The sequence below is a fragment of the Apium graveolens genome, chromosome 3 (genome assembly GCF_009905375.1).
Source record: "Apium graveolens cultivar Ventura chromosome 3, ASM990537v1, whole genome shotgun sequence".
Classification (NCBI taxonomy): domain Eukaryota; kingdom Viridiplantae; phylum Streptophyta; class Magnoliopsida; order Apiales; family Apiaceae; genus Apium; species Apium graveolens.
In genome coordinates this window covers 4,509,145-4,581,233 of record NC_133649.1, presented here as the reverse complement: position 1 = coordinate 4,581,233, position 72,089 = coordinate 4,509,145, and the positions used below count along the sequence as shown (strand labels likewise).

Sequence of the window (72,089 nt, the reverse complement as noted above, 5' to 3'; positions counted from 1 at the left end):
GAGACTTGAATGGGACTTGAATCGTTACCGTACGCTTTCAAAATGTGCTACAAGAGAAGTGATTGGCATGTAAAAACTTACATTATCAAACACATGTTTAAATATCACTAAGGTTATACGAAATAAATAACTTATATTGTTTCGTTATAATATGTTGTATCGTAATCATATAGGTATGTAGAACCCGTCATTACTTTCGAAATATAGTCGATAACTATACATACGAATGATTCGGGACTTGTTAAGTTTACAATATTATATAGAGACACTGTATGAGTAAAGAAAAGTGAAACGAGCCATTTAATGTCGATCCAGTTGAATATTTCATTTTTACTTAATTTAATTCGATATAGGGGTTTAAAATTTGGAAGAATGATTTTCTAAAATATAAGACAACAGTTTTAAAATTAAACCATTGTATGAAAGTGTACAAACAAGCCTTTTTAGGAAACCATTGTGTCATGACATCAACCTTTTTTACAAAATATAAAACAACGGTTTTGGCAAAAATCCATTGTAAGAACCTGTACAAACAAGTCTTTTTCGTTCAAACCATTGTCTATTGACATCAAATTTCTTGACAATCCCAAAGACTTGAATGTGACTTGAATCCTTACCGTACACTTTCAAAATGTGCTACAAGAGAAGTGATTGGCATGTAAAAACTCACATTATCAAACACATGTTTAAATATCACTAAGGTTATACGAAATAAATAACTTATATTTTTTTTGTTATAATATGTTGTATCGTAATCATATACGTACGTAGATCCCGTCATTACTTTCGAAATATAGACAATAACTATACATATGAAAGATTCAGGACTTCTTAAGTTTATAATATTACATAAAGACACCGTATGAGTAAAGAAATGTCGATCCATTTGAATATTTTGTTTTTTCTTAATTTATTTCGATATAGGGGTCACTACCACATAAATGGTCTTTAACAACATCCAAACAACGAGACTCGTTCCCGATTTACTAGATAAATTTTTTAAAATGATTTCTTCAAAGATCCAGCCGTACGGATGTTAAGATATATCAATTTTAGTCATATGAAAAAATTATTGAAAAAATTTAAATTCATCTTGCATGTCAGGATTAGAAAAAATCTAGTAAAGTACAACTCCAGACAACGAGACTCATTCCCGATTTACTAGATAAATTTTTAAAATGATTTCTATGACGATCCAACCGTACACATGTTAAGATATATCAATTTTAGTCATAAAAATTATAAAAGAACTTCAAATTTATTTTGCATGAAAACTTCAAATTATAAAAAAAATTCAAATTATCAAACCGTAATGTGAAATATTTACCTAGATTTTTAAATATTTTTTGTAAAAAATGTTTTCATCCCTGACCAATAATAAAAATACTTTTATTATTTTCTCTCCCCTATCCAATAATTTATTCCCCTCTGAAAATTTGGTTTCCCCCTTCATTTCTCGATCCCCTTTACTACTTCACTTTCCCCATTTACTTTTCAATCTCAATTGAAATTGCCTCTCTCCCCTCCCTCTCGCTGCTGAACCGATGCATCACTATATCTCTCTCTCTCTTCAGAATCGATGCATCTTTTTCAACTCATTCTTCTTACATGATCTGCTCAATTTCCCATTGTTTATCTGGGCGAACTCAGTCTCTTTCAACACAAAGATGTTAGTCTATCTCTCTCTGGGTAGTGCTCAAATATTATTATTCACTAAAGTTTCGTAATCAAAAGTAGAGTACACTTGAGTAGATCATTTAGTAGATGACGAAATTGATTTTGGGTTCAACTGGAGCTGGCAAGGGTAAGGGTTTGACTAGATTTTTGAAGAATGGGAGGTATGCTCAGTGTGTTGGATCTGGTTTCCCTGTTAGTTGCCTGTATGTAAGTTTTTAATTGCATATCCTTCCACCTGTATACAAATGCTGATTAGCGTACAGACTTGCAAAAATTATATAAGATTGAGTTGAGACTTGAGAATAAATTTTGTATTCTTTGACGATTTTTGTGTGAATGCTTATAGGAAGCATTGTAATTTGTTCAGACATATTTTCAACTTAAGTAGAATTTGTATAGCTAGAAGATTACATTATTTTTTATAAAATTATAAATTGATTAATTGTAATATGTATAGGACTGCTTGTTATTTGTATCATCGGTTGATGAGCCTTGATCACAAGTTCACAACAAACCTTGTCGTGTTAAGCAATTCTGTTCATGATAATTAAATTGCATGTGACTGTTGAAATATTTTAATATTTCATATTTGCTATGCATGACACGAATATTTGATTTTCTTCTCTATGCAGCAAACTTTGCATATAATGTATACAGCTTCAGGTGTTTTTGCTTCAGGTTGGATTAGTAAGTAAGAAATTGTGTGATATTTCAGTTTAAAATGTCAAGCTGTGGTTGATGTCTCTATATATGTGTTACTAATATGATTACTCTATGTATAGAGGTTTCATGCTGGATGCTTACTGGTGAAAGGCAGACTGCTATTGTGAGGTCAAAGTATGTTCATGTACTACTTAATCAAGATATGAGTTTATTAATATGATGCATCTCTCTGTGTATATAGGTATATATTTTTGTTCTAATTCTAATTCACTGGCAGCGATGTTGTGATATTGCATATATTATGGTGTATTAGCCAATTGCTGGCTTTTGAATTCACCGATATATATTTTTGTGCTAATTCTAATTCACCGGTATATATTTTTGTGCTAATTCTAATTCAGTGGGAGCGATGTTGTGATATTGCATATACTATAGTGATATTGTGTCTTTGGTTAAAAGAGTCTAAAACCATTTGTTTGGGCATCCAAGTGATATTTCAAGCCACCAGGTTGATTACGGTTGTTAATGTGGTCTCTCGGAGAACAATAGCAGATGCAGAGTTAAGTTTATTTCTTGGGTAAAGCTGCCATCCAGTGCTTGAAAAAGATGCTTTATGAACAGGACGTAGAACAACTTGGTAATTTTCAATTACGTATACATGATCAGGTGCGTGTGTGCTATATTTATAGCTTTTGTACTACTGAAATATGTTAACTTAGCTTTAATATCATATGAATACGTGCATGTGCGTCTATGCGTGCAGTTATAAAACAAGTATTTCCACCTTCTTAGCAAATTTTAACAAAGACACATTGAAGTGGAAGTAATTTTGTGGTTCTTGGGAGTGTGTATCCTATTTTTTAATGACTTTCTAGAAGCAGTTTTGATCTATCGTGTTCTATATTTTTATGAAATTAGATTCTTAGTCATGAATCATGCCATATTGTGCCTTTATTTTCCATTGTAATTACGTAGAGGAATACACTAATACACATAAGATAACAATAGAGAAAAATCAAGATTTATGCCTTGTCTATTTTTCTTACAATATTAAATAATAGTATACTAAAATTTCTTAGCAGCCTGATGTTCTGATTATTTTTTGACAAGACTTCTCGAAGGCATACACTTACGTCTATGGTTATGCAGGGAAATTATTCACAAAGGAACTACCATCATCTTGCTCGTCACCAAATGGTATTTTTTTGGTAATTGCAAGCAAAGATATAATCATTTTCATATGGGCAAGACTGTGAATGTCTTTATATGTGTGTGCAAATATAAGGTAATATAGCAGTAAATTCATTATCACAGTTATAGTTATTTGTTAAGATTATTGTCATGCCAGCTTTTTAGTCAGTTATTGTTCATACATATTTTTGAAATTTTGCAAGTATGTTTCGAGTCCCGAAAAGGGTTGCAACATATATTATGTTGTGCATGTTTGGAAGCATTTTAATCCAATGACTTGTTTTATCTACCTACCTCTTGTAAGTCATTGTAGGTAATTAAAAAACTTAAGTTATTTAATTTTCTTAAATTATGTAATTTTAACAACCCTTTTTATTTTAATTGCCAAGATGTTTCAAAATATGAGAGATGTGTATTTGTTTTTTGTTATTGTTCTTGGGTAAAAAAGAGCATGTATCTTGGATAAAAAATGAGCATGTATCTTGGATAAAAAAATTAGATTGTCCTAGTATACATCTAAAATTGATTTATTTTATACTAGTACCTTGTATATAATGTAAAATTTGTGCACTATTGATTAAGCTTTTTCCGATGCATTCAATTTGATTTAATTCATGTCTAACTCCAACAAATAACTAATATTGCAGGTAACAAGATGTTAAGTTTGAAGATGGAAGGGAAAAGGAGGGGAGCTCAAGATCTCAATTTCTTAATTGATAAATGAGTGTTAAAAATAGATTTGTAGCTACAATTGTAATTCTTCTTTATAAATTTTGAATAGTAAATTTTAATTTTATTTGTAATTTTTATAATAGGATTAAGACACAGTTTTATTTTAACAATACTAATTGATTTATTTTAAATGAGTTTCATCTGGTAAACAATTGTGTGAAAGCCATTAAAAATTATTTAAACCATTGTATGTCTTACTTTATAAAATTATTTTTTTCTAACAATATCTTAGTCATTACAAAAGCTGTTGTGAGCATAACTGAAACACAATACCCAAAAAATAAAAAACAGTTGCCTAAAGTATTGTTTTCTTAGTAAAAACCATTGTGTAACTAGATGAAATATATACATAAACTGTTGTAGGAGTCAATTCACATAACACTATTTTTAACTATTGTGCCTCTAAATTGTTACAACGGCTAAAAAACTGTTGTTTATAGAATATTAGAAAGGGTCATATGCGTTGTGTGAATAAAATGAGACAAAGGCTTTATATTCAGTTGTGTGCTGTATTTGTTACAATGGTGCATAACCATTGTATGAGTGCCAAACACACCGCCCCCGGATAGACAACGAAAAATTCATCTTTTAGACAACGGTGGAAAATCATTGTCTGATTCAATATTTCTTGTAGTGATATTTCATTAAATTATTTGAGTGGCTTTGAACCATCATAGCATTGGACGCAGTTTTCGAGTTCAGCCTATGCTTCTGATCCCCAATATTTGATATTGACCACATATAAGTTGGATTGTGCACTGATGAGATATTGTCATATTGACCTTGTGATCTATAAAATTATTAAATCTAAAAAACTATAGATAATCACTTTTTCATCTCCCAAGATGACAAGTTGGCAGGTGGACCATCATAGCTTCGCACTGAAGCATATATATGACCCTAAATATTTTCTGCCTCCAAGTGATTTATTGCTTCAATTTTGAAGGGATATATCACTCGTGTAGCACAGAGAATTTTCTTGTCCTCAAGTGAGTGTCATCAAATTATAAGTTGAAATTGGGTTAACCATTGTCCCTAGTTGATTGCCGATGAGTCACGATTCTTTCGAGTGTCGATATATTATAAGTCAGGATTTGATCAAATTTTTGCCCTCAATTGATTATCGATAGGTCACAAGTTTTGTGAGTGTCGGTAGATCATAAGTCGGGATCTTGTCAAATTATTTTTCCCTGATTGATTGTCGATAGGTCACAAGGTTGGGATTAGATACGATTTATGCCCCCAAGTGTTTGACGATTGGTCACCTATTCGGGAGTGTGTCGAATTTGTTGCCCCCGGTAAGCTTCTTGCACACTTGTTTGTGTTGGATAAGTTTTTCAGTCCCCAATGACTTGTATTCATAACAAAATCAAACCACTTAGCTAAATCATATCAAAAAATTAAACATATATGTCACTTTGTGAAAGGAACTAAAAATTTATTAATAATTAGCTAATATAGCATCTTCAATGATTAAAAAATCTAAATAAATAGTAGATGATACATCCTAATAAAATGGACAAATTTTTAGCTTATTAACATTAAATTTTTTAAACTTATCTGATGATGATGATGTCGATGATAATCTACAAATAATATTTCTTCAGATTAGATGGGTTGATATATTCTTTCTCTTGACTCTGCAAGTTTTCGATTGTTGATTGATCAAGATTTCGAATGGTCCTTCCTAGATCAACATAAGTTTATCGGCTCTTTCTTTTCAATGTTTCCAATTTCACTGGCAAAAGGGTTGATTCATCATATTTGTTGTGATTATTGCCCTTGCCATCATCATCATACATATTTCTTTGATGATCGTCATCATTGTTTCTCATATGGTAATCATCATGCCGATAATAATCATCACCGTCTTCCTATTCACCATTGTTGTTACTACCATGACCCATACTATAATTACGACGCCTGCTGACATGACCTCCATGATTTTGTCTGTCATTAATTCTAGGATCATCATCAATGGGTGAATTACATCAATGAGGTGTTGATCCTCCATGCGCTCCACCAGTTACTTTATGTTGATAATCCCATGATATTGATCTTCTTATCATTGGTGATCGGTTTCTTGAAGATGATCGTCGATTATGTGCCTGATCATGTGGGGATATTCTTCTGCCTAAGTTCATTCGAAGGCGGCGGCGTTCATTGGCAAGTTTGTTTTCACCATCTTCCAACTCCCTAACTTTCCTCTGGATTTTTTCATGACAAAATATTTCTAGTCTCACATTGTTTTACTTCCGATGCCTCTCGCCCTCCGTCGCCCGATGCATGATTAATTTCTTCTTCCAAGCTTTCGGTTCTTATTTTTATATTTTCACTTTTCATTTGAGTGTTAGATTTGTCTCTTATTGCCATGATGATATTTTTTGCATTTGTATTATGAGGATGATGTTTAACTTGTTGACGATGACCCACATAAAAAGTATTGCCCACATGAATTTTGTGGTCATCATTGTCGACGATGATTCGAGTGGTAGTGGATTTACCATCCTGAGATGTTCCGCCGATGATTAAGTTGGTGAATGGATTGTAAGTATGAACATGAGCCTGGTAAGATATTTAATGAGCCATCGATGGCTGCTTTAACTAAGATGAATTTTCTTCTCTTTTCTCTAAACGATTCTCGTAGACGGCACCAAATGTTGAAGCCGATTTTCATCAAGTACTAAGGTTCAAGATTGAATTTGTATTTGGGTATTCAGATAGAGATAATAAGAATAAAGATCTAAAAAAATAAATACAATTAGGGTTTTGGGATTTATGGGACTGCTCTTGAATCCATCTCAAGGTGTCTACGTACCTTATTTATAAGGATCAAGATTTCGATTATAATTAGGCCCAACCCATGCTCTATTACTTTGGAGGCAAGTCATTTCCATATATCCGGATCCTTTTAAAATTAAGTTTCCATTACAGTAATATTTTTCACCACCTTTATCATTAAGCTCGATTTTGTCAGTTGTTGGATCTAAACCAACATTTTTATGGATAATTGATGACGTCTTCGGAAACACATATCAACGGATTTTTATTCAGTCCAAATAAGCTCATATAAATTCAACTTTCGAAAAACAAGCTCATAGGCTCATCCATCGTATACATAATAATAATAATAATAATAATAATAATAATAATAATAATAATAATAATATTTTGTATCAACACTTCCGAGTTGGGATATATAATGTTGCGTACATTTAATTATTCGCAGAAATCATACTCTCCGCTTACCTTGTTTTATGAACTGGTCACGTAAACTTATGAAATAACTTAAAATTGAGTGATATTCAAATTTAAAGAGAATCCGTTTTCGTTCAATTTAGGCTTGGTTGTAGATTTGATAAAAGAGCAATTTCACCCGTCATTTCTATATCCATTAACGTGAGCGACTTGAAAGCGCTACATAACAACCTTGATTAATATATGATACAATGCTCATATCTCCGTTTTATCTATAATTATAGTAGTTCTAGGAGTTACTTTCTTTCCATCTCTCTCGATAATTTGGCTACTCTTGTGTACTTTGTCCAACCTATAATTCATTCCGTATTCTAATATGCATTAATAAATATTATTATGTGTTTAGTAAAATAAAATAAGGATTTACTTAAAAAGTAATGCATAGAATATGGGCCGATTCAAGAATTATAGTTCGGGGACATCGATTATATTTTGTGAATATATTTTTATATTTTTTAAACTTTTGGGAACACTTTCATATATTTTTAAAAAATTTAATGATAAAAAAAATAAAATTTTATTTTAAGGGAATATGTGTCCCGTCCCCTTTACTAGATCCTCTTCCGCATGTAGAATGAACTTAAAGCTGCAGTTCATCCGATGTTACTACTTTAATTAGCAAATTTATTATGTTCTTTCGTTTGGTACACTTGTATATAGCAATCGGTAATGTTCTTATCACGTGGTATTTCCAAATATTACTCTTTCAATAATCTGTCCTTGTAAACAGTCAGTTTTTGTTTCGAAATTGCATATTTATCACGTACCCATTTTTCACAAAAGTCTCTAAAAGTACCATTTTTAATTTTTGAACTCAATTTATCCAATTCTTGTGTATCATTTTGCACCGTCTTGATAAAATAAAGCAATTAATTTACGAGAATTAATAATAATAACCAAATAATACATATATAGTGCAAATTCAATAATTGAAGCCCTATTCATATCAAAGAGATATGTATATATGGGCCACTTGCATGCATGTTGGCGAACTAAAAAAAAAGAAAAAAGTCGCCGGTATTTAGGGTAGAAATTAATGTCCCACTCCCCGCTACATGCCCAACTGCTCAAACGCGCCATAATTAACCCCCTTATTAATGATACGTAGTGGGACTGAATCGTTCAAACACCACTTTCCTTGAAAATTATATCCCCTGCCATGTGGACAAGGCTTCACTATATATTTGGAGCTTTTCTAGTGGATATGAGCAAGTGAGACTGAAGCTTATCAGTTCATGAATAGATAGATTTAGATATTTAAACATGAGCTGTTTTTCACGTAAATGTGTTTGTTTTATTTTGTTGTTGAGCATTGCTTTTCAGTTGAGTGCAGTTGCTTTTGGTGATAGCAAGGTTGATAAGACTCGATGGTATGATGATGATTGTCGAGGTCATCGAAGGTGTGGTGGTCGTGGAAGGTATGGAGGTGGACGAGGAGGTGGTTATCGTGGTGGCCGAGGAGGAGGCTTAGGTGGTGGTGGAGGTGGTGGTCTTGGAGGAGGTTCGGGACATGGTGGTGGATTTGGAGCTGGGGGAGGTGTAGGTGGTGGTGTAGGAGGAGGAGGTGGTCTTGGTGGAGGTGGCGGAGGAGGTTCAGGAGGGGGAGGTGGTCTTGGAGGAGGATCAGGTCATGGTGGAGGGTTTGGAGCTGGTGGAGGTGTTGGTGGTGGTGCAGGAGGTGGTCTTGGTGGTGGTGGTGGAGGAGGTTCTGGTGGAGGAGGCGGTATTGGTGGTGGTTCGGGACATGGTGGAGGGTTTGGAGCTGGAGGAGGCGTTGGTGGAGGTGTAGGAGGTGGAGGTGGTCTTGGTGGTGGAGGTGGCGGAGGATCTGGTGGAGGAGGTGGTGTTGGTGGTGGTTCGGGTCATGGTGGAGGGTTTGGAGCTGGGGGAGGTGTTGGTGGTGGTGTAGGAGGTGGAGGTGGTCTTGGTGGTGGTGGTGGAGGAGGTTCAGGAGGAGGTGGTGGAGTTGGAGGAGGTTCGGGACATGGTGGAGGGTTCGGAGCAGGTGGAGGTGTAGGTGGTGGTGCAGGAGGTGGAGGCGGTCTTGGTGGAGGTGGTGGTGGAGGATCTGGTGGAGGAGGAGGTATTGGTGGTGGTTCTGGCCATGGTGGAGGATTTGGAGCTGGTGGAGGTGTAGGTGGTGGTGGAGCTGCAGGAGGCGGTGGTGGTGGTGGAGGAGGAGGTGGTGGTGGAGGCGGTGGAGGTCTTGGTGGTGGATCAGGCCATGGGGGTGGTATTGGAGGTGGTGGAGGTTTAGGCGGTGGAGGAGGACTAGGAGGCGGACATGGTATAGGTGGAGGTCATGGAGTTGGTGGAGGAGTTGGAATTGGAATTGGCATTGGTGTAGGAGTTGGAGTTGGAGGTGGTTCCGGCCACGGAGTTGGAGTTGGTTCCGGATCAGGTGGTGGCGGAGGTGGAGGCAAACACTAAATTACAACAAAAAGAATTTGCATCTTTTTGTTAGCAACCTCTAAATACATATCACGATTCATGCATTCTGCTCTTGATTAATGTAATGTAATGTAACGAGTTACAACTCAATTTGATTACAGAAAGTCTGTGTTGCGTACTTCACCATATTGAAGTTGAAGTGTTAATGTGTGTACAATTGTTTCTATGAATTATATTCCCTGCTTTTCTATGGTATTTTCGATACAGAAATGAAGTATAAATATATGTTTATGAAAGTGATGTGGATGGTTCTTTTAGTTAGCATTAGGATTCAAGATAACCTAAAAGCTAATTAGGGTTTGTAGTGCATGTGGCGATGAGATTTTGGACAATAAGCATGAATACTTAGACTTTTTTCCTCAATTTTAGTTTGGAGGGGATGTATGTTTATTGACAGAGCTTAAGCTTTAGTAATGCAATTAGAATGACACGTGTTTCTCCTTAAATATTTTATTTTAGGAGGAACATTCCGGTACTCCTTACTAAATCCTTTCTTCGCAAGGACGTGGTTGGTTAGATCATGCTTGTTCAAAAGTTCGAATATGAGTGGAATTTAAATTTGGTTTAGAGTACGTAGAGGTTGCCTAGTGTTGCATCTGGAGAGCTTGCATGCTTAGTTAAAATTTCTGTATATAAGTGCCGTTTCAGATATGTATTGTTACTTTTCTCATTTTTTGGCTTTTGATGTTCGAATGCCTGTTGTTTATCCCGATTTACTTTTGAATTGTTCCACCAGGTTTGGCTTATAGTAAATATGCATGTACATGTCTAACTCAAATAGCAGTGTGCATGCATGTAAGTGCATGAATCTGTTATAGGTTGAAGAATGACCAATAGAAACACAGCAATTACTGGACATCTGAATGTCTGAACATAGTTAGGTTTTGAATAAATAATACTCGCTCTCAACCATTTTTTTACGGTTTTCTTTTTGATGTCTCGTCCAATTCTTTATATTTCAAAACTTACCAAAAATAGTCAATGAGTTCCACTATTTTACCACTTTTTCTTCCTTTTCACACTACTTTTACTTCACTATCTCCCTTTTATACATTAAAAATCAATGGGTCCTATCAATTTACCCACTATTCTTCCCCTTTTTCACTACTTTACATATTTCTTAACCTCCGTGCCCAAACCAAACGTAAAGAATCGGCCGAGACGGAAAGAGTACTCATGAATAGCAGCAATTTCAAATTCATGGGGTATAAATATAATACATTGATTTTCATTATATTAGATGTCAGTAACTACATCATAAATACTTCACCCACTCGGCACACCGACACTATTCTGTGTGGATATATATAAAATCAACTAATGTACATGCAAGATCTATTTATATTTCAAATCTTGTATACTTTGTTCAACTATGGCTGCATCATCAAAGTCATCAGGTGCCCCCTCAATGGGTCATCTAGTCAAAACTCACTTCATTTGTTTACCAGAATCAAATCTTGACTTTGGGCTGCTTCTCCATCTAGATGACTATTATTATGGGCCGAATGTTGACAATGATCCAAATCAACGATTGTCACAGTGATGAACAATGTTTTGGACTAATGACTGACCACCTACCTGCAGACTAGCCCAAGGCAATACGACTCTAGTTCCTCCGTCCAAGTTTCTTACATCTTTCTTATGCATTGTTCTTTTTCGCGAGAAATAGCATAAAATTAATCATAAAAAATTTTAAAATATGTGCAAAAAAATAAAAATGAGACATGATACTTTAATAGGTGATATTTATATTGACACCGGACCGATTTATTTTGTGCAAACCAATTTTGTGAATTTAACATGTTCTTTTGGCGAGTTCCTCTACACAGTTAAAATATAAAGCACAAAACGATTATGAACTCTGGGATTTTTTAAAATAAGTAAATTATGACTTATTGTGAAAAACAGTCATATAAGTGATAAATAAATTATTATTTATAATTTATTTATGTGTTTAGATAACTTCTCTCATAATTAGTTGGTATGGGTTTTAGTAAATCATAAGTTATAAGTTATAAGTTATAATTTTTTAAACAAAATTATACTACTATTTATCGGGCTATAAATACAAATTATGTAAAATTATTTGAATTTAGTCAGGTGGCTGTAATGGTCTCAACCTAAATAAAATAATATATATATATATTATTAACCTGGGTTAAGAGATAACTAGCTAATATTTAAAATTAAAAATGTTAGGTAGATGTAGATCCCACGGGGCTTTTTTGACAAAATGCATTTTGTTTATTCGATTAACTTATGAAGGATACATTGCTTAACTTTAACCGGAACGGTCCTCCAGTCAAAGTCACGATCAGGATACATATGGGACAACTGAGGAAGCTCATGTGCCAGCATATTCGCAGATCGCATAATGAAATACAACTCTAAGCTGTTAAACTCACTAACCATCTCCCTGCAGTCTTCAATTTACTTTTCCAAGTCTTGATCTCATAGGTGCTCGACTTCGAATCATTTGCACTACTGGAAGGCAATCTGATTCAATGGTGACAGAATGCCACTTCATCTCCTTTACCCAGTTCAACGCTTCCTTGATAGCAATAGCTTCCACCATGGTTGGGTTTAAAACCTCTGCAATACATCATGTTCTTGCTCCCAGCATATCACCTGCATGGTCACGGGCGACAGCTCCTATGCCACTAGCTCCTTGGTCCGTAAAAACTGCTGCATCCACTGTGATCTTCACATTGTTTTGTCGAGGTCTTGCCCAGTACAAAACACCATCACCTGCATGCGAAGGTTGGATTGGTACCTTAAAACTCTGATTCTGAACTTCTTTTCATTGTGATAGAAATTCCCACGCTTTTGCAACAATTCTTACTGGTGTCCATCTTTTTTTATTCCACACAAGATCATTCCTGGCACGCCATATCGACCAACACAAAGTAACCATTCTAGCTTTATCTGCAGGTGGTTGTCCAGTGACGTTCCTTTCCGGCCAATACCCAAACTCTGTATTTGTTCTTTCATCTACGTTTGGACAGAAAATACTCCAGCACCTTGCAGCCATTTCACATTGAACCAACGCATGAAAAATTGTTTCCACTCCATTGTGACAGACCGGGCAGGAGTTGTCAATTTGAACATGTTTCTGCTGGAGTTGAGTTTTAGTCGGGAGGCATGATGTTGCAGCTCTCCATATTAAACTAATTACCTTAGGAGGAGCTTTAATGTTCCAAATTGTTTTCCAGAATTTTGTGTTTGCACTATCACTCCACCTTCCATTTTATGATTATAACAATCTGTAAGCACTACGAACAGAGTAGTTGCCATCCTGCTCAAAACGCCAACATCCTTCTCTAAGTCTTGTTCAATTCTTGTGTTAATGATACAACCTTGATCTCTGTCATTGAAAATGTCCTGTATAATTTTCACATCCCATGTTTTTGCATCCAGTTGCATCAGTGCTGCAATTTTTTCATTATCAATTGATGGAGATTCCGTAGTAATATACGGATTATCAGCATTCCCAAGCCAAGGTTGCAGCCTAATATTAATATCTTTTCCGTTGCCTATTCTCCAACAAGAACCAGCAGCTATTACTCGTTTTGCCTCGAGGATGCTTCGCCAAATAAAACTCGGACTATAGCCCAGTTTTGTATTTATAAACTCCTCATTTGCATAGTATCTGGCTTTATAGACCCGTGCTACCAAACTATCAGGGTTTGTGATCAAACGCCAGCACTGCTTGCCCAGCATAGCCATGTTGAAGTCACGTAAACTTTTAAATCCCAATCCGCCTACGTGTTTATGCTTGGACATATTCTCCCATGACATCCAGTTTATGCGAGAATTGGCCTTGTTAGAGGAACTCCAGAAAAACTTTGCCATTTCCCTCTCTACCTCTTTGATCAGTTCGCTAGGAAGCAAAAATACATTCATAGCAAATGTTGACAGAGATTGAGCCACCGTTTTGAGCAGTAATTCTTTCGAGGGTTTCACAATATTCTTCTCATTCCAGCTTTGGATACTGGCCTTTACTTTTTCCTTGAGATAACCCAATATAACCGATTTATTTCGCCCCAAGATATTTGGTAGTCCCAAGTACTTCGTATGCTCATCTGCTTGACTGATCTGCATTTCTTGACATATTGAAACTCTGTTGTATTCAATTATATTAGCACTGAAGAACATAGAGGATTTGCTCCTGTTTATTCTCTGTCTCGAGGCATGTTCATAGCTTGCCAGTAATTCCATGACTTTAGATGCCTGTTGTACCTCATCTTTACAGAATAAATAGCTGTCATCTGCGAAAAGCATATGACTGATTGTAGGAGCTTGCTTGCAGATTTTAATCCTTGTAGCCAGTTCCTTCTTTCATAGCTTCTAATTAATGATGAGAGTCCTTCTGCACAAATGATAAAGAGATATGGAGACAATGGGTCTCCCTGTCTCAATCCCCGACTTGGTGTGATATGACCCATCTCATATCCACCATGGTTAATCGTATACTCCACTGTAGAGATACATTGCATAATCAAATGTGTCCACCAGCTGTTAAAACCCATCTTAAGCATGATTTCTTGTAAAAACTTTCACTCAATCTGATCGTATGCTTTAGACATATCTAATTTTAATGCCATGAAACTGTTTTTACCAAACTTTTTACGTTTCAAGTAATGCATGATCTCAAAAGAAACCATTATATTGTCAGAGATAAGACGGCCTGGTAAGAAAGCATTTTGGGAGTCCGAGATTACCACCTCCAATACTTGCTTCAACCGGTTTGCAAGAACCTTCGTTATAATTTTCATCACTACATTACAAAGTGCAATGGGTCTCAATTCTGTTAGCAGTGTTGGGTTCTTCTTCTTCGGAATGAGCACAATATTGGTTGTATTCATGTCTTTCTCCAACTCACCTGTTGCAAAGAAATTACGGACTAATTGGATTACCTCATATTTAACTACTGACCAGTGTTTTTGAAAGAAAGTCGGGGTCATGCTGTCTGGCCCCGGTGCTTTGTCAGGATGCATACTGAAGATTGCCTGCTTCACTTCATCATCCGTAACTGGTTCAAGTAGTACATTATTATGCAACTCTGTAATATTAGTTGACACACAGTTTATAACCTCTTCCCCTTGGTTCAATCCCTCTGTGAAAAACTGTTGATAATAGTTCTTAATTAAATCTTGTAGTCCTCCATCCCAGCTAATTCACTCACCACTGTCATTCTTCAACCTCCAGATGTGATTAACTCTCCTTCTTCTATTGCACGAGGCATGAAAGAACTTGGTGTTTTTATCCCCCGCCTGCAACCATAATTGTTTTGATCGCTGTCTCCAGAAAATCTCTTTTTGATCTAACACCAAAAATAGTTGCTTCTTTGTAGCCTCATATTCCTCCACAGCTTGAGCATCTCTACTACTACGCAGCAGTTTAAGTTTGCGTTTGCACTCTTTTATACGCTTCTGAAAACATCCTGTTATTTCATGACCCCATACATGCAAACTCTCAGCACAACTATTCAATTTTTGCATCACATTACTTGTATCAGTGTCATCCCAGCAATCTTTAACAATTTGAAAACATGTTGGTTCAAGGAGCCATGCATTTTCAAATCGAAATTTGTGTTTCCTGTTTCTGACATGTTGCAACTCTGGAATTACTATCAAGGGACTATGGTCAGAAGGCGAACCTTCCCGTTTATAGACTTTTATCGTTGGGAAACAATCTAACCACTGTGTATTAACTAACACCCTGTCCAACCTTATTTTTATCCAATGATCTGTGTTTCTTCCCCTCTCCCAAGTATACTGGTGCCCCAAAATTTCCATGTCACAAAGTCCTGTATCTTGAAGATAGTTATTGAAGCCATTGATAAGGTTGTTTGGATATTGCATCCCCCCTTTCTTATCTTATCGCGATGTAATGTTGTTAAGGTCTCCCATCACACACCAAGGGAGATTAGCGTCACGAGCTAAATTCCTGAGTAACTCCCAGGTCTTATATCGATCTGCTCTAGCTGGCTCACCATACAGTCCAGTTATCCTCCAACATCTATCATTATTTTCTATTACTGACACATCAATATGGAACCAAGACATGCTCATCAGCTTAACTTCTCCGATGTTCTTCCAGAATAGTGCCACTCCTCCACTCTTGCCCACTGGTTCTACTGCAATAAAACCATCATAGCCCAACTTACTACATAATCTCTCCATTTTACGATAACCACTAATAGTTTCACTAAGAAAAAAAAACAGGTATCTCCGAACGGGTTACATCTTGAAGGAACTGTACTTTTCCAAGTGAACTCATGCCCTGACAGTTCCATGCTAACGCATTCATAATGATTGGCGGGGCTGCATAGCAACACCCGCCATTAGCTCATTTTTTGACTCCCTTATGTTGTTTTGCTGTATTTCCATCTCCGTATCATGTTCTTGGGCTGAGTTAACATTATTCTCTGGTACAAGGCCCACCCTTCTTCTTTTAGAGTCCACAATGATTAGGTCATCCTAGTCCAGCCCATCTGCATTTGCCTCCAATCGAAAATTTGAATTTGGATTAGTTATAAGATTTGATCCTTTTTGATTATTTCCTGCCCACCATTATCGCCTGACAAATCTTTTTTATTAATTTCCAGCATATTATCTCCTAAATCACCGCAGTTCTGTTTTTCCTGGCCGCCATTAGTGGGCTTATCCATATCTTTCCCCGATATTCCTCCCTCGCCGAAAATAGGTCCCTGTGAGCTTCCTCTGGTGCGTAGCCACTTTGCACCTATAGTATGGTTCCTTCTTTTTGGTTCCGCACGTAACCAAGCACCGTACGGTTCCTCAATGCTGTCAGCAGGTGAATCAAAGATCCTATCACAGAACCTTTCTCCATGACCAATTAATCCGTATATGAAACAAAAGGCAGGGATTGCTTCGTACTGGAAATTTACCCAGCACCACTCCTTTGCAGACTTCTTAATTTTTATTCTCCTTTTGATGGGTTTATCTAGAGGTATTGATACTCTTATACGTAGATATTCTCTCCATACTCCAATAAAGTTGTTTGGATCACCATCTACATATGAGCCAATGTAGTTTCCGATATCTGTTGCTACCCTTTGAGACATAAAAAAAGTACTCATTCCATGCAATTGAACCCATAGATCAATCTTGTTTATCTCCACCGTTCTGGGGTTATCTCCGTCTTTGAGTCGTTCCATCACTAGGTGAAATCGACCAAAGGTCCATGGGTTACCATCTATAACCCTCTTAATGTCTATTTCATGATAGAACTGGAATATAAATCTATTACTATCCAGTTGTTTTACATATAATCCTCTTCCCGACCTCCAAAGTGAAACCATCTTGTGTTGCATGGCTTGATAATCAATATGCGAGTCAGTCAAAAACTTCCCCACTAAGCACCATCGCGTATCAATCTTATTAAGGACTTCATTATCATTCTCATAGCTTAGCCCCCCATACTCCTCATCCTCGATTTGTATGGCAGCGACGGCTTCCTCCATTTCCTGCAATGTCGGTTTCTGTTTATCCATGTGACCAATGAACGAAGATAAGAAACAAAACTTGATTTGGACTGAAACAATGATAGGGTTTACGAAGAAGTGACTAACACTTCACAGATTCTCTCATGTCAGAAGACAAGACGGGGGATCAATTGATCCTCTTTACACTTACTTAATTTGATGATTTGAGGGGTAGATCGGTTAGATGTTGGATTCCGAAGGCATAAAACGCAGCGGATAAACGTAAATAAAACAAAAATTTCGAAACCCAAAACAGGATCCATGTATAATTATGGGCAGATTATGGAGATAACGAATCATACCTTTCAAGAGCTTAACTTTCACGAACTCAACGGAGATCCTAGCTATCACGCTTTGTGTCTACCTCTCGGAGAAACACCTCTATGGTATCCACACGAGCACCTTCAAGAACGTCTCACGAACTTGACTACGGAATGGATGTACTAGCCTCCTTCTTGACGATCTGAATTGCCTCTGCCTCTCTTTGCTACTAGGGTTTTCTTAAAAACGTACAAGCCTCTTTAACCTATCATTATGTATTTATAATGGCTGATTAAAAAGGCCCATAACAGCAAAGCCCAACCCTAGTAGGTATTGGATTAAATAATAAAAACGAATTTCTATTATTTAATTAGTAACTAAGTCATACTTAATTATTATGGGCAAAAATATTCCTTTTAATTCGAATTTATATTATCTCAATTAAGTCTTACTTAATTATAATAAAATTTAAATAATCATCAATTAATTTAAATCCATAATTTAAATTAATTATTCCACTAAGTGCTCTATTTGTGCGACCCTATAGGCTATTATTTAATTGGCAATAATTTTATTCTCTAATAAAATTATAAATAATGAGCGGTATCTAGTAATACATCATTGTTACCCAATTAAACAATAATTAAATCGTGATTAGATAAAACCTTTCGTGATTAATGTTTTTCGTGTAATATAATCCCTTTAACCATACATATTATAGATTAAACTCGAGGCATGTATTTAGTCATCCTCTTCAACATTTAATCCGGGTTTACTTGATCCATGAGTAGAATATCGAGACAAATCATTATTTGATCATGGCCATGCTTTTATAATCTCACTCAATCAAGAGGCCAATAATATCTCTCCTAATTATAGGAGGGTTAAATCCTTTATCTATCATTCATATTTCTCATACGACTCATGATATACCCGATGTCCACTTTTATCATCACCCGATAAAAAGTAACTTTTAATGTAGTCAAAGTATATTAATCCTCGTATAGAAATATAATGATTTCAAGTCAAAGGATCGTTACACCATTATCACTGTGAGTCTTTCTTATGACTTTATTAAACATGAAGAATCTCACTGTGGGTCTGTCCAGTACCATGTACTCTCACATGCACCTATGTATTGACTTTAGTATCCCCATACTTATAACCAATGAGATGTGGTTATCTTGTCAAATAACATACTAGTCTATCTATGTATTATTATTGTCCTATATAATAATACTCGACTAGGGACCTTTAAGAATATGATATATTATATAATCTCAAGTTCAAGTCATGTACTTAAACTATACAATTTGTATCATGATTCCAAGGACATTTATTATGCTAACAAAATATCTCAGTAATTAAGGTCATAATAAATATATTTATTGAATAATTAACTGACATAAAGATTATAAAAGAATAATATATTGCCTCTAGGGCACCTACACTAACAATCTCCCACTTGCACTAGAGACAATCACCCATATATCTAATACCCATGGAACTAGTGTGACCATTGTGCTTCTGCTGCGACAAGCCTTTGGTTAATGGGTCTGCAATGTTATCATTTGTGTGCACTTTACATATGTGTATATCACCCCTTTCATTAATCTCTCGAATAAGGTGAAATCTCCTGAGTATATGTTTAGCCCGGGAGTGTGATCTAGGTTCTTTAGCCTGTGCAATGGCTCCATTATTATCGCAGTATAGATCAATGGGATCTGCGATCGATGGAACCACTCCCAAATCAGAAATGAACTTTCGAATCCAAACGGCCTCCTTAGCTGCTTCACAAGCTGCAATGTACTCAGCCTCCATTGTAGAATCAGCTACTGTTTCTTGCTTTGAACTCTTCCAGCTTACAGCACCTCCGTTTAGACAAAACACAAAACCAGACTGTGATACAGTATCATCTCTGTCTGTTTGGAAACTTGCATCGGTGTAACCTTTTACAACGAGTTTCTCTTCTCCTCCATACACCAAGAATGAATCTTTAGTTCTTTTCAGGTACTTAAGAATATTCTTAACTGCCGTCCAGTGACCTTCACCCGGATTAGACTGGTATCTGCTCGTCATACTCAAAGCATACGAGACATCTGGGCGAGTACATACCATTGCATACATGATAGATCCAATTGCTGAAGCATATGGAACTTTATTCATGTGGTCTTTCTCATCCAATGATTTCGGACACTGGTCCTTAGAGATCGTTGTCCCTTGAGACACGGGGACATATCCCCTTTTTGCATTTTGCATTCCAAAACGATGCAAAACCTTATCAATGTATGTGCTCTGACTTAGACCGATCATCCTTCTAGATCTTTTTCTATAGATCCTCATTCCTAGAATGTAGCATGCCTCTCCTAAGTCTTTAATGGAGAAATTGCTCCCTAACCAAGTCTTAACAGCCTTTAGAGAAGGTATGTCATTCCCCATTAGTAGTATATCATCAACATATAGTACTATGAATGCCACATAGCTCCCACTAACCTTCTTGTAAATACACGGTTCATCTTCGTTTTGAACAAAGCCATACTCTGTGACTATTTCATCAAAACGGATATTCCATCTCCTAGAGGATTGCTTCAATTCATAAATGGATCGACGCAATTTACATACCTTGCCAGCATTCCTTGGATCGACAAAACCCTCAGGTTGTGTCATGTACACATCCTCTTCAAGGCTTCCATTAAGGAAGGCTGTTTTGACATCCATTTGCCAAATTTCATAATCATGGAATGCTGCAATGGCAAGAAAAATCCTTATAGACTTGACCATAGCCACTGGTGAGAAAGTTTCATCATAGTCAATACCATGAATTTGTTTGAAACCTTTTGCAACCAGCCTAGCTTTATAGGTCTGAACATTTTCATCCATGCCCTTTTTCTTCTTAAAAACCCATTTGCACCCTATGGGTTTTACCCCTTCAGGTGGATCAACCAAAGTCCATACTTGGTTTTCGTACATGGAATCTATCTCGGATTTCATGGCTTCAAGCCATCTCTTAGAGTCTGGACTGTTCATAGCATCTTGGTATGTGAGAGGCTCATCTTCATCTATGAGCATCAAATCACCACACTGAGTCATGAGAAATCCATATCTCTCTGGCTCATGGCGAAATCTACCAGATCTACGAACAACCTGTGTTTGTTGAGCATTATCATTATTCTGCTCTTGTTCCACTTCAGGTTCAATGCTATTTTGCTGTTCTCGATCTTCATCGAGATCTATAGTTCTCCCACTGTTTCTTTTGGAAACAAAATCTCTTTCCATGAAGACAGCATCTCGAGCAATAAACACTTTCTGCTCAGAAGGACTATAAAAATAATACGCCTTTGTTTCATTAGTGTATCCTACAAAAATGCACTCTTCGGATTTAGGTCCAAGCTTGTCAGATTCTTGACGTTTCACAAACGTCTTACATCCCCAAACTTTCATAAAGTTCATGCCTGACCATTTCTCCTTCCATATCTCATATGGAGTCTTTTGAACCTTCTTAGTAGGAACACGGTTAAGTGTGAAAGCCGCTGTTTCTAGAGCGTAACCCCAGAAACTAATTGGAAGATCTGCATGACTCATCATCGATTGCACCATGTCCAACAAGGTGCGATTTCTCCTCTCTGAAACTCCATTCCATTGAGGTGTTCCTGGCGGAGTGAGTTGTGATACAATACCATACTCTTTCAAATACTCTCTAAATTCGGTGCTTAAGTATTCATCCCCACGATCGGATCGTAAGATCTTAATACTTGCATCTCCGCCAATTTGCTTCTCTACTTCAACCTTGTATTCTTTAAATTTTTCAAAAGAATCGGATTTGTTCTTCATAAGATATACATATCCATATCTACTGAAATTATCAGTAAATGTTATGAAGTAGTAGTAGCCTCCTCTAGCCATTACACACATTGGGCCACATACATCACTATGTATTAGCTCCAGACGTTTAGTGGCCCTTTGACCCTTACCAGTGAAAGGGCCTTTAGTCATCTTACCAAGCAAACAAGATTCGCATTCTTGGTATGATTCAAAATCAAACTTATCCAAGTATCCATCCTTATGTAATTTGGATATGCGTTTCTCATTTATGTGGCCTAGACGACAATGCCAGAGGTATGTTTGATTTGAGTCATTCATTTTAAGTCGTTTATTTTCTATATTACAGACATGGTTATCTAAATCAAGAACATATAAACCATTAAATAAACGCGCAACACCATAGGTTAAATCATTTAAAGCAAAAGAGCAACTGTTGTTCTTTATTGTAAACGAAAAACCTTTCTTGTCCAAACAAGAAACAGAAATAATGTTTCTGCGAATCGCAGGCACGTAAAAACAGTCTTCTAGTTCTAAAACAAGCCCAGAGGGCATAGATAAATAATAAGTCCCTACAGCTAAAGCAGCAACTTTTGCTCCATTGCCTACTCTTAGGTCCACTTCTCCCTTAGCCAAAGTTCTACTTCTCTGCAGGCCCTGCACATTTATACAAATGTGAGAAGCACATCCAGTATCAAATACCCAAGATGTAGAAATAGACAAATTGACTTCTATAACATAAATACCTGATCCAGAAATCTGAACTGCTTTCTTTTTCTTCAGATCCTCCAAGTAAATTGGACAGTTTCTCTTCCAGTGACCATCTTTCTTACAGTAGTGACATTCACCCTTGGCCACACCACCTTTAGGCTTTAAAGCCTGTTTGGGACCTGACTTTGGCTTGGGTGTAGAATCAGATCCAATCTTCTTCTTACCCTTCCATTTGCCCTTCCCTTTGGCCTTACCTTTATTTCCCACCATCAGTATGGGAGCAGGTTCAGCTGTCTTCATGTTGGTCTCATATGTTCTCAACATATGCAACAATTCAGTAGGTGTTTTGTCAAATTCATTCATATTGTAGTTCACAACAGACTGAGTGAATTTGTTGTTCAAAGAATTCATGATTAGGTCAATACCAGTTTCCGGACCAATCGGGAAACCCAAAGTTTCAAGGTACTCAATGTAACCAATCATCTTCAGAACATGTGGGCCAACTGGTTCACTCGCCCCTTGTTTGCAATTAAAAAGTGACTTACTCGTGTTGAACCTTTCTTGACGAGTTTGGCTTGCAAACATGCTTTGCAAGTGCTCATTGATAGTATATGCATCCATATGCACATGTTCTCTTTGAAGCTCAGCACTCATAGTTGCCAACATAAGACATGCAACATCATTTGCATCATTCTCATCCCTTGTGTGTGCTGCTCGTTCATCAGCAGTAGCACCCTCAGGAAGGGGGCCTGGAGGAGGAATATCAATGACATGAAGCTTGCGCTCCTGCCTGAGGACAATCCTCAAATTCCTCTGCCAGTCTAGGAAGTTGTTTCCTCCTGTCAGCTTGTCCTTCTCAAGGACTGAACGTACGGATAGTGTGTTTGTGTTGTTTGCCATTACTCAGTATCTACAATAATAAAAGCGCAAAATAAACATTAGATTGTCTGAGTTAAAATTTTATGTTCATATGATTATGATATATTCATAATATATCTCCCACTATTTTTTTTAAATCAAATTAATAGCCCTAACTATTAATTCGGAAAGTATATCCCATAAATCTTTCTAGTGAGCCAAGATCCATATTTCGTCATGTTTTAAGTCAACCACTGGTATCCTTAAAACATGATTATTTAGGTAGACAACAGTTGTCAATTATATCATATATAATTCTTGGATAATTTGGTGAACAACGATTGATCTTATCTATCTAATAGATTTTTAACCAAACTCTATGCTTCTAAGTTCATAATAGTTGAATATAACCGTTTATATTCACCTTATTATGATGACTCAGTTAAGTTAGACCCAATGATACAACATCCGAATATAATCGTTTATATTCGTCGCATCTCACCATGATAGATAGGAGTCCCCTGCCACTGACAGCCCTTGCCCTTATCGATCTAGGATTTAATGAGTGTTCATTCATTGGAAAACATCTGATTAAAACTTAATATTTTTACTTAGGGATTTTTAATTTAGAACGATCATGATCCCATCATAAAGAGATTCCCAATTTTTTCTTGAATAAAATACTTCAAATCAATACTCGTCAATGGTTTGATTTCCAGGTAGTGGAGGAGTCACATCGGTCTCGCTTAAAACCCACAGCCTTACAAGTTCTATGAACCCGTTGTTGACAAAATCGCCCCATGTCAGAAGTAAAGAAAATTCGTATTTTATTCCGTGTTTCATAAATACGAGAATCTCATGATCGTTTGTTAATTTTAAATCTTGAGTCGTTACAGATTTTATCTTGTTTAAAGGCATGGCATGGGTGATGTATCTAATACACACATGCATCATTAATCTAATTAAAACATGCATTTTCTACTCTACACATACTATTTATACATCATATGAAAAGTGCGTAAAGTAAACGTGCAATAGTTATGGCCCAATCCTATGTGATCTTTTCAGGCTAATGAAAAGATCAAGGTCATTCTATGGTGTAAAAATAACTATTACATATGTCTTCTCTATTGCTTCCATTGTCTCGTTGGCCTCCATAGGATGCCTCCTCTTTCCCTTGTCCTTCTTGGATGTTACATTAAGAATTATACTAATGAGCTTACAAAAGAACTCGAGTTACATTCGAGATAAAACAACTACAAATAGAAAACGACATGCAAGTCGTATTTATTACAAACCAAAAGAATAAACCATTATAACTAAGGTCTTAAGGCCATAACTATGCACCATGCTCAAGTAACCATTAAAGAACATGATAGATCATATAAAGATGACATATTATTTATCAGTTATCATGATCCAATCAAGAATAATAAATAAGTAAAGCATATGTCATAAGCACAAATTAAAAACGAAACCCTAAGCACGCGGTTCGACCTCTGCGGTGAGGTCGCTGGGGGGGTTCGGGGGGGGCAGCGAGCCCCCCGATGGCGGAATTTTTTTCAAAATCAAGTATCAGAATACTAGCAAAACATGTATCAGAATACTATTCCAGAAGCATGTATCAGTATACACACGATCCATATCCCAGTTACCAAAAATATGTATCAGTATACATATTTTAAGAGATCGCATACATATGAGTTATGGAAGATCTTAAACATACTAGTATCATCATATAGATCATTAACAGATTCATCATATCATTCATATAACATAACTGTTATCATGGCAGACTCATATAACATAACTGTTATCATGACAGACTCATCCCACATGCATACTTGTAAAAATACAGTAAACACGTAACCAAATCAGCCCCTTATACACGTAGCTCTGATACCATTGTTGGGTTCCGAAGGCATAAAACGCAGCGGATAAACGTAAATAAAACAAAAATTTTGAAACCCAAAACAGGATCCATGTATAATTATGGGCAGATTATGGAGATAACGAATCATACCTTTCAAGAACTTAACTTTCACGAACTCAACGGAGATCCTAACTATCACGCTTTGTGTCTACCTCTCGGAGAAACACCTCTATGGTATCCACACGAGCACCTTCAAGAACGTCTCACGAATTTGACTACGGAATGGATGTACTAGCCTCCTTCTTGACGATCTGAATTGCCTCTGCCTCTCTTTGCTACTAGGGTTTTCTTAAAAACGTACAAGCCTCTTTAACCTATCATTATGTATTTATAATGGCTGATTTAAAAGGCCCATAACAGCAAAGCCCAACCCTAGTAGGTATTGGATTAAATAATAAAAACGAATTTCTATTATTTAATTAATAACTAAGTCATACTTAATTATTATGGGCAAAAACATTCCTTTTAATTCGAATTTATATTATCTCAATTAAGTCTTACTTAATTATAATAAAATTTAAATAATCATCAATTAATTTAAATCCATAATTTAAATTAACTATTCCATTAAGTGCTCTATTTGTGCGACCCTATAGGCTATTATTTAATTGGCAATAATTTTATTCTCTAATAAAATTATAAATAATGAGCGGTATCTAGTAATACATCATTGTTACCCAATTAAACAATAATTAAATCGTGATTAGATAAAATCTTTCGTGATTAATGTTTTTCGTGTAATATAATCCCTTTAACCATACATATTATAGATTAAACTCGAGGCATGTATTTAGTCATCCTCTTCAACATTTAATCCGGGTTTACTTGATCCATGAGTAGATTATCGAGACAAATCATTATTTGAGCATGGCCATGCTTTTATAATCTCACTCAATCAAGAGGCCAATAATATCTCTCCTAATTATAGGAGGGTTAAATCCTTTATCTATCATTCATATTTCTCATACGACTCATGATATACCCGATGTCCACTTTTATCATCACCCGATCAAAAGTAACTTTTAATGTAGTCAAAGTATATTAATCCTCGTATAGAAATATAATGATTTCAAGTCAAAGGATCGTTACACCATTATCACTGTGAGTCTTTCTTATGACTTTATTAAACATGAAGAATCTCACTGTGGGTCTGTCCAGTACCATGTACTCTCACATGCACCTATGTATTGACTTTAGTATCCTCATACTTATAACCAATGAGATGTTGTTATCTTGTCAAACAACATACTAGTCTATCTATGTATTATTATTGTCCTATATAATAATACTCGACTAGGGACCTTTAAGAATATGATATATTATATAATCTCAAGTTCAAGTCAAGTACTTAAACTATACAATTTGTATCATGATTCTAAGGACATTTATTATGCTAACAAAATATCGCAGTAATTAAGGTCATAATAAATACATTTATTGAATAATCAACTGACATAAAGATTATAAAAGAATAATGTTTTGCATCTAGGGCACCTACACTAACATTAGATCCCACGGGTTTTAAAATAGGAGGAATTCAAAAAGCGGAAATGAGAAAGATAAGATATCAGATGGGAAAGTAAAAAGTATCCGCTTAACACTACTTTACCATTTGTTTACACTTTACTTGTAAAATGTCATTTTCAGATTGTTTACAATTCAAATTTTTTTAATTTTTTTAATATAGTAAAAAATTTATAATTTAAAAAATAATTACATCTACTAATTATCTCCACTCTACCCACTTTATACATATAATATTACATATAATATTAGTCAGTAAGGAGGGAGTAACATTTTACTTATGTTACATAACTCATATATATACATGAGTAGGGGTGAGTATTCGGTTATTCGGTAACCGAACCGAAATATAATTCGGTTACCGAATACCGAATAAGGGTAAAAATCAGAACCGAATAGTGAACCGAAATAATTTCGGTTATTTACCGAACCGAAATAATTATTTCGGTTAAAACCGAAAACCGAATTAGGAATGTTTTTTTAAAATTTTAATAATAAAATATTTAATAAATTACAACAAAGATTAATGATCGTACAACAGTTAACTTATACTCTTAGCTCCACTTTCATGCACCTGAATATTATGGTGTGGTGTCCTGATTACAATAAAAGTACTTCTAATTAGTTAGTTTATTTTTTTATTTTAGCAACTAAATTGAAGATCATGAAAACTAAATACATTAAAATCTAAATTAGGCAAATAACAATTAAATATAATAAATAAAAAGAGAGGAAAAGTGAAGTTGAGAACGGAGAATTGATAATTCAACTGAAAAAAAAGAAAGGAACTAGGTAAAAATAAGTAAATATAAATAAATATATTTATGTATATATTAATATATATATTTTATTATATTTCGGTAATTTCGGTAATTCGGGTATTTCGGTAAAAAAACCGAAAAAAACGAAATAACATAAAAAATCAGAACCGAATTAAAAACCGAATTTTTTCGGTTCGATACCGAACCGAATTATTTCGGTTATTTTGGTTCGGTATTTGGTTAACCGAACCGAATGCTCACCCCTATACACCACGAGCATTTAGAAATTTTGCCAAATCTGGGGAATAACATTTAAGTTCAATGAAACCTTAACTTACCAGGAACCAAACATGCACAATAGCTCATATTCACAATCCTGTCACATTATCATCTTCCCATTTTTTTGTTGTGGGACGTTTCAGTAATGGTACGAGATATAATCATATAAATCATATTATCGATCTCATAAAATCAACGACGTCTCATGTACCTAAAAAAATATTAAAATACAAAACATGCGACGGCATTTAGCAGTAGTATAGTATTTATATCAGCAAAAGCACCTATATACACGCAGCAATGTATATCTCGTACTACTTTTTGAGATACTTTTTGAGATTCATGTTCGTCACCGAACATCCATAATCCATTAGCTACATCCTACATGTTCATTTTATAAACAAGCTTGTGCTTATCAAAAGACATAAAAAACCAATTACCACACGTTTGTCTGCTCGAAATCCAGGCCTAAAATCTTAAAAGTGCTGCTCTATTAATCCCACTCCGCTCCCACTTGACAAATTTGATCATTCCCTACATTCATTTTACTTTACCTAAAGTGCTATAACAATTTGTATATATAGATATAGATTATGTGGGACAATAAGATATGGTGCCATGCATGCCAACCCATTATAATCACAAATGCACTGCACTCGCGCAATATATAGAGCCTATTTGCCTCCTCTTTTTTTTATCTAAAATAAGGACTTATTTTTTAATTTTTCACAAAAATATATATTTTTTAAAATTTTTAATTTGCAAAAATATGATTTTATTTTCAATTTTTTTTTTGCAAAAATATAATTTTGCAACCATATATAACCTCAATTGCAACCAAAAAAATTATAAATATTTTTACAGAGAAGTTCCATATGTGGTTGTTTTTTATTGCAAACTGTATTTTTGCAATTTTTTTCAAAAGACGGTAGAAATTCAAATAAACTTAAAAATTAATATTTTTGATAATTTCTCTTAAATATTTAGGAGGAGTTTAGTATTCCTGGTACCCGTTTGGGAAATCTTAAAATAAGTAACTTATCACTTAAAATTAATAAGTGACTTAAAAGTGATAAGTTGATGAATATTTATAAGTTATATAAGTGTTTGGTTAATTTATTTGTAAGTCATAATTTTTTATTAACTTAAATGAATTAAAACAAATAATTTTTAAATATTATTATCTTAATTCATGACTTTTAGATTAACTTAACATTTAAAAACTTATTTTTAAAAACTAAAATTAATAAAAAAGTGAAAGTTCAAAATAATTTGAGAAAAAGTATGTCTTTATTAACATTCAACTTGTGAGCTTATAAGTTATAAATTCGAGTTATAAGTTGGGTCGACAAACAATGCAACATAAGTACTTACGCGCTTATAAGCCCGTATACAAAGTGGCCCCTTATATGCAGTTAATAAGTAACTTATTTCCCAAAAAAAGTATAATTTGATGTGTTTTTTCTTATGCGTGACAAATAAGATTTTCCAAATGCGCGTCCGTTCTTGGTAAAATGGTTATTTTCGATAATTTTACAAATAAAGCGAAATGTAGGCCCCTAATCTTGACGTCAAGACATAAAAATGATTAGTATAAATAGAAGGACAAGAAAATTAGTTAAATGGTAGAAAAGGGAAATAGCATGCCTGGATGGTGAAGTGGATTAGTGGATTCCACAAACTCAATCGACTAGGCAACTTGCGTTTGTCATTCTCTGTTTCATGTCCTTTTTTCACTATGTGGAACCAAAAGTGCATTACTTTTATTGACTATTGATACACACAACCATGATGTTTACATATATTCTATATGCAGAATCCCCGTTTCACCTATCTATTTTTGATCACCGTTGGTATTTGTTTTTTGCTTTAGCAAGAAGGGTTAAATTTGATTTCGATGTCTTAAATCTAATTACCCTATTTTGCATACGTTCATATGTGAGTGAGTTTGTCGTTCGATTGTTATTTTTTTTCCTGACTATTGATCATTGATTGAAAATAAAATATGTGAAATGTTTGTTTTTCTTGTAGCGTAAATAATGAGTCAGTTCGAAAGGAGGGAAAAAGTGTGCGGTAACTTAAAATACTTCTAATTGGAGATGTCAACGTCATGTGACATGACTTGTCTTAACATTCTTGTGAACAGTGTATTGCACTATAAAAAACTAAGATTATAAATAATTATTCCAAAAAATAACTGCAATCGATCGAATATAGTTAAAAAGGATAAGAGGTGGTCGAATATAGTTAAAAATGATTTTTTTTGCGGTTGTTTACTTGGCCTTATCAGTTGTAGTGTTGGTATTGAGTGCCAAGTTAGCATACCAAAAATAGACATAGGGTAAAATAGGACGACAACCTCATTTCTGATTTTATTGATGCATAAGATATTATTATTTTCTAATATATTTATACTATTAAGCATGCATTTGTTAAATCAATGAAATTGGCATCTTGGGATACCAATTGTTCGAGTTTTTTCTGAAAGTATGATGCTAAAATGACGTGGAAGAGAAATAATATATGAAAGAATAGTGCTAAATTCACAAAATTGGATATAAAATTTAATACTTAAATATCAAGCAAGTGATTTGCTGCATCCAAAAAATTTAAGTTAGGTCACTCATTGCAATTTTAACTTAAACCGATCATCAATTAACTTAATTTGATCATTGCGTTAACGTCAAAAACTAAAATTAGTTAAAATTGAAAAATGGTAATAGAAGGTAAATGTCGTTTTAACCTTTAATATGATTACTAAATCTTGTTATTTGACTTATGGAATTATGATGAAATCTGAATTTGATTATTCGAAATCTACAAAATAGCTCAAATAACAAATTTTAGTAATCATTCTGAAGCTCAAAATAAGCTTTACCCTCATATATTACCATTTTTGAATTTTGAGTAATTTCAAAATTTAACTTTAACATAGTAATTAAATTAAGTTAATTGATAATCACTTTAACTCAAATTTATGAATTTTTTGAACTCAATTAGGCACATATACTTAAATTTGAGTTGAGAATAAAATTTCAGAAATTAACTCATGGAGCTTTACTAAGGTGATATAAAAAACAATTAACATAAAACTGAAACATGACATATGTATAGTGAGGGACTGAGGTGCATGTGTACTTATAAAATAGAATAATCAGAGGTACATGTAATAAGGGAAGTGAAATTTTATTTACCGGATGATCATACATAATTTTAGAGATGCACAAAAAATTCGGACCCGAAAATTTGGCCCGGCCCGATCCGGTCAAAACCCGGTCAATTCCGGCCCAGTCAAATCCGGTCCGGTCAAAGCCCGGCCCGGTCCCAGCCCGGGTTTTGGTCCTCGACGGGCCCTATATTTTTAGACAAAGCCCGGCCCAGCCCGGTTAAAAGCCCGAGCTTCGGCCAAGCCCGGCCCGATTAAAAGCCCGAAAAAGCCCGGTATAATCTGATTATTCTAATATATTTTCTTACATATTTATAAATTCACATTTACTATAAATATAAATAATACTTTAAACACATATATATACATATTTGTGATTCATAATATTATTTATATACTTAATTGCATAAATAATAAAAGAAGATATAATAAGTACACTATATATATTTGAATATCATTGTTATCATAACAATGATAAAACATATTATTCTATAAACATGTTTATTTTTTGCCGAACTTAAATGTTTTCAAAGAAGTAATGTTTTCATAAAATATTCCATGTAAATTAATACATTTTTACGATGATCTAGTTGCTAACATATGTATTCTTCGGAATCTTTAATAATAGTCGATCCGATTTAAATTAGAAAAAAGTCCGGCCCGATCCGATCCGGCCCAAAAAAAGCTTGGTTAGGCCCGCCTCGAGGGCCCAAACAGGCTCTGACATTTTCAGAAAGCTCGGCCCGGCCCGGTCAAAGTCAAAGACCGAAAGGCCCGGTCCGGTCAAAACCCGGGCTTTTTAAGGTCCGGTCAAAACGCGGCCCGGTGGGCCTTTTGTGCATCTCTACATAACTTTCAAAAATAAGTTATATTTGAGAAGGTAATCTCATAAGTTTTATTATCTTTTAATCTAAAATTTTGTATAAAATGAGATGATAAATGAAGTTAAATATTTTCATTAGTACTAATTATATAAGGAAAATACATTGATATATTTCAATTAAAATATATATCATTTTGTACATAATTTCTGGTATGAAACATTTTTTGGATGAAATAATTTTTTTATCATTATATGACAAAATTAACAATCCCTTCAAACCCAAGGTGCTAATTACTATGGGAGATAATATTAAAGAAGTGTATATACCTAACAAAATTTGTGTCCCGTACGAATGCACGAATGTCTCCATGACAATGATGACGGTGGTGTCACAGTGTGTAATGGTCGTACAACCTACCAGCCTGGTTTTTCAAAAGAGATACTCCCTCCGTCCCTCCCAAATGTTTACATTTGGGTGGGGCGCGGAGTTTAAGAAAAATGATAAAATAGTGGAGAAAAGTTGAAAAAATGAGTAAAGTAGTGGGACCGATTAATATTATATGTATAAAGTGGGTATAGTGGAGGAAAGTAGTGGATGTAGTTAATTTAAAAATTATAAAAACTTTACTATTTTTGGAAAATTTTGAAATGTAAACAATTGGAAGGGACATCCCAAAAAGGAAAGTGTAAACAAATGGGAGGGACAGAGGGAGTATAATCCTAGTCTGCATGGGTCCCATCGCCCACTAAGATTAGCTGTAAGCCTGTAACATAGTCAAGAACCATACCGCATGGTCCATCAGTCCATATCGGCTAGCCACTATCCAGCCACCTAAGACGCCTCTATCTCCTAATTTGATCAATGCTTGAGTTATGTTCAAAGAAGCTACTTAAATCCCGGTTCTCTATATATAGTATACCTACTCAACGAACCCTCTACATATAACACACTATTGAAACATAAGATGAAGCAAAAAATTTGTCTAGAAATGCATCCTAAAGAAACATTGCCACAAATTCAAATTATTGTCGATAAATCATCGTCGATAATCTCTGCAACCCAAAACAGCGTCAGTCTGGGGAAAGCCTTGAACAACATGGCTTCGAATTCATCGTTGTTGTTAACTAAATTTCATGCTGGATATTTTAGAATTAGTCTCTCACTTTGCAGCCAAGCCTTATTATGGAAAACCCTAGGGCACACGCCGGATAATGCGCACGCTTATCGGCGCATGCTAGGCATGTTGCCCTCTACAGCCTTCATCCTAATTTGGTCACTGGCTTTGTTGACTCTCGTGTCCCTCTCGATTCTTTACATACTGAAATGTTGCTTCAATTTTAAGAGTGTGAAAGATGAGTTCATGAATCATATTGGAGTGAACTACCTATTCGCACCTTGGATATCATGCTTGTTATTGCTTCAATCTGCACCATTTTTCACTCCAAACACTATTTGTTATCAACTACTATGGTGGATCTTTGTTTTGCCGATACTTGTCTTGGATGTTAAGATCTACGGCCAATGGTTAACAAAAGGGAAGAACTTTCTATCGACCGTCGCGAATCCTGCTAGTCAATTATCAGTTATCGGTAATTTGGTTGGAGCTAGGGCTGCAGCTCTAATGGGATGCAAAGAGAGTGCAATTTGTTTGTTCGCTTTCGGGATGGTACATTATTTAGTACTCTTTGTTACACTCTATCAAAGATTAGCGGGCAGTAACCGCCTCCCCGCGATGCTCCGACCCGTTTTCTTTCTGTTCTTCGCAGCTCCAAGCATGGCAAGCTTAGCCTGGATATCGATTTCCGGAAGTTACGACAATGCTTCAAAGATGCTCTTCTTTCTTTCGGTGTTTCTCTTCACGTCACTGGTGAGAACTTGACTTTAATGACCTTTTTTGTCCATTTTATATGAAATTTAAGTTGTAGGGTAATAGTACATCACCTATCACTTTCATTGAAATATCAAGTAGACGGTCGAGGGAGACAAAGGAAACACGATGATACGTAGAAGTGTTCAAGTGTGTTTCCAACTCTACCGTTTCATTAACTAACTCTCAGAAAATATGCATGGGTTTAATTTATGACAAAAACTCTTTGACGTTGAAATATTAGGTACGAAATTTATGCAAATATGTCATTTTCATATTTAGCTCAGCGTACAAAGTTGCGCCACGAATGAGAGGGACCTCCCTGAAATTTCGAATGACCCTGATCGAAATCAGTTTAAAGCGCTAGTTTTAAACCCCATATTTTATATTAACCCCTCACTTATGAATATAGTCATTTTATGTACTCGCTCATTCTCTCTTAATTGTTACCATTTATAAGAGAGTATTCGGTACATATTTTAAAATGAATAGAAAATATAGTTTTATAACATTTTTTTAAAAATGTTCGTTTTCTGAATAAAAGTTTAAACAGTCTACTTTTTCTTTAGAAAAAAGATAATTTTAAAAGAAAATTATAAAACTTTACTTTATATTTATCTTAAAATACGTATCGAACACTCTATCAGAAACGATAACAATTGGGTGGAACTGAGGAAGTATAGTTAATGCTCCTCTCAATTCCATTGTAGCCAACTCTATGGTGTTGGACCATAAAACTAGTGAAGTTGACTCGTATTTATTATTTTGCAACAACTTGAATTTGATTCCATGTATTTGTCCAACAATATGTGAAAAAGTCAATTGTATTCAAGCAAAACGTTAAGCCGTAACATCAACACTTGCGTCCATAATTATATGCGAATCACTAAAAAGGAACAACAAGTTTATATCAAAATAAGGTGCAACCTGTCTTTTACTAAAACTGCAGATTCACTGATGTTCACGATACTGACATTTAATAACTACCATTTAATTATGATTTAGCTTTATGAACAGGTTCCGTTTCGGGAGCACTTGTAAGTTAGCTACTAGTCTAGTTTCATTGTCTTATCTATTTCACATATCAAACGTGTTTCATAAATTGTATGTCATGCATTAAAAAGGCTAGTTAGGTATCCTGTAGTTTGTTTCTTTTTTCCAAAAGCACACTTTTGCATTTTGTATTTGATTGTCGAACTCACACACATGAGTCGAATCCTTGACCTCTCTCAGCAGCGATGCGAAGACCTCGACCACTGCATCAACACTTTGTTGGTTCCGTTTTTACATTTCACTAACCTTGAGTTTTATTTGTTTATTATTGAAAATAGGTGTGTAGGCCAAAACTATTCAAGAAAGCAATGAGGAGGTTCAATGTTGCATGGTGGGCTTATTCTTTTCCCTTAACAGTCTTGGCACTATCTTCAACAGAATATGCACAGGAGGTTAAAAGCAGCATAGCTCATTTGCTAATGGTGATTCTCTCAGCTATTTCGGTTCTTGTTACTCTTGTTCTAATGGTGATCACTGCAATCAATACCGATTTGTCGTCTGACTCTCTCATTTCGAAACCCTCTGCTGATTTGATTTTAACTACTTCTGATTCGTCAACAGAATGACTGCAATTTTAATTGAAAACCCCATTTTTTAATTAAGTATTCCTTAACCCTTTTAATCTGGGAGAAGAAGGGGGAATCTGGTGTTAATAAACATCATTGGAATATTTCTAATAAGAATATAGTACAGTACTTGACCATGTAATTGTCAGTACTTGACCATGTAATTGTCAGCTGTTGGTCCTCTATGTAACTTGTAGGCTTTTAGAAACTCAACTCTAAATGTAAATGGGCCTTACTAAACTTGTAATGGACCTTGTTACTCTTGCAAGAAGATGCTCTTCTCTGTTCATTAGTCATTAGTAGTATGTAATAATTGGTCCAGCCCTCAAGGGTGGCAAAAAGATTTTGGTATTAATTCAATCAAAATCAATGTATAATACACAAATTAAGATCTAATTATTCAGATTTATTAAAATATTAAAAAATCCAACGTAGCTGGTTTAGTAATTACCAATTTAGCATAACATAATATACTCCCTTTGTTATTTTCCACCATTCTCATTTTCCAATTTGATAAATATGATAAATGAAAGGTGAATAAAAGGTAAGTAGACAACTAATAAAAGGGAAAAATTATTTATGTGATTTCCGTTTCAATTTGATTGTAATGGGTTAAACAGAACTACTAGTTTTTTAACTAAGAATTTTTTAACGGTTTGTTTAAGTGATTTTCATTTAAACTTGATTGTTTGTTTTTATATAAAAAATAATTAGTCACATTTCGTCCCAGACATTTTAATTTTTTTTTGCAAATGTGCTAGGAAAATGTGAAAAAAAAAATCAACAGGTGGGAATTTTTGTTCTAAATTACAATATTTTTTAAATAGTCTAAATATTAAATTTTATTTTAGATAGAAACAGTGTACCTCTATGCCTCTTATTGTAATCGTTCTTGGTCTTTTATATGCTTCCCCCTTATTGTGATCTTCTTGGTCTTTTATATGCTTCTAGAGGTCATATGTTTTTTGATGTGTTCTAATCGTCGTCACAATATAATACCCTATATATAGTTAAAGTTTTCTGTTTTTAGGTAATTACCTAATAGAGCTGCAAGCATCTCTCAAACAAAATTTTTGTTAGAAAAATACAACTGTTTTAGTCTGTTACTGTGACACACAGCTTCTCTTTACAAAGATCTCTCACTTATTGTCATGCATTTCAGTGGTAAGTGCTTAATTACTTCTCTTTACGTTTCAAGTTTAGAAAATGATATATAAGTCCATACCATACCATTTACCATCTCTGATGTCAGTTGCAAGTTGGCAAAAACTGAAACTGAGAAAATACAGCAGGGAGGTTTGGATTGAATGACACTAGGAAATGGAAATAAATAAGAATAAAAATTAGTTTACTTTGAATACTGGAGGAATGAGAATGATTTCAATATGAACTGTTCTGATAAATTTTTATTTCAAATGTTTTAAGTTGAGAATATATATGTTTAAATTCTACTTCTATCTTTTCTTTACATATTTCATGATGAAAAATGTACCGTTCTTCACTTTTTCTTAGTCTTCTATTATTTGTTAGAAACTTAAAATTTATTTTAGTAATTATATTTCTTTTTCCTTACTTCTAAATTTTAAAAGGAAAAAAAATGGAAGTTAAGCAAAGTACTTTCATTTAGGAGTTATGTTCCCAAATTTATAAAATGAACCAAAATAAATGATGATTAATATAAATTTAAGTCGAGAATACAATTTTATCCAATTTTTTTACTGAAAATGGAATTAAAGTAATTCACCTGATTAAAATAATTTACTTCCTTATTGTTTACTTCGTCACAACTTAGAATCAAAGGCCTTGGCAGTAGGATATGCCACTTGCCGGAGGTTGCATTCTCATTTCTCTGTCAGTGACATCATTGTTTATCTTTTTCTCTCAAAACATAAATAAGTCAACTGAAATTTATTAATCCTCCGTAAATTTGTCATCTTTAGGTACCTAATTTTGACAACCGTAAGTTTTGAAATTCGCCTGCCTTGAATAGAACCTCAAACAAACACAGAGACAAGAAAATATTTTTTTTAAATAGTGATCAAGTACAGAACAGGTGAATTTTACGTACAATTTAAAAATTTCAACATTTGTGTTCATAAAAATTTATAAAAATAGATCTGGAATGTCTTATATGGACCGTTGGAATTATGTGTCAACTGTGAACTGCAGCATGCCTGTTATTGTTAAACATTACGCTGAAAATGACACCGTGTCTCCATTTTTAACTCAAAGGAAGGTCACTCCTCACAATTTCATTAAATATATTAAGTTTTGAACTTAGAAAACTACTCTTGATTTCTCTAAATCTTAGATATTGGGCCCATGTACTAAAGACAAAGGTTTTAAGAAATATAAATTTAATTATGATTTTGATATATGTATAGTATATGGTATAATGATAAAGATATGTACCTAATTTCAGCATATGGGGTTTCAAGATATAATTAATTAATAATAGTACCATAACCAAATTTTTAGCTGCTATTGTAATTGTTGTCACCCAACAACAAAAATTATTTAGGAATAGTGCTAAATATTCTAAATAATTTTATTTTTTTTCTAATAATAATAACAAATAATAAATTTTAATTTGTGAACATATATTTATATAGGCGGATTCCATGTTATTATAAATGATATGAAGTATTTTGAGAAAGACTCTACCATTTTCCATTATTTAGTGAGCTGATTAAATTGTTTTGTATACTTATTATAGCTTTTTCGATCCCCTTAATTTTTTTTACCGTTTTTATAGTTTCATAATTTATTTCTTAAAGTTAATTTTTTTTAATAAAAACTTGAGCATTAAATTTTTATTTATTTTTTAAGTCGAACTAGAAGGAGCAATATTTTTTTTCCAAATTCAGTGATTTTTTTTGCATGGTAATGTTTTTCAATTTATTATTATTATTATTATCATTATTATTATTATTGATTAAAACTTTAACATAACATTTGATGAATATTTTAATGACTGCTCTGACATTTGTAAACAATTGATTTCACACAAAAAATCAATAAAATGACCGTTTTTATGTTTGAAATCTTTTACAAAATATATGGCGAAAGAATTTTAACCTTGATCGCGCTAAAAACGAATATGTATTATAAATTTCGAAGCCCGATTTAATTGTGAAAATAGCCATTGTTTGTTATAATTTAATTTAGAGAAATTAACAATTTTTCTAAATTTGTTTGCAATTTTACAATCTTTTGAAAAAAATTGTCAAATACAATTTGTAACAAAAAGTAACCACATATGCAACTTTCTTAACATTTTAAAAATGGCTGATTTTATTTTTCATCTTTGCATTTGATGTTGCATCTCGTTATTAAATCGTATTTTTGCAAAAAAAATCCAATTTCAGTAAATCATATTTTTACATATAAAAACTTACAAAAGTCATATTTTTGCAAATTAAAAAAAACTCCAAACAAAATCATTTTTCAAAAAACCTTTTAATTTATGTGTTAAGTCTCCCAATATTTTACATCCATTTAAACCCTAATTAAATATTTTAACCGGAGTGATTGGAATTCCTCACAGTAGTCAGGTGATCAAATCTCCCTCCTCATATTTTAATTTAATGCACTTATCAATATATAAAAAAAAACTTGGCTCGATCAGATCCAAAATAATATGTTCATAAGTTTCCCTTTCACTTCCTATTTTTAATTAACAAGTGGTACAATCCAAATGCACTGTAATCCTCTATTAAAGATCCGTCATTAGAAATGTTTATTCATCAGATGTACCTACATCTTCTACATTACATATGTTGAGTTAGAGATTCTTATTTTAAAAATCTTATACATTGTAATACTAATCAAAAAGTTTCCTAAAATGTGCCCTGTAGAATCTCAGCCTAATATCCAACTAGTGATCATTAAATCACCCACTGTCCCAGCCAAAAATCGAGCTTTAGTAATGCGAATGTTAACAAAATTTCATGCTGGTTACTTCAGAATCACCCTTTCAATTTGTAGCCAAGCCTTATTATGGAAAAACCTTAGCGAGCCACCAAAGGATGCACACGTTTATAGGCGCATGATGAACATGCTCCCTTCTGCAGCCTTCGTCCTTCTTTGGTCACTTGCATTGTTAACATTAGTATCATTTTCGATACTTTATGTACTCAAATGTTTCTACATGTTTGAGAGTGTGAATAATGAGTTCTTGAATCACGTTGGCGTGAACTACTTATTTGCACCATGGATATCATGGTTGTTGTTGCTTCAATCAGTACCATTTTTCACCCCAAACACTCTGTACTATTTGCTACTTTGGTGGATTTTTGTTGTACCTATAGTTGCTTTGGATGTTAAGATTTATGGTCAATGGTTTACGGAAGGTAAGCAGTTTTTATCGACTGTGGCCAATCCAGCTAGCCAATTATCTGTAATTGGTAATTTGGTTGGAGCTAGAGCAGCTGCAGAAATGGGATGGACAGAGAGTGCAATTTGTATTTTTTCTCTGGGAATGGTACATTATTTAGTACTTTTTGTCACACTTTACCAGAGATTAGCCGGCAGTGATGGCCTTCCTGCGATGCTACGTCCTGTTTTCTTTTTATTCATTGCAGCTCCAAGCATGGCAAGCTTAACTTGGATCTCCATCTCCGGAAAATATGACTATTTCTCGAAGATGCTCTTCTTTCTTTCGCTGTTTCTCTTCATTTCCCTGGTGAGATATTTACCTAATTACCTAGTATAAAGACAGAATGTCCCTGTATAGAAGTCAGAAAAAGTGGCTAAAATATTGCTGGTCTCATATGGTTGCAGAAATGTCTGGTTAACCACGGCATCAGATTATTATATTTAAAAGGATTAATTAAAAACTAATCTGTCACTTTTAAGTGTAAACATCAATGTTGACGAAGGGATAAAAACAACTTCAGTAGAAGTATGCAAGTGTGCTTTTGCAAGCCCGAGCATATGCATTTTCGTGTTAATTTTCTTTAAATACTTGTTATGATATGCTGCAACAATCGCTTGCTTTAGGCCATCTTATGAAACATACATAGTTGTACCTTGTACGATAAGTCTTTAGTGAGGACCCCTCGAGAAGTACAGCAGTACTCAAGTCCCTTATCATTCTATTTACTACTACATATCTTATGTTCATGCCATTGCAACATAATAGTGCTTAAATCTATAGATATTCATCTTCTGAAATTTGTTTTCTGCCAATAAAATACAGATAAGCAGGCCGAACTTGTTCAAAAAATCGATGAGAAAGTTCAACGTTGCATGGTGGGCTTACTCGTATCCAATAACGATACTGGCATTATCTTCTGCTGAGTACGCGCATGAAGTAAAAAGCTTCATAGCTTACATGCTGATGATGATCCTATCTGCCTGTTCCGTTCTTCTTATTCTTGTCCTAATGATCTTTAGTGCAATCAATGCTGATCTAGTTTTTAGACCGTGTGAAGAGATCATTCCTACTACTTCTCCAGCTAGTTCTACAACTGAATGATCACTGAAGATTCATAATAATGCATCTCTTTCTCTTTCTGGTCATGGTTAAATCCTAATTAAGATGATATGTTTCTTAATCAGGGATTGTAGTTGTTAAAATAAAGCAATAGGACCTGTTTTTTTTAATTTATTTTAGTTAAGATTTGTTGTTATAATATTAATTTAGTATTTGTAAGCCCCTTGTAACATCAAAAGAACATCATTCTTTTCCAAGATTATATCACACAATCCAACTGAAATCTTTGTTGCTTTGGGAAGAAGAGAACATTTAAACATATTCTGATACTGTTAAGACCACAAGCAACGTATCATTTACAAGTTACAACTTACAACTGTTTAAGGATTTAACAACTTTGTTTCATTTAAGTTCGAATTGGAATGTTGCTTAAAGCGTGAAAAGCATTGCATGTGATTATGCAACACTTTAAGAACACTACATCTGCAGCTGTTATCTTCGATCAAAGGCAAGCCTTCTTCTGCAGTAGGTACGCAAAACTAAAACGTTGTTTAAATGATGATTAGGCAACATACTTCTAATGAAAACGCAACTACAGATTACCAAGACAGCACTTAAAAAGTACACTGACTTGGCTTGAGGATTTCTCCCACAAAAAAGGCTATGCAAGCAATCCTAGAATCCCCAGCATGTACTGTAGACTTTCTGCAGAGGTTTCCGCCACGAAAACTTCAAAAACAAAATACGTACTTTCTTTAACAAAGCAAGATTAGCCTAAATTGCCAACAAAGTGTTGGTGCAGTGGTCGAGCTCGTGTTCCCGGAAGTTCAAGAGTTCGACACGACACCTAGTGTGTGCGTGGCTGATTAATTATCAAAAAAAAATATTAGCCAAATTAAGGTATTTTTTACTAAAAGTGTAAAATAATTGTTTATTCATTATCTGAAGAAAATTTAGGCTGCCATCCCATTTTTATATTGGCAACTTCGAGTGAACAAGGTCCAAGAACATCTTTATAAATTTGCACAGGAACACTGTTGGGCTTTGCTGGGCTTAGTAATCTAAACGTAGTCCAAGTCCATTTGTTACTCTGAATAATAGCTAGTGTATCTCTGGGAGAATAAGTCTTTGAGTAGTGGTAGTTTGTTGGAGTCGAGTGGAGGAAAAATAGCTTTGCAGTTCCTTGTTAGTAGGAGTCTCAGATAGTCGTTTATTTTCAATATATGTAAGGTGTAAGTTCTTTCAATTTGAAGTAACAAGTTTCCAGTTTATCCATTTCAGTAATCAAAGTGTGTGTCTGTTATTTGTTTTAAAGCGTATATTGCATCAATTGGTATCAGAGCTTTCAGTTTCAAAAATCTTCAACACAGCCGATCAACTATGGAACCCAGTAAAACCAATGACGCCTCATTCGGTTTGAGCTACCCAATGCTCTCAAAAACAAACTATACAGCTTGGGCATTGAAAATGACCGTGTTTATGCAAGCACACGGAGTATGGGAAGCCATTGTCCCGAAGGACCCCAAGGCTGCTGTTGAAGATAAGATGGACAAGAGAGCTTTAGCTATAATCTATCAGGGTATACCTGAAGATTTCCTGTTGTCCCTGGCCACGAAGAAAACCTCCAAAGAAACATGGGAGGCCATTAAGACGCTGTGTTTAGGAGCTGACAAAGTCAAGAAGGCACGAGCTCAGACGCTTAAAGCAGAATTTGAATCAATTATGATGAAATAAACAGACAAGTTGGATGATTTCTGTATGAGGTTGAGCAGCCTGGTGACGAATATCCATGCATTGGGCGAGATGGTGGAGGAAACGTACGTAGTCAAGAAGCTGTTAAGAGCTGTACCTGCAAAATTCTTGCAAATTGCTTCGACAATAGAACCGTTTGGTGATCTGGAAGCCATGTCGGTAGAAGAGATCGTGGGGTCTCTCAAAGCACATGAAGAACGACTCAAGGGACCAGATGACAATAATCTTAACCAACAACTCCTGTTAACCGAGGAAGAATGGGCTAAACGGGAAGGAAATGAAAAGAAATTACTGCTCACTAGAGATGAATGGCTGAAGAGAACGAATAAGAACGGAGGTAATGAGAATCGCGACAGAGAAAGTCGAGGTGTTCGCGATAGAAGCAGAGTTTGATGCTTCAACTGCCTTAATCTCGGTCATTATGCTGCAGAATGCAGAAAACCCAAAAGAGATAGAGAACAAAAGGGAGAGGCCAATTTAGCACAAATAAATGATGACGAGCCAGCCTTACTAGTAGCAGAGTTTGAGCAGAATACAAGGGGAACAGTGATGCTGCATGCTAGCGACTCACGAGCTGTGACTAATGTGGGTAAGGAAATTGAGGCCAAGATAGAAGCGAATATGTGGTATTTGGACAATGGTGCCAGCAATCACATGACTGGACACCGCGGAAAATTTGCAGAATTAGATGAGGGAGTTATTGGCCAAGTTAAATTCGGAGACGGTTCCATGGTGCACATAAGGGGGTAGGATCGATAAAGAAACATTGCAAAAACGGTGAAGAAAAGGCACTCAAGAACGGGTATTTTATTCCCACCCTTCGAAGCAATATAATCAGCCTGGGGCATCTATCTGAGAAAGGCAACAAGGAGGTTCTGAATGGTGATCAGCTGCGAGTATATGACACAAAACACAGACTCCTAATGAAGGTGCAACGTTCCTCGAACAGACTATACAAAATTCATATCTCAGAAATAAAGGAGGAAGCATGCTTACTCATCAGCGGGGAAGAAAGTGCACGATTGTGGCATCTTCATTTTGGTCACGTCAGGCAATGGTAGACATGTCAAAAAAACACATGGTTAATGGACTGTCAGTGCTGAAAATATCAAAGGAACTGTGCAATGGTTGTCTCCTCTCCAAACAAACACGTAAGCCTTTCCCTTCTGAATCCAATTTCTCTGCACTAGTTCCTTTAGAATTAATACATGGAGATATTTGTGGTCCCATTTCCCCGTCTACCCCGGCTGGAAATAGATATTTTCTGTTGCTCGTAGATGATTTTACTCGCAGGATGTGGGTCTATATGATCAAAACCAAGGACGAGGCACTTGCTGTGTTCAAAACATTCAAAGCCTCAGTCGAGAAAACTACATTCCCAGGAATAAAAGTACTTCGAACTAACCGAGGAGGGGAATTCTGTTCAGGAGCTTTCACTAAATTCTGTGAAGAGGCAGGGATTACACGCCACTACACCGCACCGTACTCTCCGCAACAAAATGGAGTTGTTGAGAGACGTAACATGACAGTTGTTGCTATGGCCCGAAGCATGTTGAAAGAGATGAAAGTCCCATCATTCATGTGGGGAGAGACTATACGCCATGCAGTTTATGTGTTAAATCGACTACCCACTAGAAGCTTGACAGGGAAGACACCATATGAGGCCTGGTTTAAGAAGAAACCGTTTGTTGACTACTTACGTATTTTTGGTTGTGTTGCTCATGTAAGAATACCCCACATACAGGTTACAAAATTGGATGATAGAAGCAAACCAATGGTACACCTCGGAAGAGAACCTGGCACAAAGGCGTACCGCCTTTACGATCCCTCTACAGGAAAAATCAATGTAAGTCGTGATGTTGTTTTCGATGAAAAACTGGGATGGCAATGGGATGAATCGATATCAGCAGGAACTGTGTATAGCACTGGTATGTTTACGTTGATAGACACAGACCAAATAGACCAAATTGACAAGGATGTTGTTGACAGTGAAGCTTCTCAAGACACCACCAACACACTATCTGGTGGCAATACACCAGTGTCACCAAACTCTGGTTTCTCAGGCAGTATAACAACACCCAGCTCAGAGAGCACCGACTCCAATACCAGCAATGTCATTTCTGCTACCAGTACTGAAAGTACTGCACCCCTGAGATACAGATCACTACGCGACGTGTATGACAACACCGAAATAGTGGAGCTGGCAGACGAGTTGCTACTGCTGGGAGTTGACGATCCAGTCACATATGAACAAGCAGTTAAAGAAAAACTATGGAGAGACGCAATGCAAACTGAAATTGCAGCCATCGAGAAAAACGACACCTGGGGTATTAACAGACCTGCCACAGGGCCACAATACCATTGATTTAAAATGGGTCTTCAAGCTCAAGAAGGACACTAACGGGGAGGTCATCGAACACAAGGCTCGTTTAGTTACAAAGGGCTATGTTCAGAAATACGGCATTGATTATGAAGAGGTCTTTGCCCCAGTAACAAGAATGGAAACCGTGCGTTTAATCCTTGCTTTGGCAGCCAAATGCAACTGGGAAGTCCACCACCTCGACGTCAAGTCTGCGTTTTTGAATGGGGAGTTGCAGGAGGAGGTCTATGTTTCACAACCTCGTGGATTTGTGAAAGCTGGGCAAGAACAAAAGGTATATAGGCTACTCAAAGCACTGTACGGGCTTCGCCAAACCCCTCGAGCATGGTATGCACAGCTAAATAAATGTCTGCAACGCTTGGGTTTTGTTAAATGTCCTTTCGAGCACGCTGTGTATACTCGAAAGGAAGGGAGAGATTCTCTGATAATTGGAGTATACGTAGATGATATTCTAATTACTGGAACCAGCGTTGCAAGCATTGTACGGTTTAAGGATCAAATGAGTAAGGAGTTCGACATGACAGACTTGGGAAAACTCTCGTACTACCTCGGGCTAAAAGTCGAACAAGGTCAGGGTTGCATTGAGATCAAACAGACGGCATATGCGAGGAAGTTGCTCGAAAAATCTGGTATGCGAGATTGTAATGCAGTAAAGTATCCAATGGAGTACAAACTTCAGCTGACTAAGGATGAAGATGGTGAACCAGTAAACCCAACGGAGTTTAAGTCCATCGTTGGGGGTCTACGATATTTAGTGCACACCCGACCAGAGATTGCTTACTCAGTTGGCGTGATCAGCAGGTCCATGTCGCGTCCAACAGTGACACACCTCACTGCAGCGAAGAGGATTTTACGGTATGTAAAGGGAACTTTAAACTTTGGCTTGATATATACTAAGGGTCAAGGTAACTACCTACTGTCAAGCTTTTCCGATAGCGACTTGGCTGGTAATGTGGATGATCGGAAGAGCACCGGAGGAGTGGCATTTTATTTGGATGAGAGTCTTATTACTTGGATTTCTCAGAAGCAACACTGTGTCGCTCTCTCATCTTGTGAGGCGGAATTTATGGCCGCAACAGCTGAATCATGCCATGGAATATGGCTGCAGAGAGTTCTTAATCAAGTCTGCAATGTGAAAATCGGTCCTGTGACTTTGTATATTGATAACAGGTCAGCTATCGACTTGGCTAAAAATCCAGTCTTTCACGGAAGGAACAAACATATTGATATACGATATCATTTCATAAGGGAGTGCGTGGAGCAAGGTTTGATAATCGTTAAACATGTCAAAACCAGTGAGCAACGTGCAGACATTCTCACAAAGGCGTTATCTGCTGTGAAGTTTGAAAAGATGAGGAAGCTACTCTGTGTCAAAGAAGTTGCAGGTGTTGGGCTGAAGCTGAACGAGAAGGAATACGTTTAGATTAAGGGAGAGTATGTTGGGCTTTGCTGGGCTTAGTAATCTAAACGTAGTCCAAGTCCATTTGTTACTCTGAATAATAGCTAGTGTATCTCTGGGAGAATAAGTCTTTGAGTAGTGGTAGTTTGTTGGAGTCTAGTGGAGGAAAAATAGCTTTGCAGTTCCTTGTTAGTAGGAGTCTCAGATAGTCGTTTATTTTCAATATATGTAAGCTGTAAGTTCTTTCAATTTGAAGTAACAAGTTTCCAGTTTATCCATTTCAGTAATCAAAGTGTGTGTTTGTTATTTGTTTTAAAGCGTATTTGCATCAAACACTACTGTAACAGCCCGCACTTCCGGACTATTAAATCTAAATACAAAACTAAATTCTAATACAATTATTAATCCAAAATCCTATTACAAAAGTGACTATTACAAAAGCGCAGCTAACGGAAACGGTCCAAAAGTCAATCTACTCCAAAACTAAGGTCATCGAACTCCAATGCTATTCAACTCGAATCTCGGACGAAACCTGAAATTGTAAGTAATGAGCTATACAGCCCAGCAAGTACAAATTGACTAACTATTTAACCGGAAAATAATGGGTATTTTTAATAAAACGATTTTTCTCAAAATAATAATAATTTTGTAAAAACAATTTCTAAAATAAATCCAACCCAAAGTTTTATATTTTAAAATTCAGAATTTAAAACAGAACAGAGCATATTTTATAACAGAACAGATTTTATAACAGATCAGAACAAAATAAAACAGAACGAAACGATAATTTTTATAAGTACCACAATCTTGATCTACGGCCACACTTTGCTAGTAGCCGGCATCTTATTCTTATTCTTATTCTCATATACCACACTTTGCCAGTGGTCGGCATCTAAAGTTCAATAATTACGCGCCCTTAATAGGTATCTAAAGTTGCACACTCGTGCGCCTACTAAGGGTATCTAAGGCTAGTTCCGGAACTATAGCGTAAATTACGAACAGGTTCGAAAACGTAGAGACTGAGTTTCAAAAGATTCTCGTATCTTATTTCTTATACAGTTCGAAACAGAATTCTTATATCTTATACGAAATTCGAAAATCAGAGTATCAAAACTTTTCCGAAAATAAAAGTAAGTCAAGAAAATACTTACCTCAAAGCCTCACCAGATCTGAATATAGCCTTTTTGACCCTCTAAACGATGTTATCTTGAAAAACACGAAACACGAAAGCTGAAGATAACGAAAAGACCTCTCCGAAAAGTCCAGAATCACTGAATTCTGACTTACGATGAATTTTCTACAAATTTTACAAGACTGCTGATTTTTGAAGAAAAGCCCCTACGAATTTTGATATTAAAAACGAGGAAAACGAATAGGATGTATTTATAACGATACAAAACCCTATATCTTAACCTACAATTTATCAATATTAGAATCTGATCCAAAATTTAGGCCCATTATTCTAATTCAATTTTAAATCCTAATCTTAATCAAATTTTAATACTTTTTTCAATTATTCTATTATTAATCGATATTTAAAAAAATCTGGGATATTACATACTACCCTCCTTGAAAAGAATTTGGTCCCCAAATTCACAACAATCCTATACGTCTATTGTTACTAATCTCCTACAGGTCAAACTTAAACTATGGTCCACAGGAACGCATCCTAGGGAATGTACTAGTCCCATACCTAATACACTCTGAAAGACAGTCTGCTCTTGACACCAACTGTAACGGCCCGCACTTCCGGACTATTAAATCTAAATACAAAACTAAATTCTAATATAATTATTAATCCAAAATCCTATTACAAAAGTGACTATTACAAAAGCGCAGCTAACGGAAACGGTCCAAAAGTCAATCTACTCCAAAACTAAGGTCATCGAACTCCAATACTATTCAACTCGAATCTCGGACGAAACCTGAAATTGTAAGTAATGAGCCCAGCAAGTACAAATTGACTAACTATTTAACCGGAAAATAATGGGTATTTTTAATAAAACGTTTTTTCTCAAAATAATAATAATTTTGTAAAAACAATTTCTAAAATAAATCCAACCCAAAGTTTTATATTTTAAAATTCAGAATTTAAAACAGAACAAAGCAGATTTTATAACATAACAGATTTTATAACAGTTCAGAACAAAATAAAACAGAACGAAACGATAATTTTTATAAGTACCACAGTCTTGATCTACTGGCACACTTTGCCAGTAGCCGGTATCTTATTCTTATTCTTATTCTCATATACCACACTTTGCCAGTGGTCGGCATCTAAAGTTCAATAATTACGCGTTCTTAATAGGTATCTAAACTACTAAGGGTATCTAAAGCTAGTTCCGGAACTATAGCGTAAATTACGAACAGGTTCGAAAACGTAGAGACTGGGTTTCAAAAGATTCTCGTATCTTATTTCTTATACAGTTCGAAACAGAATTCTTATATCTTATACGAAATTCGAAAATCAGAGTATCAAAACTTTTCCGAAAAATAAAAGTAAGTCAAGAAAATACTTGCCTCAAAGCCTCACCAGATCTGAATATAGCCTTTTTGACCCTCTAAATGATGTTATCTTGAAAAACAGGAAACACGAAAGCTGAAGATAACGAAAAGACCTCTCCGAAAAGTCCAAAATCACTGAATTCTGACTTACGATAAATTTTCTACAAATTTTACAAGACTGCTGATTTTTGAAGAAAAGCCCCTACGAATTTTGATAATAAAAACGAGGAAAACGAATAGGATGTATTTATAACGATACAAAACCCTATATCTTAACCTACAATTTATCCATATTAGAATTTGATCCAAAATTTAGGCCCATTATTCTAATTCAATTTTAAATCCTAATCTTAATCAAATTTTAATACTTTTTCAATTATTCTATTATTAATCGATATTTAAAAAAATTCAGGATATTACACCTACACTGAATGTGTGTGATAATATTTTGTTTATTTAGCCCAACAATAGTTGATGGCCCGAGTGAACAATCCTTAACCGATAGTGTAGCCTTGTTGGGCCTTGCCAAGTAAAATTGTAATATATAATAATTGTCAGATCCAAATTCTGAGCCCAATATGGTCCATAAAACAAAAAGGCTGCTCAGTGACTTTCATTTCCAAAGCCAGTAGAAGTTTAGAATTCCATGTGATTCATGATTCACATTCCAAAAAAAAACGCATTGTGGAATGAGGTGTGATACACGAGTTCTACTAGCTAGAACAGTTAGTACTCATGTTATTAGTGTGGTTGATCACGATTTTCTTAATCCAGCTTAAAGTAACAATTTATCTTATTAAAATTGCATTTTTTCAAAATACTTTCAATTTCAGATGAACTGGTTACCTAACATATATATAACTCGAGTTTACAACTTAAACTCGAGTTAAGGTTAATAGTTTAGATGCACCTGTTACTATCTGACTTGATAAAATTAAAAGGAATACAGTATTCAATTGTTTATCTTAACCACGTTTTTATTAAATTGTATTCAAAAAAAGTTAGATCTCTAGATATATCTACTACTGCTGCTGCTGCTACTATAGTTGGTAGTTGCAACTATTATCTGTACATGTGCAAGCCAACAAGATTTCACTACTACAATTTCTACAACTAACAATTTTTTTCACCCAAGATTTTTAAAAATTTACAGAACCTTTCCAGCTCCAGATCACCACCAACCATTCTTGTATGTCAACAGCCCCCCACATTCTTGTCTTGTTTCACACCTTCAACATTTTCTCTTATTGTGATCCACGTTTCCTCCCATTTCCAGTTTGGTGCTCTCGAATTTAACCACAGCCCTCCGATTCTCCGCGATAAAGACGATGATTTTGTTACGAAGATATTATCCAGTGTTTCAGATTCTTCTGTGGATGTCCAAGCCCTGTGATCAAGAATGCTTGTTGGAGAACATGTGAAGGACTTTTGATTTTGCCTTTGGCTTAAATTGAATTCTTGAACGAATGGGTGGTTGATGAGTTGTTTAGCTGTCCACCGCGATTTTGGATCTGTTTGCAGACATTTGCTAAGAAAATCTTTTGCTTTTGTAGAGAGGAAGCCTGGAAAATTTGGTAATTCTCCAGAATATGCAATTTTGTAAAGGACTGAGAGGGGATCATTGTTGGCATTAGGCCACGGTGACATCCCGGTGGCCATTTCGATAATTGTACATCCAAGTGCCCATATATCAGCTGGACTCCCCTGTTCTTCCCCACGTGCCACTTCCGGTGCCATGAACATTGGCGTGCCTGCAATTGGCATGGTAGCCGAGGCCTCAGGATGATCAGGACTAGTCCACTTAGCACAACCGAAATCCGCAATTTTGGCTCCACTTTCGGTTATTAATATGTTCTGGCACTTGATGTCACAATGTACTACGCCACTCGAATGAAGGTACTCTAGGCCTTGTACAATTTGATGTGTGTACTGACCAATCATAGATTCTTGAATACGTCCACGTTGATCTCGAATTGCATCGTGTAGTGTGCCAGCCGCAGCGTACTCCATCATGAGATTGTACATGAGCTTGTTGCTTTCCATTGTAATGTCATACCCCATGTACTTAACAATCTGAGGACTGCTTAAGGTGGACAGAATATTCTGCTCTCTTTGCAGCATCTCGGAGTGTGAAAATTCGACAGATTTAGCAGCAAAAACGTTCCCGGACCGACAACAAGTAGCGACAGAGACGGTGGCAGAGGATCCACGGCCAACAGTGTTGCCTCTGATCCAATCCATTTTTATTCAGAAATGTGTAATGTATGAATAAGAAAGTTTGATGCTTTATGTTTGAGCATGTTAATAGAGTTTATATAAGGTGGGGTTTTGAAATGCCAATGTTTGCATTGTTGGGTAGGAAGTCATTAGGTGGCCTCTTTGCTTTTACTCTCTCTCCTCTCTGTCTCTCTCTACAGACTATAGTTGACAATTACTTCAACGGGAGTTGTACAATAAGGTAATTATGATTGGGCGATGGAAAGATGACTTGGCAAAATGGCACGTGGAAATAGGTAGGATGAATGAAGGGCATGGAAATGGCCAACAAAGAAGCATTTTTTTTAACTAACAGTGATATATACCGTGTATAATATCACGCTTAAAAGACATGTTTACAAACGTCTGAGGTGAACGGTTAACAGACGATAATGCGAGATCTTGTTAAAGTACAAATTTTATTAGTTGAAATACGTATTCAGTCGAACGGAATAATTGGTTTTTTATTAGATTTTGTAGCAAATTAGTTGGACGGGGTTGAATAGAATAGATTGGTTTGGATACAAATTGCAAAAATCCAAAACCCTTCTAGTAGGATACTTTGTTTTGTATTTGCTAACTGCAATAGTATAATTAACAAAGACTTTGAAAAAAATATTACCAAACTTGGAGTTTTATGACTTTTTTGAAGGGAGTGAGAGATAGGTTGAACCACTATATTGGTTCATCTTTGTTATTCCTCTATTTGGTAAAGCATATTGAAACTCATAGTGTGAATATATAGCTAAACATATGGTCAAACACCAAAATTCAAGTCTTAAACTTGGATATACATACAGTTTGAACCCTAATACAGGTACAGTGCTCATGATCCACCAAGTCAAAAGATAGTAGGAAGATTTGTTATTTGTGCATTTTGTATTAGATGGTCAACTCCTAATTCATCCAAAATACCATGCATATTTTTTTTATACTTTTCATATGCCTCTGGGCTCTGGTCATTAAACTAACAGCTAATTTTCAAGTAGTTGACTGGATAAGATTGCTTACGTCATATCACGTCACTCCACAAAGGAAAAATTAATAATTTTAATTTATATACATATTATTAATTTATATACATGATTTTCACTTATTTAATTATCACCTTGTTTTAACAAGTATCTTTATTTGAATCTCTTGCTTCAAGCAATTTTCAATAATAACATCAAAATTATATTTATAATTATAATTATTAATTTTGATGTTATGATTGAGAAATGCTTAAAATAAGAGATTGAAATTGGTATTTTTCCTTACAAATGATCGTACTCCAACTTTTTGAGGGGCCTCTTTTTTTATGATATAAAGTTTAACATTCATTGCTAATTAATTACAATACATCGATCTGTCGTTTTAATCATTTACTTTAATTTAACAATATTCACATTGCTAGACGTGGCTTCTTCTTCTTCTGGTCACCCACATTAGATCGTAGATTACAAGATCATCATTAAAAATGACCGACAACTTATATAATATTATTAACCTAAGCTATACTGGACTTTTAATTAATGACTTACATATATTTTTGAGTTTTTTTCAAAAATATGATGTTTTTAATTATTATTTTTTGTAAAACTATGATTTTTTTTAAATTTTAATTTACAAAAATACGAATTTTCAATTTTTCTTCTACAGAAATACGATTTTGCAATTTACTGCAACCTTATGCAAACTCAAATGCAAGTGAATTGTAACCAAAAAAATTTCAATACTTTTTAAGGAAAGTTGCATATATAGTTCACTACAACAAATCTGGGTTTTTTTGAACTGAAATCGTCGTAATTGAGACATTTATGACAGAAAAAAATCGTCATTTTTGATCGAGTAGTAAATTCGTTTTTTCGTCACAAGATAAAATTACGTCCCAAGTTAGGAAGTAGGGGCCCACATACTCAATAAAAGAATAAATCTACTTACGACGGAATTTATCATCGCAAGATACCAGAATACGACGAACAATAACGTAGTAAGTTATCTACTTATGACAGAAAAAACGTTGGATATTATTTTACAGGACCCACTTTTAATAAGATAAAACATAATTTACGACGGAAAAAAGCATCATAAGTTAGAAATTTCCGACTGAAAAAACGTCGTATTTTAGAAGGTGGAGCCTACAAGCTTGAAAATGAAAATTCAAAAAAAAAAATTAAATATGAAAATATATACATTACGACGGAATGTTTGAAGAACAACCGTCGTAAGTTTGTTTTTCCAGAATAACCAAATACTAATTTTTCAGTATCCAACCATTTTCGGCTTCCAATTTAAATTCTAAACCTGCCAAAATCTTATACAATCGCAAACTCAAAATAAACTCTAAAACTGCCAAAAGACAATCAACACTTATTAAAGCAAAATACACGATTATCATTATATTAAGTTTTATCAATAATTCTAAATCAAACACATTACATAATTACATTCTTTACGTCTAACTTAGAAGTAACTTATATTCTGGTAACATGAATGCCATGCTCTTAAATTGGGCTCCAAGGGAAATATCCGATTGACTACTGTTGTCTAATTCAAATATAGCTGATGAACTTGTCATGCAATCGAAACCTGAAATCAGTGGGAATTGACCTGTGCACCGAAAGAACACACACTTAGAACACGAGAAATAATAAAAACAACATTCTATTGCTAGACACAAATCTAACACAGTAGTGACAAAAATATGTCATTTGTCTTCTGTAAACTGCAGTTTATACAAATATAGAAAAAACCATAAAGTTAAGTTAAAAAAAAAAATCTTGTATCATGACTAAATAAGTATGGAAATCATGTTCATGTATGAGAACCATTTATAATTGGGTCAATCTATCAAATACTGCAATATGCAGAGAATTAAAAACCACACAAACACAAAAACATATCTTTGGACCCTAAATGCTTACTACTGTAAAATTAAACCTTGAACTATTTAACTATATATTTCTGTCAAACTAGCCTATTACCTGACTATTTGGAAATTAAATACACATTTCGAAAACACTTCAGTTCTCACCAAGTTGGTACAAGCAGGGTACCATTATTGTAAACATTTGATTTAAAGCAAGTGAACTTATAATAAATCATTGACATACAGTGTACAAAGAGAATATACTAATTGACTCAACTACTTCACTAAAAAAGCAGGACATATTTAGCACAGGAAACTTCATACATAAACAAATTTAGGAAAATACCTGAAGAGCCAATATTTTATCTAAATTTGAAGAATCCACACCATGCAACTGCGAAATTTGACTGTTTGACTTGCAATGAGATGCAAGAATCTCCAAAGCAGCTTTAATTTTTGAAGAAATATAGTCACTCTGCAAAATTAACGACTTTTCAGGTTGAGATTAACTAGAAGGTTTATCAACTTGGTTATTAGATAGATACCTTCTTAGGGTAGCTTTGGAGAACACAAGATCAGGAGCAAGTTGCTAACATGTTCGCACATTGTGACAATTGCATCTTCAGGTGGATGAACTCTGGTGGATGAACTCTGTCTTATCTGGCTTATTTTAGTAACATCGTTATTTATGACATCTTGGTCATTATGTATTGAAAAATGTAAGATCATTTTCGTTTACATGTACACTTAGTATTTATTGAACACAACACATGTGGCAATATTATATACCTATATTAACTAAAGATACTACAACTAGAATAGATAATACAAGTTAATGATCACAATCAATTATAAAATAATAAGTTCCTATAACAAAATCAAAACTATCTACTTAGTAAAAAAGAAAAAAAACATCTTACAGGAAACTAAACATTCCAGGGATATTGAGATTAAATTTACCATTTCTTGTTATCAAGAACTGTTTATCAACAGGTAAGTATGACTTCCTCTTGCTTGGTTCACCAGATTTCAGGTAAGTATGACTTCCTCTTGCTTGGTTCACCAGATTTCCTGCCAATCAATAGAACAAGTTTTTTTAAGAACTTTCCACCTAAACCAAGCAAAACGAACAGATAAAAAGCAATACATTTTTACCATATCCTTCACTACAACCCTATTAATCAATAGATGTACGGACTATACAGTCACATATACTGCTATAGCATATGCAATAGAGATACTGTCATTATCCCATCAAAATTCAATCCGCAATATCAATAACTAACAAGTCTAACTAAGAAAATCCGATCTGGAACGATACAGTTAATTGATTAAAAGAACAAAGTTTTTTTATGTAGCCATTCTTACATTGCTAATATATCGAATGTCATCAATTTATTTGGATCTAATTCATTCTGGTTCACTGAATTATATAACTAATTAATTGTCTACTGGTTCAGTGTCAATGTTTTTGGGGTTTCTGCCAACTCAATGCAGTGTTCTTATGGTCAAAGGGGAAATAGTGTACCAACTATTCTACTTACGATGAAAAAGCGTTTGTATTCAGGAGGAGGCCTTCAGGTAAAATTTTCCCAAAATAAACTGATCTAAAGTTGGTTTGATTATGATATGATTTTGAACGGTGTATAACATGTGATTTGCTCGAAGGCAGAAAAAAATTTCCGGATTAATGCAGAGAATACAAAAGAAGAAAGTGTTAGAAACCATCTGAATAGAGGTGTAGTACCGCGTGGTATTGATGTACATTGTCTGGCAGGCTTAATTAAGGTATTCAACACATTATGTTAATATTCAGTTGGCCTAATATAAGTCTCTAGTTCAGTATCGAAATATTACACATATTGTTTCTAATGTTAGGCATCCATCCTTGACCTGATTCGTCTAAACTGTCATCAGCCAGTGAATACAGCACTTGTGTGAGATAGGAAGACTAGATGCTAGTCAGTGTTGAGTTTGATTAATGGAAAAGAAGTCTTGATTTAATGCTCAGTATGTCGCTAAGTTGTGAGCCTATTTTAATTATTGAGGTAGGATCCACGTAGAGAATCAATTTATAAGCGGCATAGTGCTCAGTGAATACATTCTGTTCAAGACAAACTCAATAATTCTAATGTGAAAGTATATTATCTATACTGCATATCTATGTTGTTGCGATTTAGCCATAATAAGGAAATGGTATACTGTATATATATTGTCACCTGGTTGACTACGAAAGTAACCATTTTGTTCTAGTTCGGTCTCTGTGAGTGTGTAATATGGCAGGGGAAATGGTAAATCTTTCGAGAGATCACCAGAGGATAGATCAAAACAGAATCACAGGTTCCTGCATCGAAGATAGTTTACTATTTTACTTCTTTTAACCCAGAAAGCACTACAAGTCTACAACTTTATAGCTGATATATACCTTGATCAGATTTCTGATTCTGAACAGGTTTGCTTATAGGCTCAGCAATATTCCTTTTTCTTTTCACCTTGCATGTAAGAAGAGCATCTATAGTCTGTATTCCATCTGCTACACAGCTATCAACAAACAAAAAACCAAAAGCATAAACTTTCAAGAAATGCAATGCATGAATCCAATATTATGCTAGAAAAGATAAGCGTCACCAACCTTAGAGCTGACACTGCTCTTGGAACGCCACAGTACTCTTTGAAACTGTGGAGTACCTTAGATTGTGACAAGTAAAGACCTGCGTCAAGGCCAGGTACATAAAGGATAACAACTTTGGGAATCAGGGGTTTGTTCTGCATATCGGAAGACAACTCAGCATTACACACACCAAAAATATTGAATATGATATGCAAGTGCCAATCTGAAAAAAATAATCCTTCTTAAACAAAGAAATGGTTATATTGAACTATATTAGCTGATTTGTTATTTATTGATATTTTCCCACAAGACTGTTCTTCACAATTCAAATTATTTTGTATTCTCTACGCAACACAAACAAAAACAAATAAATATAAATCTACCAGATAAATCACTACAAGAAAATCAGTAGCTAATTACAGTACAATTTACAAAATCCACGCAAATATATATACAGAGAGAGGGAAAGAGAGGGGGAAGGAGAGAGGGAGAGAGAGATATGAGCATAGAGAGAGGGGGAGAGAGAGATGTGTACCAGGAAGAGAGAGAGACGCCTTCCCTTGAATCCAAAAATAAGCCCTAAAGCCCTAGTTTTGAACACGGACTAAAACCCCAAATTGAAGTCGAATTTAAATCCTAAACGAAACCATAACTAAAGCCCCCGTAAAAGAAGCATGTAAACATTTATGTATGTATACATTTTGCATAACCAGGAGAGGAGAGAGGGAGAAAGAGATGGGAAGAGTGAAGGGGAGAGAGAGAAGCAAGAAAGAGAAAATGAAAATAAATTCAGATTTGAAGCAATTAGAATATTACACTGTCCTGTTTCTCAAAAGGCGGGGTGTTTTATTTTGGAAAAATCAGAAACAAAGGTCCATTTGCCGCTTCAATTATGTTTCAATTTTTTTTTTATTAAAATTTAAGTAGATTAAATATTGATAATTATTTTAAATATAAATAGATATATATTCATATATTTATATTTGATAATTAGTGTAAATGACTAAAATAAATATATCTTAACATTCACATGGCTGGATCGTTAAAATGATTATTCAAAAAATATATTTGGAAAATATATTATTTCTATAAAAATATAAAATTGACTCTAGAAGTACACTATTAACTTTGATAAATAATAATAATAACATATATATATATATATATATGTATATATTTCAATATTAATTTATTTTTATATAAACAACTATTTATTAAAATAAAAAATTTCCTTAAATATATATTTCGCAACGCCTTTGGACAATCTATCGTGTAATGCAAGACTATTGAGCACCAATATGGACAATAGGTGATCAGTACATATTATAATTTTATTTGGTTTGCCAGTTTAACAGTCAAGTATGAGTTTGATTAGTACACCTGACTAGTGTTTACTTCTGAATTTGTGTTTCGATTATTTTAAAAATATTTCTCAATGATCCAACCGTATGGATGATAATATATATATAAATTAGTGATATAACCAAAATTTCATATCAAAATAATTTTATTTGGTTTTCCATTTTAACAGTCAAACGTGAATTTGACTAGTACAGCTAACTAATGTTTACTTCTGAATTTGTGTTTCGATTATTTTAAAAATATTTCTCAACAATCCAACCGTATGGATGTCAATATATATATATATATTAGTGATATAACCAAAATTTCATATCAAAATAATTTTATTTCGTTTGCCATTTTAACAGTCAAACATGAGTTTGACTAGTACATCTAATTAGTGTTTACTTTTGAATTTGTGTTTCGATTATTTTAAAAATACCTCTCAACTATCCAACCGTATGAATATCAATAGATATATATATATTAGTGATATAAGCGAAATTTCATATCAAAATAATTTTATTTGGTTTGCCATTTTAACAGTCAAGCATGAGTTTGACTAGTAAAGCTAACTAGTGTTTACTTCTGAATATGTTTTTCGATTATTTTAAAAATATTTCTCAACGATCCAACCGTATTGATGTCAATAGATATATATATTAGTGATATAACCAAAATTTCATATCAAAATATTTTTAATTCGTTTGCCATTTTAACAGTCAAGCATGAGTTTGACTAGTACAGCTAATTAGTGTTTACTTTTGAATTTATGTTTCGATTATTTTAAAAATACCTCTCAACTATCCAACCGTATGGATGTCAATAAATATATATATTAGTGATATAACCAAAATTTCATATCAAAATAATTTTATTTGGTTTGCCATTTTAACAGTCAAGCATGAGTTTGACTAGTATACAGCTACCTAGTGTTTAGTTCTGAATATGTTTTTCGATTATTTTAAAAATATTTCTCAACGATCCAACCATATGGATGTCAATAGATATATATTAGTGATATAACCAAAATTTTATATCAAAATAATTTTATTTCGCTTGCCATTTTAACAGTCAAGCATGAGTTTGACTAGTACACCTAATTAGTGTTTACTTTTGAATTTGTGTTTCGATTATTTTAAAAATACATCTCAACTATCGAACCGTATGGATGTCAATAGATATATATATTAGTAATATAACCAAAATTTCATATCAAAATAATTTTATTTGGTTTGCCATTTTAACAGTGAAGCATGAGTTTGACTAGTACAACTAACTAGTGTTTACTTCTGAATATGTTTTTCGATTATTTTAAAAATATTTCTCAAAGATACAACCATATGGATGTCAATATATATATATATATTAGTGATATAACCAAAATTTCATATCAAAATAATTTTATTTCGTTTGCTATTTTAACAGTCAAGTATGAGTTTGACTAGTACAGCTAATTAGTGTTTACTTTTGAATTTGTGTTTCGATTATTTTAAAAATACTTCTCAACTATCGAACCATATGGATGTCAATATATATATATATATTAGTTATATAACCAAAATTTCATATCAAAATAATTTTATTTGATTTATCATTTTAACAGTCAAGTATTAGTTTGACTAGTACAGCTAACTAATGTTAACTTCTAAATTTGTGTTTCGATTATTTTAAAAATATTTCTTAACGATCCAACCGTATGGATGTCAATATATATATATATATATTAGTGATATAAATAAAATTTTATATCAAAATAAATTTATTTATTTTGCAATTTTAACAGTCAAACATGAGTTTGAGTAGTACAACTAACTAGTGTTGAATCTTGAATTGGTGTTTCGATTATTTTAAAAATAAATTTCAACGATCCAACTGTATGGATGTCAATATATATATATATATTAGTCATATAACTAAAATTTCATATCATAATAATTATATTTGGTTTGTCATTTTAACAGTTAATTATCAGTTTGACTAATATAGCTAACAAGTGTTTAATCCTGAATGGGTGTTTCGATTATTTTGAAAATATTTCTCAACGATCCAACTGTATAGATGTCAATATATATATATATATATTAGTGATATAACCAAAATTTCATATCATAATAATTATATTTGGTTTGTCATTTTAATAGTTAAATATCAGTTTGACTAACACAGCTAACTAGTGTTTAATCCTGAATTGGTGTTTCGATTATATTGAGAATATTTCTCAACGATCCAACCGTATGGATGTAAATAAATAAATAAATATATATATATATATTAATTATATAACCAAAATTTCATAAAAAATAATTTTATTTGGTTTGCCATTTTAACAATCAAGCATGAGTTTGACTCGTACAACTAACTAGTGTTTAATCTTGAATTTGTATTTCGATTATTTTAAAAATATTTCTCAATAATCCAACCGTATGGATGTCAATTGATATATATTTTAGTGATATAACTAAAATTTTATATTAAAATAAATTTATTTGTTTTACAATTTTAACAGTCAAACATGAGTTTGACTAGTACAATTAACTAGTGTTGAATCCTGAATTGGTGTTTCGATTATTTTAAAAATAATTTTTAATGATCCAACCGTATAGATGTCAATACATATATATATATATATTAGTTATATAACCAAAATTTCATGTCAAAATAATTTTATTTGGTTTGCCATTTTAACAGTCAAGCATGCGTTTGACTAGTACAACTAACTAGTGTTTACTTCTGAATTTGTGTTTCGATTATTTTAAAAATATTTCTCAACGGTCCAACTGTATAGATGTTAATAGATATATATATTAGTGATATAACAAAAATTTCATATTATAATAATTATATTTGGTTTCTCATTTTAACAGTCAAGCATCAGTTTGACTAATTCAACTAACTAATGTTTAATCCTAAATTGGTGTTTCGATTATTTTGAAAATATTTCTCAACGATCCAACCATATGGATGTCAATAAACATATATATTGGTGATATAACCAAAATTTCATATCAAAATAATTTTATTTGATTTTCCATTTTAACAGTCAAGAATGAGTTTGACTATTACATCTAATTAGTGTTTAATCCTGAATTTGTATTTCGATTATTTTAAAAATATTTCTCAACGATCCAACTGTATGGATGTCAATAGATATATATTTTAGTGATATAACCAAAATTTCATATTAAAATAATTTTATTTGGTTTGCCATTTTAACAGTCACACATCAGTTTGACTAGTACAACTAACTAGTGTTTAAATCTGAATTTATTTTTCGATTATTTTAAAAATATTAGTTATCGATCCAACTGTATGGATGACAATATATATATATATATATATAAATATTAATGATATAATCAATGTTTCAAATTAAATATTTTTTTATCAAAATATTCAAAAAAAATTTGAAATTTCTAATATGTCACCCAAACAAATAAATGCTGACATCAATATGGTCGGATCATGAAATAATATTTTTAAAAAATTGAAAATATCAGAATTTAGGTACTAATTGAAGATGAAATCCATCATAAATTACCGGTTCCCAAAAATTTAAGAAAAGTCAAATTTATCGCCAAAATTTTGGCGAAAAGTTGAATTTCCCTCTTTGATAACTTACGACGAATTCTAATTTCCGTCGTAAATTGGACAATCAGATCTTTTCCGTCACAAATATTTCGTCGTTAGTTTAGACAAAATATTTTTTTATTTAATTTCAAGTTAAAATTTTAATAAAATTTATTAACTTACGATGAAATTAGATTTTCGTCGTAAGTTGGATGGCGTCGTTCCTCCACGTGGCTGACTCCATCCTTTTTTATTCAATTGATGATAGTTTTAATAATAAAATAATTAACTTACGACAGATAATATTTTCCGTCGTAAATAATTACGACGAAAAAATATTTCCGTCGTAAGTTAGGCGCGCATTTTTTTTCGTCGTAAATGGCTGGATTTATTGTAGTGGTTGTTTTTTGATACATACAGTATTTTTACAAATTGTTTTCAAAAGATGATAAAATTACAAACAAAATTTGAAAAAAAAATAAGATTTTGGGTAATTTCTTTATATTTTAATACTAGTTCGCGGAAGATTTTTACAGTTTAATAATTTAACCTTTAGTATTTTATAGAGAAAAGTTCTATGGAGACCACTTTTTCATCGGAGATCTTGGAGACCACATATGTTCTGCAATCAAAACACTATAAAATATATTATTTCGTGAAGTATGTTTTACGAGTATCACTAATTTATTAAAATTACTGAAGATTGTTTAAGTTTAATAAGTAGAATGTATATGTTTTTCAAGCTGAAAAAATGTTCTTTCGGTGCACAGGTCAATTGCCACTGATTTCAGGTTTCGATTGCATGACAAGTTCATCAGCTATATTTGAATTAAGACAACAGTAGTCAATCAGATATTTTCCTGGGCGCCTAATTTAAGAGCATGGCATTCATGTTACCAGAATATAAGTACTTCTAAGTTAGACGTAAAGAATGTAATTATGTAATGTGTTTGATTTAGAATTATTGATAAAACTTAATGCAATGATAATCGTGTATTTTCTTTTAATAAATGTTGATTGTCTTTTGGCAGTTTTAGAGTTTATTTTGAATTTGCGATTGTATAAGATTTTGGCAGGTTTAGAATTTAAATCGGAAGCCGAAAATGGCTGGATACTGAAAAATTAGTATTTGGTTATTCTGGAAAAACAAACTTACGACGGTTGTTCTTCAAACATTCCGTCGTAATGTATATATTTTCATATTTAATTTTTTTTTTTGAATTTTCATTTTCAAGCTTGTAGGCCCCGCCATCTAAAATACGACGTTTTTTCTGTCGGAAATTTCTAACTTATGACGCTTTTTTCCGTCGTAAATTATGTTTTATCTTATTAAAAGTGGGTCCCGTAAAGTAATATACGACGTTTTTTCTATCGTAAGTAGATAACTTACGACGTTATTGTTCGTCGTATTCTGGTATCTTGCGACGATAAATTCCGTCGTAAGTAGATTTATTATTTTATTGAGTATGTGGGCCCCTACTTCCTAACTTGCGACGCAATTTTATCTTGTGACGAAAAAACGAACTTACTACTCGACCAAAAACAACGATTTTTTTCCGTCGTAAATGGCTCAATTACGACGATTTCAGTTCAAAAAAACCGTCGTAAATGGCCAGATTTGTTGTAGTGAAACTTAACATGTTTTGTGGAATAAAATATTTTTGTAATGTTTTACATGCAGTACATATATGATATTTAAGATTTTGAATAAAATAAGGATCTTTGTAGAGCATGATTCGCAAAATAATATGTTTTGCAATGATTTTATGCAATATTTAAGTTGCAGAACACTAGTGGTCTCCAAGAAAAAAAGTCTCCATAAAACTTAACTCATTTTTTATATATCATATTTTCATGTTTGCCCCCGCTCCATTGCAATTTTTAAGTTTAATAATTGTTGTTTGAAATTGAAGAGGTGAGTGGACACACTAACGAAAGAGGGTCGTGAAATTTTTTCAACACTTTACGGGATTAATAAGTTAACCCCCGGTCATGGGTGTTTAACTTGTGATTGTAGATTTCGAACATTGAGATTAATAGGTTGAAGTATCTATTATTCATTTATCGAAAATTAAAAGTTTACTGAAATGATAATTAGGACGAAGATTGGGTAGTTATTGATATTAGAATGAATATTTAATATATTAGCTTTATTTATGACAAGATATATTTTTAAAAATAATTTAAGTACTGAATTGATTTTTTAAGATCAAATTGGAGAAATATTTTTTAAAAAATTTATCGACAATATTTAAAAATTTCAATTGATTTTTAGAAAAACTTGAAGATCTATACTATATGGAAATAATAATAAATAAACTGGGCCGCAAAGCATTAAAAGGCCCAAGAACCAACTCCAAGTCTGTAAAAACTTCAGCACACAAAGACTAGGGTTTCTAAAGTATTCCTGGAAATAAAATCATATTAAAACCTAAATTTAATACTTTAATAAAATCATATAAAATTCTACATCTTATAAAATCATAAATTGGGGTTTTTAATAAATTGATAAATCGGAACAAATGTTGGATAAGTTTTAATATTTTAATCATGCTTTACTGCCAACAGTTTTCAGGGTGGCCGTGGAGGGTTTTCTCTTGGCTGGTCCAAAAATAATGCTTCCAAGGTAAAAAAAATGAAAATATTTGGTTTATCATTTTACTGCGGTGTTAATAATGATGGTATTAGGTATATACATCTTACTTAGATTTGTTTAGTCCTTCTTTTAGTCTTTTTTTGTAAGAGCAAGTCCAATACATAGCTATATTTTATCTTATATATAGTTATAATATATGACTAAAATCATAAAACTCAACTCCAATGTATATATAACTATACATTGATAGATAAATACATAAATGGATACTTGGTCTTATATTTGAGACCAAGAATGGCTGTTGTGAATATGTTGTGTACTTGATGATTACCTAAACAAAACATCTAAGTAGATTTTACTTAGTGAAATAATGTAGCACTCGACGGATAAGAATTATAGTCCCGACGGATAACTCATTATAGTCCCGACGGATGATTAACTTATTATCCATCGAGTGAGTAGCTTATGTAATAATAAGTTTGTAGCACAGTGTTGTATACACCTTTGTATAGAATCTGTAGTAGCATATAAGTCATGTTGACTTTAACTAGATATGCAGAATAGGTTGATTTACTGTTCATAAGCAATGTCTTGTAATTCTGTATAAGTGAAATGAAGTCAAGTTCCAAAATAGCTACCAACGGATGATTAACAAAGCTTCGACGGATGACCAAAATAGCTACCAACGGATGCTTAACAAAGCTTCGACGGATGATCGAATGACTATCAACGGATGTTTAACATAGCAGTCGACGGATGATCAATTAAGTCATCGACGGATGATCTGAAAGTCGACAGATGATCACATCAAGATTCAAACATCAGTTGAACAGTGAAAGCTGACACACAGCCGTTGAGTTGGTTACAAGTACACCGTGGAAGCCCATTAACTGGGTAATAGAGGACGAAAAGCAGCAAAGATCAAGACTGTTAGATTTTATATTTGTTCAGTTCTTTTGACTTTGTAATCTTGGTAATATATAAACCAAGAGAGTAGCAAATAGAAAAATAACTGAGATATCTAAGAAACAACAACAGAGAAATCTTTGTAAGCACTATCTTTAGCATTTCCTGTGTTCTTAGCAGTTCTATTTTGTGTAAGCAATTGTGAGCATTTCTGCACACAGAGTCCTCTCGATATATTAAATATATCTCTGGTGGATTGTTTAAATCCACCAGAAAGTTTTTAAAGACTCTTGTTTTTAATTACTTATGTTTTGATTCATTCAAGTTTACATTCCGCATTGTGCTAATCAAAACAAATATATCCATAATCGAGTTGAACATTTTTATGTCAAGAAAAAGGTTCAAGAATTCCATTCAACCCCCCTTCTGTAATTCTTGCTATATTGTTAAGGGACTAACAATTGGTATCAGAGCAAGCTCTTAATCTACAAAGAGTTTAAAGATCAAAACAATTCAGCAAGATGAACAAGAAAGATGTTGGAGTCAAGATTCCTTTTCTTGATAAAGATAATTACCATCATTGGAAGGTAAAGATGCATCTTCATATGCTTTCTCAAGATGAGGCCTATGTGGACTGCATAGAAAGAGGCCCTCATGTTCCAATGAGAGCTGCAACAGGAAATGAACCATCTGTTCCAAAGCCAAGGCATGAATGGTCTGATCCTGATATTGAACAAGTCAAGAAAGATAAAAAGGCCATGAACATTCTGTTCAATGGTGTTGATGCAGACATGTTTGATAACATCATCAACTGCAAGACTGCCAAGGAAGTTTGGGACACAATACAGATAATCTGTGATGGTACTGAGCAGGTAAGAGAAAATAAAATACAGCTCCTGATTCAGCAATATGAGCATTTTCACAATGAAGAAAGTGAGTCACTCACTGACATTTTTAGTAGATTCCAAAAGCTACTAAATGCTCTTAAATTGCATGGAAGAGTCTATCAGACTAAAGACTCCAATATGAAATTTCTCAGATCTCTTCCAAAGGAATGGAAACCAATGACAGTCTCATTGAGAAACTCACAAGATTATAAGGAGTTTACTTTGGAGAGACTGTATGGCATTCTGAAGACCTATGAGCTTGAGATAGAGCAGGATGAAAGAATGGAGAGAGGAAAGAAGAAAGGAGGATCCATTGCACTAGTGGCTGAACTGGAAAAGGAGAAGGAAGTGAAGATGGAAGCTGTGGAATCAACTTCAAAGGCCTGTGAAAGCAAGGGTAAAGGGCTAGCTGCAGAAAGTGAAGATTCATTGAGTCAAGATGACATAGAGGACATTGATGAGCACCTAGCATTCCTTTCAAGAAGATTTGCCAAGCTCAAGTTCAAGAAGAACTTTGGAGCTGCCAAGCCAAATAGAAACATGGTGGATAAATCAAAATTCAAGTGTTTCAAATGTGGCTTGGCAGGGCATTTTGCAAATGAGTGTAGAAAGTCAGATTCCAGTAAGAAAAGATTTGAGTATGTGGATTATTAGCAAAAATACTTTGATCTACTCAAACAGAAGGAAAGGGCTTTTATTACACAAGAGAATGACCGGGCAGCTGATGGTTTGGATGAAGATGAGGATGTCAGCTATGTCAATCTAGCCCTTATGGCCAAGTCTGATGAAACAGAGACAAGTTCCTCAAGCAATCAGGTAATCACTACAAACCTTGCACATTTATCTAAAGCTGAGTGTAATGATGCAATAAATGACATGTCTACAGAATTGTATCATTTGCGTGTTACACTTAAGTCCCTCACTAAAGAAAATGCTAAAATCAAAGAAAACAACTTGTTTTTGAGTGAGAGGAATAATGTGTTTGAGTCTCAGTTTGTTGAGTTTGAGAAACTAAAAATTGAGTGTAGAATTGCCAAGGAGGAATTAACTGAGTCCTTGAAAAAGGAAGAAATTTTAAAGAAGCAGCTCGATCGTGAACAGGTGGTGATTAAAATATGGAAAACATCCAGAGATGTTCATGCTCAAATCACCAAGGTTCAAGGAATTGAGTCTTTTTGTGATGAATCCTGGAAAAAGAATAAGGAGAAACTAGAACATATTTTGGTAGATGGATTGCTGACAGATGTAGACTTGACGGATGATGAGGACTATCCGTCGGATAACAAAAAGTGTTATCTGTCGAATGATAAAAATCCTCATCCGTCGGCTGTGAGCAAACCCATTAGCAAAGCCAAATTAACCAAGCTAAATGAAAAGTATGGGTCTGCTTCCAAGAACTTTGTTTCAGGAGAGTTAAGTCAAGCCAAGAAAGGGAAGAAGGCTAATGTTGGTCACATGACTGTCAAACAGTTAAGTGACAGACTTGAGAAGATAGAGGTAAGAACAGAGACTAAAAGGAAAAACAATAGGAATGGTAAAGTAGGGATTAACAAACATAATAACTACACACATGACAAATATGCTCCTAGAAAAATATGTGTCAAGTGTGGTAGTGTAAATCATTTGTCTGTTAATTGCAAATCTGCCATGCCTACTCCCATGTCTGTTCAGCCTCAATTCTCTAACATGAATGCCATGCCTCCCATGCCTGTAAATGCTATGCCTACACAGAACATGAATGCACAGTTTGCTAATATGCCATTTGCACCCAATCCATATTATGCTGCATACAATATGCCTCAAATGCCATTTAGCATGCCTTACTGGAATAACATGTTTGCACCAAGCATGCCATTTCCTGTTAGCCATAACATGCATAATAATTCTGTTGCATCTAGTGGTTTCAAAGGCCCAACCCAAATGACTAAGGAAGAATCTGAAATTCCTAAGTCAAATGAGTTAAGACCTAAGAAACAGAAGAAGAAAGCTAACAAGGCAGGACCCAAGGAAACTTGGGTACCAAAATCAACTTGATTTGATTTTGATGTGTGCAGGAAAACAGAAAGAATCTTTGGTACTTGGATAGTGGTTGTTCAAGACACATGACTGGTGATTCTACCCTGCTCACAGAGTTTGAAGAGAGAGCTGGCCCAAGTATCACTTTTGGAGATGACAACAAAGGTTATACTGTGGGATATGGCTTGATTTCAAAGGACAATGTCATCATTGAAGAGGTTGCCTTAGTGGATGGTCTCAAACACAATCTGTTGAGTATCAGCCAGCTTTGTGATAAAGGCAACTCAGTAACCTTCAACAAAGAAACCTGTGTTGTGATTAATAATCAAAACAACAAAGTGGTTCTCACTGGTGTGAGAAGAGGAAATGTGTATCTAGCTGACTTCAACTCAACTAAAGCAGAATCTGTAACTTGTCTTCTCAGTAAAGCAAGTCAAGATGAAAGTTGGCTATGGCACAAGAAGCTATCCCATTTGAACTTCAAGACCATGAATGAGCTGGTAAAGAAAGAGCTAGTTAGAGGCATTCCTATGGTGGAGTTTACAAAGGATGGACTGTGTGATGCCTGCCAAAAAGGGAAGCAGATTAAAGCATCATTCAGGAAGAAACTTGATTCAGCAATTGAAGATCCTCTACAACTGCTTCACATGGATTTGTTTGGACCAGTCAATATATTGTCAATCTCAAAAAAAAGATTTTGCCTAGTAATTGTAGATGATTTCTCAAAGGTCTCTTGGACCTATTTCCTAAAGTTCAAGGATGAAGCTAGTGAAATCATCATCAATCACATAAGGCAAGTTAACAATCATCCTGATTTCAAAGTTAGAAGAATCAGGAGTGATAATGGAACTGAGTTCAAGAACTATGTCATGAGAGCATTTTGTGAGGAAAATAGAATCTTGCATGAGTTCTCAGCAGCAAGGACTCCACAACAGAATGGAGTAGTGGAAAGAAAGAATAGATCTCTTATTGAAGCTGCAAGGACAATGCTTGAAGAATCAAAACTACCAACATACTTCTGGGCTGAAGCTGTAAACACTGCATGCTACACTCAGAACATCTCTCTGATTAATCAAGCAAGATGCATGACACCTTATCAATTGTTCAAGAACAAGAAGCCAACTCTGAACTTTCTTCATGTTTTTGGCTGTAAATGCTATATTCTGAGAAATAAAACTGATCAAAATGGGAAGTTTGATGCTAAAGCAGATGAAGGAATTTTTGTTGGATATGCTATTGGTAAAGCATATAGAGTCTACAATCTAAGAACCAACATTGTTGTTGAATCTATACATGTTGTGTTTGATGATAAAAAGATTGAAGGACTAAAAGATGGAGATTACCATGAGAGCCTCAAATTCGACAATATTGAGATGGTCAGTGATGAAAGTGATGATGAGAGTGATCAAGAAACAGTGTCTAAGGATAATGCAGACAAATCTACTACAAATGAAGCACAAAACTCAACATCCATCGAGTTACATAACGCTTCATCCGTCGGAAGGCAATCTGTATTATCCGTCGAAAGACAACCTGCCTCATCCGTCGGTACTCAAAATTCACCATCCGTCGGGTTATCAAAAGGAGCAGGAAGTCAAGGCAGATCACCCATAGAAAGCACCCCAATCTCAAATCAAAGATCCGGAAACTCAGGGGGAGTTTCTAGCAATCAAAACTCAATCACACATCAAGACAACATTGAGGTCACTTCATCTAGGGCTAATCTACCTCAACCAAGAAAATGGACAAAAGATCACCCCTTTGAACTGATTATTGGTGATGTTTCTTCCAGAGTTCAAACCAGGAGAGCAACTCAAGAAGAATGTCTATACAGCAGCTTCCTGTCTAAGGAAGAACCAAAGAAGGTAGAAGAAGCCTTGTTAGATCCTGATTGGATTTTAGCTATGCAGGAGGAGCTAAACCAATTTGAAAGGAATAAAGTATGGAAGCTGGTACCCAAGCCTACAGGAAAGAATCCAATAGACACCAAATGGGTATTCAGAAACAAGATGGATGAAAATGGCATAGTAGTAAGGAATAAAGCAAGATTGGTTGCTAAAGGCTATTGTCAACAAGAAGGAATAGATTTTGATGAAACATTTGCTCCTGTTGCAAGACTTGAAGCCATCAGAATCTTCTTAGCCTATGCAGCCCATGCCAATTTCAAGGTCTATCAAATGGATGTCAAAAGTGCCTTTCTGAATGGAGATTTGGAGGAAGAAGTGTATGTAAGTCAACCTCCTGGCTTTGAAGATCCAAATTTCCCAGAGTATGTCTATTATCTACTGAAAGCACTTTATGGACTGAAGCAAGCACCTAGAGCCTGGTATGACACTTTATCAAAGTTCCTTTTGGAAAATCACTTCACAAGAGGTACTGTAGATAAAACTTTATTTTTCAGAAATGTGAATGGCTCTAGCATACTTGTTCAAATTTATGTAGATGATATTATTTTTGGCTCTACAGATGAGAAACTTTGTAAAAAGTTTTCCAAACTGATGCAAAGCAAGTATGAAATGAGTATGATGGGAGAACTAACTTACTTTCTTGGTTTACAAGTTAAGCAAGTTAGTGATGGAATATTCATTAGTCAAACTAAATATATTTTTGATCTTTTAAAGAAGTTTGATCTAATGGATTGCACATCTACAAAAACTCCCATGGCCACTGCAACTAAGCTTGAACTAAACACTACTGAAAAGTCTGGGGATATTTCAAGTTATAGGGGCATGGTTGGCTCACTTCTGTACTTAACAGCTAGTAGGCCAGATATAATGTTTGCTACATGTTTGTGTGCTAGATTTCAGGCTGATCCTAGAGAGTCTCATTTGATAGCTATTAAGATAATTTTCAGATATCTCAAAGGAACACCAAACCTTGGCATTTGGTATCCTAGAGATTCTGGTTTTGATCTAACTGGTTATTCAGATGCAGATTATGCAGGTTGCAGAATTGATAGAAAAAGCACAACAGGAACCTGTCAATTTTTAAGAGACAAGCTTGTGTCCTGGTTCAGTAAAAAGCAAAATTCAGTTTCTACTTCTACAGCTGAAGCTGAATATATTGCTGCTGGCAGTTGCTGTGCACAGATTTTATGGATGAAAAATCAATTGCTAGACTATGGTTTACAAGTTGAAAGGATTCCTATTTTCTGTGACAACACAAGTGCAATTGCCATCACTGAAAATCCAGTGCAACATTCAAGGACAAAGCATATAGACATCAAGTATCATTTTATAAGGGAACATGTAATGAATGGTACTGTAGAGTTACATTTTGTTCCAAGTGAGAAGCAACTTTCAGATATTTTTACCAAGCCACTGGATGAATCCACATTTTCTAGGTTGGTAAGTGAGTTAGGTATGCTTAATTACTCTTGAATTTATCTGAATTATTTTGCAAGTTGAAAAGTAGCCAGAAATTTAACTGATTTTTAGTCTTGGATGAAAATTTTGGCTAAGTCAAAATTTGCATCTCGACGGATGACCATTATTCATCGAGTTGAGTCATCCGTCGATGTACAAATTATAAATACAAATCAATTACTTTTCTGGAGTATTTTAAAGCTCGACGGATATCAACTTATCCTCATCCGTCGAAGTGTCTAAATCTTAACCGTTAATTCCCTGAACATTATCCATCGAGTATACTTACAGTTTGTAAGCATTACACGACGGATAATGGGTAGAATTTTTACAGTTTATTTTAAAACGGCTATTTTAGACAATTTTTATTGGGTAATTTACTTCTCTTTATTATTTTTATCAGTTGATTTTGAGTAAAGTATAAAAGCTTATTTCATTCTAATCATTTTCTTTTATCATTCTCAAATTCAACTATGTTACTTCATTCTCTCTCAAGCAAAAATCCTCTTTCTCTTTAAGCTTTTCTTCTCTAATAATGGCACCCGTAGTTAAGATCATGTCACAGACTGGGTTCATCTATGAGAAGAACAACTTCACTGTCTTGGTCAATAAGGGGATTCAGCAATCTGAAGACTATCATAAGATGATGGACTTCGTGAACAACTGCAAGTTAAGTTTTGCCATGCTGGAATCACCCACAATTTATTATGAAGTTGTTGAGGAGATGCGGACAACAGCAATCTATAACTCTACTGACAAAACCATCACTCTAACCATCAAAGGTAATGATTTCTGTATCAATAGTGATGTCATAAAAGCATGTTTCAAGATTCCTGATGATAATGTAACTGCACCACACACTGACACTGATATTGTCAATATGCTCAATTCCATTCATTATGCACTTCCTACTACAAAACTAAGTGAAATTAGAAGACTAGGTCTTAGGAAGGAATGGAGTTACTTGTGTGATGTAGTAACTAAAGTCTTTTCTGGAAAAATCAGTAATTTTGATTCTATGAACATTTCCATGCTTAACATGCTATACATGCTAGTTACAGACAAATATTACAATTTCAGTGACCTTGTTATGTATGAGTTAGGTTTTAAACT

General features: G+C 34.3%; 6 protein-coding genes and 1 long non-coding RNA gene across 7 annotated transcripts; 3 read left to right on the top strand and 4 right to left on the bottom strand.

Annotated features, from left to right (window-relative positions):
- Positions 1-12,574: 12,574 nt before the first annotated feature.
- On the bottom strand, positions 12,575-14,501 carry LOC141713760 (uncharacterized). The gene is made up of 4 exons (XM_074517335.1): positions 14,212-14,501; positions 13,148-14,092; positions 12,874-12,992; positions 12,575-12,720 (listed from the first exon to the last, which is right to left on the bottom strand). Exons 1-4 carry the CDS (start codon positions 14,499-14,501, stop codon positions 12,575-12,577), a joined length of 1,500 nt encoding a protein of 499 aa, XP_074373436.1.
- A 2,006-nt stretch (positions 14,502-16,507) lies between these two features.
- LOC141713759 (uncharacterized) lies at positions 16,508-17,491 on the bottom strand. The gene has a single exon (XM_074517334.1). The coding sequence runs from the start codon at positions 17,489-17,491 to the stop codon at positions 16,508-16,510; it is 984 nt and encodes a 327-aa protein (XP_074373435.1).
- Positions 17,492-32,556: 15,065 nt separating this feature from the next.
- On the top strand, positions 32,557-35,434 carry LOC141711499 (S-type anion channel SLAH4-like). Its single transcript, XM_074513967.1, has 2 exons — positions 32,557-33,485; positions 34,817-35,434. The coding sequence occupies exons 1-2, from the start codon at positions 32,583-32,585 to the stop codon at positions 35,102-35,104; spliced, it is 1,191 nt and encodes a 396-aa protein (XP_074370068.1). The 5' UTR covers positions 32,557-32,582; the 3' UTR covers positions 35,105-35,434.
- A 3,512-nt stretch (positions 35,435-38,946) lies between these two features.
- Positions 38,947-40,583, top strand: LOC141713758 (S-type anion channel SLAH1-like). The gene is made up of 2 exons (XM_074517333.1): positions 38,947-39,788; positions 40,305-40,583. Exons 1-2 carry the CDS (start codon positions 38,949-38,951, stop codon positions 40,581-40,583), a joined length of 1,119 nt encoding a protein of 372 aa, XP_074373434.1. The 5' UTR covers positions 38,947-38,948.
- A 1,761-nt stretch (positions 40,584-42,344) lies between these two features.
- On the top strand, positions 42,345-43,043 carry LOC141713757 (uncharacterized). Its single transcript, XM_074517332.1, has 2 exons — positions 42,345-42,630; positions 42,724-43,043. The coding sequence occupies exons 1-2, from the start codon at positions 42,345-42,347 to the stop codon at positions 43,041-43,043; spliced, it is 606 nt and encodes a 201-aa protein (XP_074373433.1).
- A 6,509-nt stretch (positions 43,044-49,552) lies between these two features.
- LOC141710537 (mitogen-activated protein kinase kinase kinase 18-like) lies at positions 49,553-51,265 on the bottom strand. The gene has a single exon (XM_074513098.1). The coding sequence runs from the start codon at positions 50,816-50,818 to the stop codon at positions 49,772-49,774; it is 1,047 nt and encodes a 348-aa protein (XP_074369199.1). The 5' UTR covers positions 50,819-51,265; the 3' UTR covers positions 49,553-49,771.
- Positions 51,266-53,236: 1,971 nt separating this feature from the next.
- LOC141710536 (uncharacterized) lies at positions 53,237-57,042 on the bottom strand. Its single transcript, XR_012570956.1, has 8 exons — positions 56,831-57,042; positions 56,317-56,450; positions 56,110-56,225; positions 55,904-56,028; positions 54,645-54,755; positions 54,230-54,344; positions 54,031-54,159; positions 53,237-53,425 (listed from the first exon to the last, which is right to left on the bottom strand). It is a non-coding gene; the product is annotated as an uncharacterized LOC141710536 (long non-coding RNA).
- Between the last annotated feature and the right edge of the window lie 15,047 nt (positions 57,043-72,089).

What these genes read in the sequence shown, in the direction of transcription:
- LOC141713758 (XM_074517333.1), top strand. Translation starts at nt 38,949, where the DNA reads ATGTGCCCTGTAGAATCTCAGCCTAATATCCAACTAGTGATCATTAAA. An exon ending in TGTTTCTCTTCATTTCCCTG is followed by an intron (nt 39,789 to 40,304) that starts GTGAGATATTTA and finishes AATAAAATACAG; the next exon opens with ATAAGCAGGCCGAACTTGTT.
- LOC141713760 (XM_074517335.1), bottom strand. Translation starts at nt 14,501, where the DNA reads ATGGGTTTTAACAGCTGGTGGACACATTTGATTATGCAATGTATCTCT. An exon ending in ACATTAAAGCTCCTCCTAAG is followed by an intron (nt 12,993 to 13,147) that starts GTAATTAGTTTA and finishes AATGGCTGCAAG; the next exon opens with GTGCTGGAGTATTTTCTGTC. An exon ending in AGCTAGAATGGTTACTTTGT is followed by an intron (nt 12,721 to 12,873) that starts GTTGGTCGATAT and finishes CTTCGCATGCAG; the next exon opens with GTGATGGTGTTTTGTACTGG.
- LOC141711499 (XM_074513967.1), top strand. Translation starts at nt 32,583, where the DNA reads ATGAAGCAAAAAATTTGTCTAGAAATGCATCCTAAAGAAACATTGCCA. An exon ending in TGTTTCTCTTCACGTCACTG is followed by an intron (nt 33,486 to 34,816) that starts GTGAGAACTTGA and finishes TATTGAAAATAG; the next exon opens with GTGTGTAGGCCAAAACTATT.
- LOC141710537 (XM_074513098.1), bottom strand. Translation starts at nt 50,818, where the DNA reads ATGGATTGGATCAGAGGCAACACTGTTGGCCGTGGATCCTCTGCCACC.
- LOC141713757 (XM_074517332.1), top strand. Translation starts at nt 42,345, where the DNA reads ATGGTGGAGGAAACGTACGTAGTCAAGAAGCTGTTAAGAGCTGTACCT. An exon ending in GAGAACGAATAAGAACGGAG is followed by an intron (nt 42,631 to 42,723) that starts GTAATGAGAATC and finishes ATTATGCTGCAG; the next exon opens with AATGCAGAAAACCCAAAAGA.
- LOC141713759 (XM_074517334.1), bottom strand. Translation starts at nt 17,491, where the DNA reads ATGGATAAACAGAAACCGACATTGCAGGAAATGGAGGAAGCCGTCGCT.